This window comes from Cannabis sativa, chromosome 6 (assembly GCF_029168945.1).
Source record: "Cannabis sativa cultivar Pink pepper isolate KNU-18-1 chromosome 6, ASM2916894v1, whole genome shotgun sequence".
Classification (NCBI taxonomy): Eukaryota; Viridiplantae; Streptophyta; class Magnoliopsida; order Rosales; family Cannabaceae; genus Cannabis; species Cannabis sativa.
The window spans coordinates 16,008,709-16,080,797 of NC_083606.1; the positions used below are offsets into that span (position 1 = coordinate 16,008,709).

General features: G+C 32.3%; 2 protein-coding genes across 2 annotated transcripts; one reads left to right on the forward strand and one right to left on the reverse strand.

The window, feature by feature from the left end:
* Positions 1-23,566: 23,566 nt before the first annotated feature.
* On the forward strand, positions 23,567-25,417 carry LOC115725180 (equilibrative nucleotide transporter 8). Its single transcript, XM_030654612.2, has 2 exons — positions 23,567-24,205; positions 24,653-25,417. Exons 1-2 carry the CDS (start codon positions 23,719-23,721, stop codon positions 25,351-25,353), a joined length of 1,188 nt encoding a protein of 395 aa, XP_030510472.1. The 5' UTR covers positions 23,567-23,718; the 3' UTR covers positions 25,354-25,417.
* A 418-nt stretch (positions 25,418-25,835) lies between these two features.
* LOC115725181 (uncharacterized) lies at positions 25,836-27,514 on the reverse strand. The gene is made up of 3 exons (XM_030654613.2): positions 26,619-27,514; positions 26,335-26,507; positions 25,836-26,162 (listed from the first exon to the last, which is right to left on the reverse strand). Exons 1-3 carry the CDS (start codon positions 27,246-27,248, stop codon positions 26,033-26,035), a joined length of 933 nt encoding a protein of 310 aa, XP_030510473.1. The 5' UTR covers positions 27,249-27,514; the 3' UTR covers positions 25,836-26,032.
* Between the last annotated feature and the right edge of the window lie 44,575 nt (positions 27,515-72,089).

The following is a 72,089-nucleotide window of genomic DNA, read 5'->3' on the forward strand; positions in this document are numbered from 1 at the left end:
AAATCAACAGTGAGAGGTCTCAGATATGCTTTAGTATGCCTTAGACCAGACACCTGCTGTTGAGTGGGAGTAATGAGTAGGTATCTGATTAATCCAGGAGAGGAACATTGGAAGACAATCAAGTAAATCTTAAGATTAAGAAGAGGAACTATATGTTAGTCAATAAGGGTGGTTTTGAAACTCTTAGACTACACCACATCAGATTTCGAGACTTGCCTGTGTGCTAGAAAGTCTGCTGATGAGATGGTGATTACTTTGGGGGTGGAGTAGCGATTTTGGAGAAGTGTAAAAACCTATCTGAAATCTCTTGGTCTACCAGAGAGAGACTGAATGTTAAAAGTTGCAGGAAAGATACTTATTCAGTCTAAGGAAAGTTCTATACTTTTGTGGCACCGTTCCAACTTGCCTTAACTACTAGGGTTACTTCCTGAATAACCAAAGAGTAGTTGCCCAAGTATAGAATCCAGTATCCCAAGAAAGTAGACATATAGAGAGGAATTTCACATTATCAAGGATTTTGTGATTAAGGAAGAGTAATGGTGGAGAAGAGGTTGTGTTTAATTCAACCTGTCAGATCCCATTACGAGGAGTTTACTACTATTACACTTGATTGGTATATCAAAGTGTTACTCGTGTTCTTTGATTTGTTAGTTAAGTCTAGTTTTGTATCAGGGTGATACGTACATTTTGGGAACACGGTAGTGCAATTGAGTGGGAGCGCTAACATAAATATGGAATCTATAACTTCTATTTGGCAAATAGAAGTAAAGGATGATTTCCTTCGAGCTTAACCAAACGAGGATAAATGGTGGAGATCTCATTTCACTTAGGTGAAATATCATTTATACAGGGTTAAGTGTTTTAAGGATAAAATACATTGTAGGGTGTTACGGTAATTTAATCCCTGTATAGTGTAAATCATCTATATAGAGGATCATTGATCACATTAGGGTTATAACAATGGATAACTAATGACGTGTCTATATCGTGGAACATATAGAGCGTTTCTATATGACTGAGAGTGCAATTCCAAGTTCTAAGTGTGGATTCAATGAGGAATTAATAAGTTAGGGAATTTACTTGGTAAATTTGGTTCGACTTATTGGAAGCTCGGTTATATAGACCCATGGTCCCCATACTAGTTGAGACCATACTGCTTGTAAGACTCAGTTAATTGATTTTGATTAATCAATTAAAATTCTAAAAGTTAGACTATGTCTACTTTATGAATTTTCACTAAGCAAGGGCGAAATTGTAAAGAAAAGAGATTTTAGGTTTATTTATTGATTAAGAGACTTTATATGTCTAAATTAATAAATATATTAAATGGCAATATTATTTGATAATTATTTCCAAGTTATTAAATAATTAGAATTGGCATTTAAAAGGTTAAATTTGAAAATTGGCATTTTTGAGAAAATAGGAATGGAAAATAACAAAATGGGAAAGTTGCAAAGTGAGGCCCAATACCCTTTGTATGACCGGCCCTATGCATAGGAAATTCCATTTGTAGTTTCCATTATTTTAATGCCATACAATTCTAACCTAAACCTAGAGGGTTTTCTATTAATAGAAAGTGTTGGCTTGAGGAAACGAACACACACATCTTTGATCACTTTGTTTCTCTCAGAAAAAGCCTCACACGCCACCTTCTCTCTCTTTTCTTCTTTGTATTTTCGAAAATCCTCGAGTGATGAGTAGTGCCCACACACATCAAGTGGTATCTCAATCATAGTATGGAAGACTATGGAAATTCTACATCAAAGAAGGAGAAAAGAAGATCCAGGTTCAGATCTTGGTGATGCTCTGCTACAGAAAGGAATCAAGGGCTAGAGATCTGAACGGAAGGAGTCATATTATTCCGCTGCACCCACTGTAAGGTTTTCTAACTTTATATGTGTTTATTTTCATTGTTTTAGAATTCATATTAGGTTGTTAATCCAACATACTTGTTAGTAAATCTAGATCCTGGTAAAATAATTTCCAACACCATGGTCCCCCAACTAGTTGAGATAATATTGCTTGTAAGACTCATATAATTGGTTTTGATTAATCAATTATAATTCTCAATTTAGACTATGTCTATTTGTGAATTTTTCACTAAGTAAGGGCGAAATTGTAAAGAAAGAGTTTTAGGGGCATATTTGTTAATTATGATACTTTGTATGGTTCAATTAATAATATGATAAATGACAATATTATTTAATAATTATTTATAGTTATTAAATAATTAGAATTGGCATTTAAATGGTTGAATTTGAAAATTGGCGTTTTTGAAAAAATCAGATGCAAAAATGATAAAACTGCAAAATTGCAAAAAGTGAGGCCCAAATCCACATTGCTTAGGGCCGGCCACTTTTATAGGGTTTTTCATATGATATTTTCATTATTTTAATGCCAAATAATTCAAACCTAACCCTAGTGGAATGCTATAAATAGATAGTGAAGGCTTCAGCAAAATTACACTTCTCATTCAGAAAAACCTGAGCCTTCTCTCTCTATACTTGGCCGCCCACTCTCTCTCTCTCTCTTCTTCCTTGAAATTTCGAACCACTTAGTGATTAGAGTAGTGCCCACACACAGCAAGTGATACCTCAATCATAGTGAGGAAGATCGTGAAGAAAGACATTCAACAAGAAGGAGTTTCAACACTAAAGAATGAGAGAAAGAGATCCAGGTTCAGATATTGATAATGCTCTGCTACAGAAAGGAATCAAGGGCTAGATATCTGAACGGAAGGAGTAATTATATTCCGCTGCACCCAATGTAAGGTTTCCTAAACTTTATATGTGTTTATTTCATAATCGTTTTAGAAGTTCATATTTAGGGTGTTAATCAACATACTTGTGAGTAGATCTAAGATCCTGGTAAAATAATTTCCAACATATAGATGATTTACACTGTAAAGGGATTAAATTACCGTAACACCCTACAATGTATTTTATCCTTAAAACACTTAACCCTGTATAAATGATATTTCAGCTAAGTGAAACGAGATCTCCACCATTTATTTTTGTTTGGTTAAGCTCGAAGGAAATCATCCTTTACTTTCTATTCGCCAGATAGAAGCTATGGATTCCATATTTATGTTAGCGCTCCCACTCAATTGCACTACCGTGTTCCCAAAATGTACGTATCACCCTGACCCAAAAGTAGGCTTAAATAACAAACCCAAGAACACGAATAACACTCTTGAGATTGAACCTAATCATATCAGGATTAAGATCATTTGATCTAGGATCAACAGGTGATATTGAATTGAATAGATATTACGGTAAATTCTAATATATCTAATCAAAGTTCAATATCGGTCCCTTCCGATGTATACTACATACATCCGATGCTGGTAAACTTTGCCAATGTCCTGGAAAGGACATAACACTTATCCAAGGTGTAAGAATACCTATCGCTGATTATACCATGTCAGTCTAAATCCAGTGTTCTGACAAATCAGGGAATAAATTTTCGAACATATAATTAAGATTATATTCCACTGTGTTGACAACACTATAATCATTAACAAATTGATATGTTCTGGACTTAAATAGAATTCATACATTATGTACATATAATCATGAAATAAATCATGTGAACCATGCAACATTAAATGTTATTTCTGATCTATATTAATAAGTAAATCTAATTATATTGAAATGAGTTTTATTTAGGGCATAAAACCCAACAGCAAGTACTTGGGGAGCGATTTCGACATCTAAGAGGCTTTGGCCATCTCCCCAAACTGAAGGGAGTTGGGGCCAAAAGAGCACCTGCCAAGAATTCTTCAGCCCCACCGATTGTTACATGGAACAATACGAGGCTTTACAGAAAAAAGTGGAGGAAGCAGAACAGACAACTCAATATACGAGGCAGTAATATGAAACACAACAACTCTACCTTAGATGATTCCAAGATCAGTTTGAGTATCTTTCTCGAGCTGTGATGGGTTTCAACTTGCGACCCATGGATCTTCTACCATTCCCCACTCCTCCTGGTGTTGGATCGTCATCGCCTGCTCCTGGTGCTGGATCGTCATCACATCCTCCCGAGACTTAGAGAAACAACGATGATGACATTACTCGCATGTAGATAATTAGATATTTCATATACCAATTAGAACTTTACTTTTTTTATTATCCCATTCGAATATCCTTTAATGTTTTATTTATATACTAATTTTAGTACAACATAATATAATTAATTTTTATTTATCTTTAAATGTAAATTATGTTGGTTTTTTCTTAATATAAAATATAATATAATTAATTATAATAATTAATTTATCTTTTTTTTAAAAAAAAAAAGTTTTCGCCGGCGCAGCAAAACTTAACACTAAAAGGTTTCAGATTGGCGCGAAACATTTTGCCGACGCTATAAACTTTTGGCGCCAATCTAAGAAATAGCGTGAACATTTTTACCGACGCATTCTTGCGCCGGCAAAAATATATCAAAGAAGGTTCAGAGCGGATAAGGGTATCATTTTACACCGGCGATTACCTTTTGCCAGTGCAATTCGGCGCCGACAAAACTGTTTTGTCGGCGCATTTCACCTATGCGGCGGTAAAACATTCTTTACCGACCAAGGTTCGCTGACATGTTTTGCCGGCAGAGGTTTTCTAGTAGTGTTGTTCGTTAAAGCTTGGACTGCCTAATACTTACACTTTGGGAACATGATAATATAATTGAGTGGGAGCGCTAATCATATATATAGAATCTATAGCTTCTATAAGTATTAAGAAGTGAATCGATAATTTTCTTCGAGCTTAGCTTAATAGAGATAAATGATTGAGACCTCTATTCAATAATTATATTAGTTTACGAAAATATCATTTATAGGTAAGTAAGTGTTTTACGCATAAAATACATTGAAAGGTAGAAAGGTAAATTTATCCTTACTTGATGTAGATCATCTATAGATGATCTTTGAATATTTGGATTGAAATAATAGGTAATTCAAATTGCATCTATTTTTCGTAATAGTGCCTTCTATGTAATTAAAAGTTCAATTACAAATCTATAGCAGCGCAAGGAGGAACTAATAAGTTAGGAAATTTACTTGGTAAATTTCGAATCTACTTATTGTAAGCTTGATTACATAGGGTCATGGTTCCCACACTAGTTGAGATAACACTATTTTATGTTATCCATTGCCTATAAATAAGAGAAGAAATTCATTTGTGGGGCAATTTGGAAATAGAAGAAAGTAGACTTTAGGAGAGAGCAACCTTCTCAAAAGCTAGATTGTTTTTATATTTCATCATCAATAAAGATATATTGTTTGAGGGATTTAATAACTCTGTGTTTAGATTTAGATAGATAATCTTATTCTCTAAGAATAACTTATCATTATTTCATAATTTTTTTAGTGTGATTTTTCTTATAGTGTGTAAATAAAAAAAAAAAAAAACTAATATACGAATACATTGTTGGAAGTTATTTTACCAGGAACTTAGATCTACTCACAAGTATGTTGATTTAACAACCTAAATATGAACTTCTAAAACGATATGAAATTAAACACATAAGAGTATCAGAAATCTTACAGTGATTGCAGCGGAATATATATGTCTCCTCCCACTCAGATTTCTAACCCTTGATTCCTTTCTGTAGCAGAGTATAATCAAGATCTGAGCCCGAAAGTCCTTCTTTGTTGTCTCTGAAATCTACACAGCCTTCCTCACTATGATTGAGGTATTACTTGATGTGTGTGGGCACTACTCTAGCACTCATACATTTCGAAACAGTGAAGGTATAGAGAGAGAGAGGGTGGCGGCTCAGAGAGAATTTTCTGAGAGAAAATTCTTTCAGAATAATGCTGTGTAAAGCTTGTACAGTTGTGTTAATTCTGAAGCCTTTGCCTTCTATTTATAGAAGACCACCAAGGGCTATGATTGACATTTTGAACTGAGAAAATCAAAGGGAAAAGGAAGGTAAAGGGGCCGGCCTAGGCAATGTGGAAACAAGGCTTGCCTCTTTTCCAACTTTCCTTTTCCTACACTTGATAGTTTCCCTTTTTGTGAAAAATTGCCAATTCCATTGTTCAACCATATTAATGATAAATCTAATTATTTAATAATTAAAAATAATTATCAAATAATATATTATCATTTATTTTATTAATAATGAAACTAATTAAAGTTTCCTAATTAATAAATATGCCATTCAAAATCTCTATTTACTGTTTTGCCCTTAATAAGTGCTAAATTCTCAAACTGACAAGTCTATCTTGAGAATTTTTAATTGATTAATTAAAAATCAATTAAATGAGTCCTACAAGTAATATCATCTCAACTAGTGAGGGGACCATGGGTCTATATATCCGAGCTTCCAATAAGCAGATCTAGAATTTACCACTTAAATTCACTGACTTATTAATTCTTCGTTGAATCCACACATAGAACTCAGAATTGCACTCTCAGTATATAGAATGCTCTATATGTTCCACCATATAGACACATTATTAGTTATCCATTGTTATAATCCTAATGTGATCAATGATCCTCTATATGGATGATCTACATTGTAAAAGGACTTAAATTACCGTAACACCCTACAATGTATTTTATCCTTAAAACACTTAACCCTGTATAAATGATATTTCAGCTAAGTGAAATGAGTACTCAATCATTTATCTCGTTTGGTTAAGCTCGAAGGAAATCACCCTTTGCTTACTATTCGCCAGATAGAAGCTATAGATTCCATATTTATGTTAGCGCTCCCACTCAATCGCACTACCATGTTCCCAAAATGTATGTATTGCCCAGACTAAAGTTTTAGGCTTAACTAACAAATCAAAGAACACGAATAACACTCTTGAAATTAAGCCTAACCATATCAGGATTTAGATCATGTGATCTAGGATCAACTTCTGATATTGAATTGAATAGATGTTTACGGTAAGTTTCAAAATCTAATTCAAAGTTCAATATCGGTCCATTCCAATGCATACTCCATGCATCCAACCTGAGCTTTACTTTAACCTATGTTCTGGAAAGAACATAACATTTCTCCAAATGTAAGTAAACTCTGTTGTAGATTGTCATATCAGTGAAACCCAGTGTTCTGATAAATCTAGGAATACTTTATTCACATAGTCATGTTTATTTTCCACTGTGTTGACAACACAATAAACATGTTCAAGTATGTGAAAAGGGTTTGGATAAATTTATAAATCAGATAGACAAGCAATTGATTAAGTGAACCAAAACATACACAAGAGAATGAAAAATTACTTCTGTTACTTTATTGATATAGAATAATCTGGATTACATTGAAACAGAGTTTTATTTAGGGCATAAAACCCAACATACATGATATTTGATTTTTTATTAACATTATTTTTTGAGTTCTCTTTTATATTAGATATCTAATAAATTTATTCATGATTTTATTGGGAATATTTTATCAGGATCTAGATTTATTAACAAGTATGTTGATTAACATTCTAAGTATGAATTCTTTAAAACAATGAAATAAACACATAAGGGTTTAAGAAAACCTTATATTGGTTGCAGCAGAATATAATGACTCCTTCCGTTCAAGATCTCTAACCCTTGATTGCTTTCTATAGCAGAGCATTATCAAGATCTGAACCTAGATCTCTTTCTCTCATTCGAGTTTGGTTACCACCGTCTTACTCACTATGATTGAGTACTTGACTTGCTATGTGTGGGCATGGCACTCTTTCACTAAGAGTTCGAATGGTGAAGAACAATGAAGGAGGCTGAAATCACTATGGAAGGAACTCTCTCATCTAGGTTGAAGGCAATAGTTAAATTGTCAAAAGTTGGATGAGTGAGAGCATCATGTTCCTTTTATAGTGTTTCAACTAGGGCTTAGAGCTGAATTATATGGATCAAAAAAGAATGAAATATTGGGCAAAAATTCACACTTAAGGTCAGCCATAAAGGAACCAAACTCTAGTTACAATTTTGCCACTTTTTAACCGCTTATTCTTCTTTCAATAATACCATATTTTCCAATTCAATCCTATAGATGCCAAAACTATTTATTTAATAATTATAATTAATTATCAAATAAAATTGTCATTTATGTAATTTATTAATTAGACCATACAAAGTCTCTTAATTAATAAATTGACCCTAAAACCTCTTTTCTTCACAATTAAGCCATCGCTTAGTGAAAACTCTTAAATAAGACATAGTCTAATTTTAGAATTATAATTGATTAACTAAAATCAATTAACTGAGTCTGCAAGCAGTATTATCTCAACTAGTGAGGGGTTCATGGGCCTATATAACCGAGCTTTCAATAAGTAGATCTAGAATTCACCAAGTAAATTCTCTAACTTATTAACTCTTCCTTGCACAACTATAGATTTGGAATTGAATAGTGTTATACCCGAAATTAGGTTGGCACTTCAGAGGAGCACACGTGGTAACCTTGGAGAACGTGAATTGATGAATACAATGACGATTATATTCGAAGATATTAAAATGGAATAACTCATTAAATGCGAAGCTGATAGAGTATATCTATAACTCGTTAACTGTAAAGTCTTAAGGGAGATACGGATGTATAAACTATTAATTCACATATTAACGAGAAACCATTTCGTATAAGAAGACACGATCATAAGAACGACATCAGTAATACAAAGCGAGGCACCAACGTTGCTACGTATGAAGAGATGTAGATGAGACATGTTGACTGTTAGAACACCTAGCGTATAACATACATTATACAAACTAAGCATAACAGCTGAATGAATCTAAACAACGAATATCGAGGCATACATCTCTTTATAAGAAGACATACATATGGTACCTTCACTAATCAGCTTCAGACATCTTCCAATGAGATCCACTGCTACATCGAGTCAGCTCTCTCAAATAGAAGCTGACATTCAAATGATGTTAACTGCTGAAGTTCACCTTGTTACCAAGAACTGCGATTATCAGATGGAGAGTTATCTCTTCAACGGCCAAAATAACAATATTTACATTATCAACCTCGGAAAGACATGGGAAAAACTCTAGCTCGCTGTCAGGGTTATTATTGTTATTCAAGTTCCCAGGGAGATATCCCAACAAGATACACTTTGTAGTGTATCTAAACCCACGTCAGCATTGAGCCGGTAAATCCAATGAGATCCACTGCTACATCGAGTCAGCTCTCTCAAATAGAAGCTGACATTCAAATGATGTTAACTGTTGAAGTTCACCTTGTTACCAAGAACTGCGATTATCAGATGGAGAGTTATCTCTTCAACGGCAAAAATAACAATATTTACATTATCAATCTCGGAAAGACATGGGAAAAACTCTAGCTCGCTGTCAGGGTTATTATTGTTATTCAAGTTCCCAGCGAGATATCCCAACGAGATACACTTTGTAGTGTATCTAAACCCACGTCAGCATTGAGCCGGTAAATCCAATGAGATCCACTGCTACATCGAGTCAGCTCTCTCAAATAGAAGCTGACATTCAAATGATGTTAACTGTTGAAGTTCACCTTATTACCAAGAACTGCGATTATCAGATGGAGAGTTATCTCTTCAACGGCAAAAATAACAATATTTACATTATCAACCTCGGAAAGACATGGGAAAAACTCTAGCTCGCTGTCAGGGTTATTATTGTTATTCAAGTTCCCAGCGAGATATCCCAACGAGATACACTTTGTAGTGTATCTAAACCCACGTCAGCATTGAGCCGGTAAATCCAATGAGATCCACTGCTACATCGAGTCAGCTCTCTCAAATAGAAGCTGACATTCAAATGATGGAGCGTTATCTCTTCAACGGCAACAAAAACGAGATTTACATTATCAACCTCGAAAAGACATGGGAAAAGCTCTAGCTCACTGTCAAGGTTATTATTGCTATTCAAGTTCCCAGCGAGATATCCCAACGAGATACACTTTCCAGTGTATCTAAACCCACGTCAGCATTGAGCCGGTAAAAGCGAATAAATCACATCTGTGTGATTTTCAGATAATAACTAGGGGTCTTCAATAAAATTTACAAACCGCCCAACACAAATAAACCACCCAAACCAAACCGAATAAACCGACAAAAAATACAACCCAAAATAATATAATGAAAATCCAAACCGCCCAATGAATATATTGGGTGGTTTACAAATTATTCTAAACCGCCCAATTAACCCGAATAAATCGAATTAAACCGATTTATATATTTTTAATAAAAGTGTATATCTTATACTATATAAATTACATTAATTTATTTATTTTTGAGTTATATAAATTACATTAATTAGTTAAACTATTTTGTATTTAAAGTTTGGACATTTTAATTTTTAACTCAAAACTTAGATTTTATAGTTAATAATTTTTAGTGTATTTGGATATTGAAGTTAAAGTTTAAAATCTATACCATATTATCACTTTTTTTTATTATTTTATTCAATTATTTTATGTTCTCAATTATATTTATCTTATATTAAAGTTCTTAAATTAATTTAAACTATAGCATTTTTTAGCTTGAAATATAAATAATATATTTTTATTTTTTTAACTTTTATTACTTGAATTCTAGAAACTAACAATAATAATTATAAAAAAAATGAAGAACGGTTTGGACGGGTTAACCCGACCAAACCGACAAAATCATTGGGTCGGTTGAACTTTTTCTAAATTTTCATTGGGCGGGTTACGATTAAATTTTTGCAACCCGATATTTATATTGGGTTAATAAAAATATGCTATAACCCGACTAAACTGACCGACGTACACCCCTAATAATAACCGCATTTATTTTACGTGGGATGAAATCAAATCCCACAATTTCAGGGAATTATTATTGTGGGATATTAATTTGATTGTAATTAACTGCCTTCCTATGTAACTATAAATAGGGGTAGGATACACTGAAAAATAGACGAAAAATCCTTTAGAGATAGAACCCTAATTTTATATCAGAGAAATCTAATAAGATAGACTCGTGGACTATCCAGAATTTTAACTGCAAAACCACGTAAAAAAAACTTTATGTTATTTCTTCTTCTTTTACTATTATTATTTCTGTGCAAATCAATCACGAAATAGGCTTTAATATCGTTAACGAATAACTGTTAACAACTTAGTGCTTTCATTAAGAGCCTACGTGAAAAAATCTTAGAACAAACCCTCCTGATCAAAAGAAAACTCTTTCTCCATGGTTGATAACGGAGAAAACGTTGATACTCATCCTGAAGAGACCACTCACCGTCCTAGAAAGGAGCCAATGGGCTCACGGAGGTCTCCCGATTCACGATCTACACGGACCACTCGTTCCAGAAGGACCCAACCTAAAAAGTCCTAAGTACACGGTCCACACGTTCAAGGAGGACTCAGCATGAGAATGGCCAGAACCCATAAGAAGGAGATGAAGAACCCAATCTGGGGGGTGCCTAACCTATGGAATATGATAATGAAGGTGCCTATGATCCCACAAGATTTGTGCCAATTATCGAGTTGGAGAATCACCGTCTCAGGCACTGCTTGGAGGAGGAAAACTGACAAAATGCTGAGTTGGAACGGGAGGCTGCCGCAGTCAGGGCGGCACAGGAGAACAACGCACAAAATCAACCTGATCCTGGAGTGAGAAGACCACGAGGCAGACCTCATGGCTCACGAACTAGGAGGTAGGAGACGACTCAAGAGAATCCTCAGAACGCTCAGGAAGAACAACCTGGGGAAACTGAGGGTCCCCCCTAAGAATGAACAACCAAATGATCAACCAGAGCCCTCTCACAAAAATGAGAACAGAAGGCAACCAAAACCCAGGGAACATGAAATCCCCCGTGAGAACGAGGGAAATCCTAGGACCTAACCTGGGACACGTGGGTCACCAACGAGACATCGCCAACGTCCTTCTCGAACCAACAGGGAAGGGGCACGTACAAACCTCAGCAGGGGGCACGCAATAACCCATACCCAAGGACCCAAGGAAGAAGGACGGGACGTGAAGAGGCGAATGTTACCTCGGGACACACAAGAACCCATAGTCGATCAACACGAGGAGGGGAAAGAACTCATCGCAATAATGATTGGGAAGTATAGGCACAAGTAAAACTGAAAGTTACTCAAGGACGAGGTCCATGAGTAGGAAAAAGTCCATGAGTATGACAAGGTTCATTAGCAACTATAACCAGCAACAACCAGATCTTCGTAATCAATTGAACTAAAAAAAACCTGATCACAACAGCTCGGTCCAAAGCAAGAGGATCCTATCCAATTACGAATAGATGAGTTGGAGGATAAATTCAGGAGGTATCAAGTCAGGGAGCAAGGAAAGCAATCTGGATATGACTTGGATGAGGAGCTCGAGCCTTTCCATCCAGACATCACGAATACTGCATTCCCATAAGGATTCAAGAACCCTCACGTCTCGTCGTATGATGGGACCACAGATCCAGTCTTGCATTTAAATAATTTCAATACTATTATCCGAGTCAGTAATGTTACGAACAATCTACGTTGTATTTTGTTCCCCACTTCGCTAGTTGGAGCAGCGAGTAGCTAGTTCAACAAATTTACTCATCATTCAATCAACTCTTGGGAACAATTGTCTAATGACTTCAAAAAGTAGTTCCAGACCGCAAGGGATAGGCGACCCGAGGCATCCTCACACACAAACATAAAGCAGCGGTCGAGGGAGACGCTTAAGGCCTACTTAAGTCGTTTTAGCACAACTAAGTCGAACCTAATAATATCAGGATTAAGATCCATAGACTTAAGATCAACCATTAATATTGACTTAGAAAGATATAACGGTAAGTTTATGATATCTTATTCAGGATCAATATCGGTCACTTCCAATGTATACTCCATACATCTGATCCTAGTAAACTTTGCTAATGCCCTGGAAAGGACATAACACTTATCCAAGTGTATACCTTATCGCTGATTATCATGTCAATCTAAATCCAGTGAACTGACAAATCATGAGAATTAAACTTTTGAACATACAATCATGATTATATTTCACTGTGCTGACGACACTATAATCATAAACAAATATATACATATTTATATATATGTTCTGAATATTTGTTCTGGACTTTAATAGAATTTATACATTAAATATAATCATGAAATAAATCATGTGAACCATGCAACATAGAATGATTTTGGAACTTTATTAATTAGTAAATCTGATTATATAAAAATTAGTTTTATTTAGGGCACAAAACCCAACAGATTTAGCATAAATTTAGCATAAATTTTAATTGATGGAATGCTTAAATTTGTTTTATTATTAATTTTTACTCAACATGAGAATGACATATATTCAAACTTCTAAAACTGTAAAATTATACACTAAATAGAATAGCTCAATATATATAGAATGCAAGATAAAAATTATTTTAAATATTTATTACAAAATTATTATGAAATTTGATTTTATTTAATAAAGATATTTTTATTTATTTTTAATATTATTAATTGAAAGACTTTATTTTAAACATTTGTTACAAAATAATAATTATTATATTAAATAGGAATAATTACATGATACACCTATTTTACATCTTAATATTAAAAATAACTTGATTTTGTTATAAAATAATATAAAGTAAATGAGAAGAAAGAAGAAGAAGAGAGAAAGAGAAAGTGAATGAGAATTTCTAAGTTGTTTATTCCAATCGGGTGAACCCCTATTTATACAAATACAAGAGTGAGATATTAAGAAACTAAAAAAAAGGAAAACTAAGAAAAAGAGGAATGTTGATTACAATTAATGGTAATAAATAAAAGATTTGGACATCCACATAATTATTAATATTTATAACACTCCCCCTTGGATGTCCATAACTGCCTTATTAAAAATCTTGCTGAAAACTTGATCAAAGGAAAAAGAGTATAGTATAAACTAACTCCCCCTCATTTAAGCATTTGTGGAGATCTTCCAATCGACGAATTTCGATCTTATCTGCCGTCTTCTCAAATGTTGATGTTGGTAATAACTTTGTGAATAAGTTTACAAGATTGACACTTGATTAAATATGTTGAACACCAATATGTATTTTCTTGAAGCGTATAAAGAAGAATTTCGTGAAATGTGTTCTAACTCTATCTCCTTCAATGTACCATCCTTTTAGTTGAGCGATGCAAGCAATATTATCCATAGAGAATTACTTGGGTTGATACTTCTTTATTGAGTGCAATCCATATGTTTCCCGAATATGCTATGTCAATGATCTCACTCACACACATTTTCTACTTGCTTCATAAAATGCAAGTATGTTAACATGATTTATAGTTGCCTCGTTAAAAACCTTGCCAGAAAAACCCAGTGGGACAAAATCTGAGCTAGGAAAAAGAGTACAATGTATATTTCATATTCATAATTATTTGCAAGTTGCCTCGTTAAAAACCATGCCAGGAAAACCCAGTGGGACAAAACCTGAACTAAGGGAAAAAGAGTGCAACATGAATATGTCTCCCCCTCATGCACATATGATCCATAATTCTTTTGATGATAATAGATCTCATAAGATTATTGTTATCACTTTTAAAATATCACCATATACAATCTTTGATCATATATTTTCTATAACTCTTCCAGAGTATGTATGGACTTCTAAATTATAGATGAGGGGTTCGTGGAACATTAATTTTTATCCAACTAATTGTATCATTCATGTGTGTACACAACTTTGTTCATACTAAAATTTAAAATTTCAAGTAGATATGAACATAACACATTAATGGTACTATAAATTTTCATTTGTGACAATGATGGTACTCCAAGACCATATATTTGTTCCATCTTGTTGTATGATCTTAATTTCCATATCAAATGATCATATATCTATAATTCTTGATACATATGAAGTACTTCAGGACTTCAATACTAATGAACAAACTTTATATATTAATATTTCTCGAAATACAAAAGAAATAAAAGTTTGTTCTTCAATTAATCAAAAACTCTTCAAGAGTCTATCACAACGTATAATTTACGTATTTATACTGCATAGACAACCATACGTATTTTTCAAACAATAATTTACTTACATGTCTTTATTTCATACAAAGATCTTTGTCATATAGTGCGCGCGACTTAGAATTTATATCACTTAAGACATGTATTAAATTCTTCTAGAATTTTTAGATAAGGCTTATTTCAAATTCTCACTATATTAGGAGCTCCAAATAAATAATCTTTTGTTGCAACATTTATGTGACGCTTATAAATCCTCATAAAATATATTTCAGGCTATAATCAAATCATGATTATATTTTCTCAATATTTAAGCCTTACTTCAATCAATCTCATGTATATGCAAACTTTGTACAACAATTCATTATGTACAAATACATATATGCAAATTTCTCATTAGAAATATTTATTTGCACACCCTACAGGTCTTACTTCACTTTATGCGAGTAAACTTGCCTGGACTGCGTCATAATATTTTGGCCAAAAACAAAATATATGTCGATGATTCTCGACAAATCTAATACCATGATCCTTGCTATCTCATGTTAGTTTATTGCATATGCACACATTCAATATTTATTGTCGACAAAAATTTCAATAAATGATAATTTCCTCCCATATTGATATAACTTATAGAGATCTCTTTAAAGTGCATATTTTCAAATATGTTTATCATTTATAGGTACCTATTTAGAATCACTTCAGGGATTCAATTATGATCAAATGTGTTATGTCTAACTTCTCTCGGGAGTCTCTTCAAGTACCGTTTTCATCACGGTTATCATTTTAATACTTTATAACATTAAGGTATCTCCATGAGTACCTCTAGATTTAACAACTTCAGGGCAAATCAAATGAACATTTACTAATAATTTCTATATTGTTCATTTACCCTTCAGGCGTTTTCAACTCATTCTAACTCAACTTTGAATAATATTGATTTGCAGTTGGTATATATCATTTTGAACTATATTGTTCTTATATACTTTGTGTAAGGATCATTTTTTTAAAAATTATCATCGATCCCAACTGCTTCTCTCCCTCTGATCGAGAGAATTTTTAAAAATTGTGATATGTAATAATATTAATACACCTGTAGGGATTTCAATATATCACAATGAATCAATATTTATTTAAACCCATATATACTATATGACATTGAACTTCAGGTTCAATAAACTTCAGGTTCAAGTTCAATACTTATGAACTTAATTCAATTCTAAGAATGAGTCACACGTGTATAATAAGAAATACATAAATTTACACATTTTGTAAATGCATGATAATATAATCTTATCACATCGATAAGAAACTATGCAATAAAAATCTAACAATGGCTCAAGATTGTTAAAGGAATATAATTTAAATATTTTCTATGTGCAAATATATGCACATTCTTCTTTTGAGCCTTATAAATTAATAATGAGAAGAATCTTCTGGTTCTTCAACAAAATTTAGTCAAATCTTTTGACAATTTATTGCATATGATTGATCATGTCAAAATAACTCAATTCATGAACTTCAGGTTCACTATAATTTGTATTTCAATGAAACTTTCACAAGGTAATGTAAAATCACTACAACATATAAGTAATCATAAAAAGTTTCATTTTTATATACACGAATAATATAATTCAATTATTCTCCAAAACATATACACTCTTCAGGAGTCACTATTATGTTTATCAAACTTTATATTTCTTCAGGAATCACTATCGTCAATTTAATGATGTGTATAATTTAAAGATACATGACAACTTCATCATGTTATTTTAATGGTCAAATAGATATAACCATAATATATCATTCATTTTTCCTGGTATCTTTTTAACAAGTCGTCTAATTTATTAATAGACTATTCATTAGTCTAATTATCATGACTTGATATATAATATATTTAAATGTACAACCAGTACATACAATAAGCTATTTCTTATTACTTTCATAACTAGATAAAAGTTATACATCTAGGTACATACAAATATATTTTACTACTCCAAGTAGCAATTGTATGTAAGACTTCTTGAGGAAGCTTTTCAAATAATCATTTTGTGATTCTTTATCACTTTGATTATATTGGATCACTAACAAATATTAGTAAATTATATATCCACTTTTGGGAATATGCAAACAGAATTATATAGTAACAATATATATACATATCATGTACTAACAATAGTTTGAAACTTTGCATAAAAAAAACAATAGTTTAAAACTATTGATTTCAAGAAATAATAAAATATGTATATATTAATTTGCTTCTGGCATTACCAATATATGTGAAATTTATATTCTTTGAAATAGAATTTCATGTCTATTCATTCTCTTCTGGGAATGATATTTAAATATTCTAAATGTACAATCAATTTGTACAATTCACACTTATTCAATAATCAATATACTTTTATCTTGATTATAAGTGTGTCCGTACTACAGGTACGCGACTACTATTATTCAATCCCACACATGATATATAGATTTCATGCACTTTGATTGTGTGTGGTATTTCATCTTTTGGTTGTTTCCAATTTCTTATGGAAATATTTGAGTAGCAAACAATGCCATTGATTATTTAAAATCATTACATTCACTTCGGGGAATGACGTTGAAAAAGTAGAACATTATTATAAATTTCTTAAAAATTTATTACTTGTTCATATATAAAAAGAAATTACTCAACAATTTCTTTAACAATATTTCAAAGAATATATGAATACAATTTTTGCATAATCTCCAAGATGTATGCAAAATTTGATCTTTAATATATGTCACATGCAATAATTTCTAACATTGCAAGTAATAACAATGTATAGTAACATGACTAATACAAACAATCTTTAAGAGTAGTTGAATTCAATTCGTATCATTCTCTGCAGGGAATGATGAACAATAAATACATGTCTCATGTATTTAAATAACATTAGTCATGCTCACTGTTATTCTTATACTTTGATGTTTCAATGCAATTTTCTTAATATTCTTTTTAGGTATTCAAAACCCACTATAAAATTGCATCAATAATAATCATTTTTAATGATTCTTTAGTTGTATTCACATAAATACAATCATTTTTTTTTTACAAATATAAAACATTTACTTCAGGAAATGTTTGTCAAAATCTATATCGATATTAGATTACTTTTCATTGTCCTCAAAGAATACAAGAACATATATATAAATATGTACTCATCTCTTTCATTATATATCCATCAACTATATAATGAATATTACGTTTGCATAATCTTCAGGATATATACAATGTTTTATCGATGATGCATAATCTTTAGGATATATGCAATATTTTATCGATGATGCATAATCTTTAGGATATATGCAATATTTTATCGATGATACATAATCTTCTGGATATATGTATAATTTATATAGATTTTCTCTATCATATCATAGGCACACATATATTGTAAATATTATGAATGATAAGAAGATAATATATATATATGAAATCAATAATAAATATATAAAAACATATACATACATATATAATATATAGATATATAGATAAAAAGAAAAAAGAAACCAAATGATTCTTGAAATTATTTCAGTCAGAGGAGTATATATATAAATATATATTTAGTGTATTTTGACTTTGAAACAATTCAAGAACTTTAACAAGATACTTACAATGAGACTTGGGCAGAGACTTATGCTTGAAGCTTGGGCAGAGACTCGTGCTGATAATGTGTTATAAAATAATATAAAATAATATAAAGTAAATGAGAAGAAAGAAGAAGAAGAAGAGAGAAAGAGAAAGTGAATGAGAATTTCTAAGTTGTTTATTCCAATGGGGTGAACCCCTATTTATACAAATACAAGAGTGAGATATTAAGAAACTAAGAAAAAGAGGAATGTTGATTACAATTAATGGTAATAAATAAAAGATTTGAACATCCACATAATTATTAATATTTATAACAGATTTAAATTAATTACTAATTTTATACCGTATTGGAATTAATAGTACCGAATGTTATTTTCATTTTCCCTTTATTAAATGTTGTCTGCCACTTCTTATTTATTTATTTTTCTTTTGACTTTTCTCTTTTAGCAATTCTTCCCCCTTTTATATATGTTGATACATATTGTAAGTTTCTTTTATAATTTTTTTTTAAGTGAAAATACATATTTTAAGTTTCTTCTATCTCTTTTTTATTTAATTTGAAAATTTATTTTGGTTATATTATTGATCAGTTAAGTTTAAGAAAATTACAATCATAATCTATTATTTAAGATGGTCATTTTAATATGTGGGAAGCATATAATTTATCAATTTTTAAAAATAAAACAAACACTTGAGTTACACATACTACCAATCATATACTAATTAACTACTATTAGATTATATTATCTACGGTTGATATTTTTATTTAAAGTAGATCATTTTATGAAAAATAACCAATTGATATATTATCGAAATCATAATTAATTTAAATATTACTATAAAGTATACTAAATAAAACTATTTCATATCTATGTTTATTTGTTATACTGTATGAAAAGTAATTATTTTCTACTGTAAACTCAAAAAGGTAATTAAAAATATGACTTTAAAATTACTAATTAGCAATTTAAATGTTTACCAATTTTACCAGTAAGTTATGTGATTTTTTTTAGTTTATTAAATAGACTAAGTAACAGAAATATTTTTACAAAAGCAAAATATATTAGTAACCTAAAAGTATTTAAAATAATAAATTAATTTAATATAATTTAAAAATAAAAACATAAGTTTTAAAGTAACAAAAAGGTAGATAAAATAATTGGTATATAAAAATGGTAGCTTATTATATTATATGACAACTCATTAGTTTCGAAAATAAACTCTAAGGTTACCTAAATATATTTTAAATAATAAGATAGCACAATATAACTTAAAAATAGCTAATTGATTATTAAGATATTTTAAATAATGTTTTAAAGGTAAAAAAAAAATGTATCTCAAATTATATAATTTTAAAATAATTATTTTTACGTAAAAGTAACTAATTAGTTTCTTATCAACATCACAAGTAACTAAAAGATTACTTTTGAAAACTCAAAAAAATAATAATAAAAAAAATAGAATTTGAGATTAATTTTGTTTCAAGCGTATTATATTAGAATTAAGATATTTTTCAATGATGTAGCAATGTATTATTATAATTGAGATTTATTAAAGTATTTTTGTAAATAATTTATATTTTAAGTATATTATTAAAAAATTTCATATTAAATATTCTAGTATATTAATTTATTGTATAATTATCAACAATTTTGTCAAACATATATGATAATAGAAATTCACATATAATTACTATTTGATATTCAAACACACTTTATATTTTAAAATACAACAGAATTAATATATAATGTATTACACTGCATAGTAAATCATAAAAATTTTAAAGCAAAAATTAAAAGTTATAGAATTTGGGTCCAAAAGCCATATCAAATTAGAAATCTTTGGGAAACATAGCCTTTTTCTTGTTAGATACGATAAGATCCGAAAAATCCATCACTATTTGATGGTAAGAAAAAAACAATGAAAATATCAACAACGATAATTAAGAACTCCAAAAATCCTTTACAAAAAAAAAAAAAAAGACTACAAAGTTCTTTTTGTCGATGGCTCATCTTCCATTTTCCTTAGCAAAAAAGCAACTTGAAATGTTCTTCATTTCATATACATGTACCATAAATATAATACTATGACCTAGCAAGATTCCCACTTCATTTAATTACTTATCATATTCCACCAACAAAACAAGTCTAAACTAAACTAAGGAACCTAGCTAGCTTTATGTTGAACTTGTGCATATTAAAAAGGCCAAGCATGGGAGAAGTGGTGATTTTATTATTGGCTTCACCAGAAGAAGAAACGAAACATGCATATCATTCTTAAACATATAAAATTAAATAATTAAATAAGTTGAAAAGTTGTGCTCCAATTCTTTCACCGCTACACTATTTTTTCTTTCATTCTTTCACCATTTTAGGCTTTGGATATATGTGGTGCTTTATGCCACTGATCATGTACTTTTATTCTCCATCCAAATAATTAGGTTTAACTATTCTTGCATTCATCTAAATCATATTGAATTTGCACTCTCTCTCAATGATTAAATTGTCTTTTTTTGGGACAGCATCCTAAAATATCCTTTTAGAAGAAGATCTTTACTCTAAATCTCACTTTGGATTCTTATCCCGTACCTTAATAGTTATACAGTAGAATCTTTATCTAAAAATACACTTATTAGAATTAAGTAAATTATATTCTAATTGAGAGGTTATAACTAAATAGAGTTAAACTAGAAAAAAATTCAAAATACTAAAATATATAAATGTAACAATAATAATAATAAATAAATATTAATATTATATCATAACAAAATTACTTTTAAATAAATATAATATTTATATATGTATTATAATTTGAAATAAAATTATTAATTTTACGTAAATAAATTTACAAAATATATACATATATTTTATTAAAATATAATTATTCTTATATAAAAGTATACTCGAGACTTAGAAAATGTATATATAACTAATTATAATTTAAAAGTTATTTTTATTTATAATTAATCTAAATTGAGACTTGATTTTTTTTTATAGCAAATTAGAAATTATTTTTCAATAAAATATTTTTAAATAGAAATTTTACTGTATAAGAGAAGACTGAATTGTCAATAACTTCAATATCTGAAACAAATCCAAAGAAAGGTAGCCGTAAGTTTTAAGGACCTCACCTTTTTATTTCCACTTTTCTTCTCTTTTTAGTTTGTTCCTTATCTGCACTTAATACTTATCTAGCTTTTCTTTAGCAGCATCAATTAATTGATTAGGGGTAAAAATGTTTAAGAAAAAACAAAAAGTTATAAACCCATGACATAGTAATAAGTTTATTAACTTTCTTTTCCTTAGTGTGATCTCCAATAATGATCTACTTTTTTAAAGAGATCATATCAAGTAAATTAATGTTTGGAAAACTTAAAATCATGAGAAAATATTTGTCACCTTAATATGTTAAGCATTATAAAAATTAACATATTATAGTGTATTTTAATATTAAGTTCATAAATTTAGTAGAATTTTAGTAAAATTTTAATAAAATTAAAATTTAGTATTATCTTCTCTCCGCCGTGAACGAATTGTTTACTAATTGTTATATATTATAATCGAGGCGTTTTCAATTTCAACTGTCTCTACCTTAAGTGTTAAAGAGGCGCTTAGTTGGATAAGGAAGAATAATAAGTTGAATGTGATAATTAAGACGGGCTGCATTTTAGTTGTTCAAGCCATTCTTAGTTCGGTCTCTATGCCTTTTATTTTCGATTTGTTTGTTCAAGATTGCCAATTTATTTTATCTTCTTTAAATAATGTTTCCATTGGTCATGTTAAACGGTCTGCTAGTATGGCACGTGGTGCTTGTTATTGGTTAGGTCGTCTTTTTACCGAGAGTGATGTTCCACTTGCTCTTCCGTCCATTATATTAGCAGATTTATTTGTCTAATGAATTATTTACTTTATTCAAAAAAAAAAAAATTGTATCTCCTTTTTTTAGTTGTATTACTAATATAAAAGTAAATAAAAAATGAGAAAGTTAATGAATGAAAAAAGAAAAGCTCTCTCCAAAAATGAATCGAATTAGTACTCAAATATCCATTTATCATCCAAAAATTACGCTTTTCAAGTGATCATGATCATAGCTAGCTTACCCACTTTCCGCATTTTAGAAGTGATGGGTAACTTCTGTGCTGAAATCAACCAGCCATTAGAAAAAAAAAAAAAGTCATGTATAGAGGCTATGGTTTGCTGAAATGACATATAGTGATGGAAGGGATATGAAACTTAATTTTGTTCGACCGACTAAAGAAAAAATATATTTGGTATATGATTGAAGGAATCAAGTTCTGCATGTGATCACTTCACCAAAGGGATATTTTCTAAGGCACATCAACTTTCACTTCACAAAAATTAACCCTTGATGGGCATAGACACTACTTAAACTATAGAAACATGTTAAACAGGTTCAATAACCCTTTTAAAAACTTCAATCACTCAAAAACAGTGGTCAATAGTAACCAACTAGAGCTTTTTAGAAAGGAAAAACAATTAATCACTCAACAAAGTGTGGTGGATAAATAGTGCAAAAGCTCTAAAGACAACCCTTGTAACAATCATATGATATCAGAAGCTTGCCTAGCAAAAATATAACAGTATTTCTTTTTTTCTTTTTTCTTCTATTGGCATTTTAAATCACATTTCATTTCGTGATTGTGGAAAAGTTTTTTGAAGCAAATGGCAGCCAGCTTAGCTTGGCTTATAGCTTACCCATGTCATGTGTAGCAGCATATATAACATTAAAAGGCACCTCTCTGTTAATAAGGCCCATCCATTCTTGTACCCCACTTTGGCATAATTTTCTATATTCATAAACTACATTTGATTCTAAACTCAACCCATCAATCAAATCGATGAACCAAGAAATTAGAGCCATTCAGCTGCCTCTGTTGGCTCTAGTTTTGCTTCAGTCGTGGTTGGTTTTATAGTGACTTATCTTCCTTTAAAGTGCAAGAATTTGCATAAAAATTGTAAGCCATAGATTTTAGTTAGCCTATTATTTAGTCTGGCCACTCCAACTAGCCAAAGCCTTCTAGAATATGATGCTTGAATATGCTTCTCTTGTCAACTATATATCATTTCCCAATTCTAGAGTTGCCCCTCTTCCTTAGATGATGTTTTAAGGTCCATCCAAGACTCTGCCAGAACATCCTAAATTGAAAAAACAAAGTAGAAGTAGAGTAAGAATGATTACTATAAAGACTCCTGCTGACCAACTTGAGCCAAGAGACACTTACAAGATTGCTTACATTATGCATTTCTTGCTTGGTGCTGGGAATTTACTTCCTTGGAATGCTTTTATCACAGGTGTTGATTACTTTGGCTTTCTCTATCCATACAAGCATGTTGAGAAAGTTTTCTCTGTGGCTTACATGAGTTGTTCAATGCTAGTTTTGGTTCTGATGCTGATTTGGGGTAGCTGTTATGGGAAATTAAGTTCAAGGCTAACACTCAACTTGGGATTTTCTATGTTTGTTCTCTCTTTAATGGTGGCTCCAATGATAGACTGGGTGTGGTGCACAGAATCAAGTGAGAAGACCTATGGAGTGACAGTTGCTTCGGTCGCTGTTTGTGGTATAGCCGATGGCTTAGTTGGTGGAAGCTTGATGGGATCAGCTGGAAGGCTTCCGAAACAGTACATGCAAGCTGTTTTTGCTGGAACTGCTTCTTCAGGTACTTGCTGCATTTATACTTTTTCATACTAGTTCAACACAGATAATGTTGATGAAGTAAACTTGAAATATAAGGTAAAGCATTCTATTTATGCTATGTGGTCTTAAAAGTTGACCAAGAATGTACACAACTGTCTTTGTTTAGTTAAGGAAGAGATAAGGACATTGACCCAGTACTATAAAAAAATGAGTATTAATAGATTTTATGCCATTGGAGTATTCTGCAAGTTAAACTTATGCTACTATAATTCAAGTGATTCCTACGGAAGTACTGGCATATACTGAAATTGTATTAGCAGGCAAATCAAAAAAGGTAGTTAACGAGTTATTCTATTGAAAGAAAACATGAACTTGAACTATACACTTTTCTGGAAACCTATTAAATAGAAAACATAAGAGATTAACTTATCTGCTACATACCTTTTACAAAACCTAGTCTTTGCTGCAGGTGTTATAGTTTCATTCTTGAGGATTTCAACAAAAGCATTGCTTCCACAGAACTCGAAGGGTCTTCGAACAAGTGCCCACTTGTATTTCCTCTTTAGCACTATGATCCTTTTATGTTGCATAATTTGTTCTAACTTGTTATTCAAGTTACCAGTCATGCAGAAGCTTAGCAAGATTGAAGAACAAACTGAGGCTACTTTCTGTTTAAGACCACAGATATTCTCAGTCGCACGAAAGGTCCGATGGCCAGCTTTTGGAATTTTTATAATCTACATAGTGACTCTTTCAATTTTCCCTGGGTTTATAGCTGAAAATTTAGAATCAAAGATTCTCCAAGACTGGTATCCCATTTTGCTGATCACAGTGTATAATATTGCAGACTTAGTAGGCAAGTCTTTAACAGCCATATATATTCTGCAGAGCATAAATAAAGCAACTTGGGCTTCCATTGCCAGACTTCTGTTTTATCCTCTCTTCACAGCTTTTCTCCATGGACCAACATGGTTGAAAACTGAAGTTCCAATGGTGGTTCTGACCTTCATGCTTGGTCTGACCAATGGCTATCTAACAAGTGTCATGATGATATTGGTTCCAAAATCTGTTCTAGTTACAGAATCAGAACTATCTGCAATTGTTATGGTTGTATTCCTGGGACTTGGGTTGGTTGGTGGTTCAGTTCTTGGTTGGTTCTGGATTATCTGAACTTTGTCATATTATGTAAGCTTATGAATCAAAGATTTTAATTGAATTAGATTATAGCTAGAAAGAGTTTCCTATTATAAGAACATAGTAAGCTGATAATACTATACTCTGCCAGTTAGAGACTTTGGATTTACTTTGGTCAATGTAAAAAGCCAGTACGACTATTTTTAACCAAGACAAACCTCTTTTACGAGTTCTTTAGCACCACTCATCTATGTCTCTCTTAAAAATCTTCCCAAAAGACCTAATCAATCAACCCACCGGAAAGAGATTGTAGAAAATAGAAATTACAGTCCAAATCTGGCAAACTTTTCTTACCCACCACATAATCATAAGGAACAAAAACATTGGTCACAAAAATCAACTGCATAATAATTCAATTTGAGTTAAGAGTATGTTCAACTTCAACCACAGCTTAAACCCATGATAGGCAATTCATTTAGCCGATAAAAAATAAATCATAACGCAATACTGAGAGAAACTGAGAGCAACAAATTGATTCTACCTCTTTACTTCATCCATACATTATTTTACAAGAAGAAACCATAGCTATCGTTAATATAGTTCTACTAGGCACCCAAAAATTTGACAAAAAGGGTTAAGAGAAGAATATAAACAAAAGGCTTGGGAAGTTAATATCTTAACTATTATACAACAGATCATGAAAAAGGGAGATAGCCTAAGAAGAAGCAGCTATAGGAGTTGTCCCTCTAAAGAAATTGGGTGTTGATAATTCTGTATTTGCCTCTTCCTCATCATCATCTTCTTCAGAATCCCAAAGAAACCGAGCATATGATGCTAAAACAAAACTGCACAATCCATACAAAAAGTCAAATTAATAAATATACAAACCCCAAATTCATTTCAATCAAAACATAGAAAGTCTAAGAATTAACCATTGCTATATACTAACAAACAAGTATATACGAGTCTATGAACAAGGTTTATAAATTTTGAATTGAGCATGAAATTGAGTCTTACCAATCATCTGGAGAGGCCTTAACAGCTTGATCAAAGTAAGTCTCTGCTCTTGAAGCATCCTTGTGACCTTGCCATATCAAGTCTCCATACATGGATAGAACATCACCATCATTCGGATTGGATAATATGGCTCTACCACAATACTCTTCTGCTTTCACAAAATCACCACGCACCTAAAAGCCAAACCAAATTTGATTAAACAAAAGCTTGAAAGAAGAAAACGCACACTGAAATATTTGTAATTTTTCTCATCTATCATACAATAAATGATTCAAAAAGCTTACATCTTTTAAATACTTGGCGTAATTGCTCAGAAGAAGAGAATTCCCCGGATTGGCTTCGATCATTTTTTGATAATACACATCAGTCCCATAATCCGAATCCCAAGACCCAGAATTCCCATCATCTCCACCGTTGGATCCACCATTACTACCACCCCCACCACAGATTTTCCCACCGCCACTACCAATTCCACCTCCTACCAAAACGCTCACCAACCCATTACCTCTGGATCCAATATAAGACTCTTGGTTTTGCGAGCTCGAAAATAAGCCCACCCCATTATCCAATGGCGCCGTCGTAGCACACTTAAGCCCATAACACCTGTCATCCTCCTCTTCCTCTGAAAAACCATCAAGGATTTTGTCGTAAGACTTCTTCTTTGGCACCGAGAGGTCCCGGAGATCGGTCTCGGAGAAAGCCCGTGTCATCTTCGCCGTAGATGAATCCCTGGCCGGCGATGCTGAATACGACGATTGAGAAGAAGGTGAGGAGTAGGAGGAAGAGGAAAGGGAGAGTGATATGGAACGGTTTCTGGGTATATGGCTAGCTATCTCAGCCTCTGAACACGAATCCTTTGACTGAGACGAAAACCATTGATTCAAAATCGGAGTTGACGAGCTTCGTAGAAGCATTTTGTTTACAAAGAAATTTGATTAAAAATGAAAACCCAGAATCGATCTGGTTTTAGAGGGTAAAATCTCAGTCTCAAATGTCAGAGTAGGTTGAGAAGGAGGAGACTTGGTGATGGTGCTTTTATACTCGAGAATAAGGAAGAAGAAGGGATTCAATCTCAGCCGTCGATATTTCGGGTTATGTTGAAGACAATCAACGACGCATTGTGAAGCACGTGCTGTATTTGATGGTTCACTGCCCTATGCCTTGTTTGTTTGGCTTCACAAAAGAGCATTGCAATTATGCGGCACCGCGCTCTTTAGTAATATTTATTAGAGTAATTAACGGCGAAATCTATTTATGTTTTAATTTTTATACACTTAATTCTTTTATTTTTTTTTTGTCGCAAAATCCCCTTATGTTTTAGTTTTAATACACTTAACCCTTTATCTTTTTTTTTGTGGCAAAACCCTCTTATGTTTTAGTTTTAATACACTTAACCCCCTTATCTTTTATTTTGGTGGCAAAACCCCCTTAAATTTACTTTTCTTTGCAAATTTAAAGTTTTAGCTAGATATTACCGTTAAATACTAATTGGATTAAACTGTATCGACTTCGAGGTTTTACCGTTACATATACACAGGTGTATACAATGGTTACTGACGTGTCAAATTTGCAAAGAAAAAGAAACATAAGGGAGTTTTGTCACACAAAAAAAAAAGATAAGGGGGTTAAGTGTATAAAAGTTAAAACATAAGGGGGTTTTGCCACCAAAAAAAATAAGTGAGTTAAGTGTATAAAAATTAAAACATAAGGGGGTTTTGCCGCAATTTGCTCTATTTACTAAAAGTTATTTTTTTAAAGTATATGAGATCTGATATTCAATTATACTGATAATAGTATGTGAATATCTCCAATAATAATATTTTGAAGAATACTTAACAAGGTAAAAGTTTAGGTGACAAAATATAAAGATGAAGAATGCTTGATGAGGTAGAAAATTTAAGTGACAAAATATAAAGATGTTATACCATTGAAGATTAAAGAATGCTATTCTTGAAATTTATATGGCATTGATGCTATATTTTTTTAAAACAAAAAATTAAAGAGAATAAATACCGTTTTGGACCTTGTATTTTGTCAAAGTTACTAATTGGACCTTTTTTTTGTTAAATGACAAAATAGATCATGTATTTTCTAAAATGGTACAAATATGACCCTAAACTGATTTTTTGTCAAAATAAAACTTAATAATAATCTGATCTAGAGATGTTATGACAAAACTTGTTATATTTTCTGAATCTGTTCGTGTTAGAAATTGTCTTAAAGTTGGATTTATTAAAAAATAAAATTGTTGAAAATTTAGTTCATTATCTTATTTTTACCATTTTGGAAAATATAAAGTCTATTCTATCATTTAACAAAACCGATAGTTCAATTAATAACTTTTGTAAAACACAAAATCTAAAATGCTATTTACCCAATTAAAAGCTCAATATATATAATAGTTTAATAAAAAAAATTAATAAGTAGTTTCGTTTTAATTTATAAAATTTTAAAATACACATAACAAAAATAAAATTAAAAATATAACTAAGTAACAATAACCTAGTATATAATAATGTGTGAGATCATAATTATATTATTTTTAAAATGTGTTATACCATTAGAGTATTTTTAGAAGTAATAGTGCCAAAAATAATGTAAAAGAAAAATAAAATAAAATATTATATTTTAAAATAATATAGAAATGTATCACTTTTAAAACAATGGCTAATTAGGATTTTTGCCCCCTGAACTTTGACATGTACCAAATCATATCCTATGAACTTTTAAGGTTGTTGATAATGCCCCCTGAACTTTTAAGATTGTTGGATTTAAGGACTTTTTTCTAATTTCATTCAATTTTACTATTTCAGTAATTGCTTATGTACTAAACCATGCTCTCTAGATTTTGATATCTACCAAATTATGTCCCTTGAACTTTGACATGTACTAAATTATGGCCCCTGAACTTTCATCCATGTTAGACTTTTTTACTAAAATTAGAAAAAAAAAAAAAAAATCAATCTCAATAGTTCAGGGGGCATTTTTAACGACCTTAAAAATTCAAAAACATGATTTAGTACATGTCAAAATTTAAGGGCAAAAATACTAATTAGCCTAAAAAAATATTATCGTTAAAGATGCTTTGATAATAATAATAATACATTTCAACAATTCTCTTTACAAAAGCATTACCACTTGAACCATTTTTTTTTTCTTTTTGGTTAATTATTGCAAAAGGTGAAATTAATTATGATTTCTATTTGCTAATGGAGGAGAACGGAATGTTTCGAAAGTCGTAATTGCTGAAATTAATTAGCAAGGCTTTTGCTTTAGAAAATTTGAAAAAGGAAAAATTACTTAAAATATTTATAATGGGAAATTTGATTTAATATACTTATATTAGACTAAAATAAAATATTTAAACTAAAGATTGTCATTATATGCTTTTTTTTAATAAAAATCATAAGATTTATTAATTAATAAATTCGTTCAAAATAATATAACGCACTTCAGAGGAACAGTCATCCAGCTGAAGTACACAACTTGTAAAGAAACAAGAGTCTCTTGTCAAGCAATGAGCCAATTTATTTGCAGATCATTTTACAAAACACAAATCAACAAAAGATAAAGCCAAAAGTAAATTTCGAACATCTTGAACAATAAGACCAAACTGTGAAGGGTAATTCTATTAAATTTAACATAGAAAACTAAAACTACCGTTAAATCAAAAATTCGGTTATATAGCCACATTTTATATAGAAGAATAGATATATAATAATATTATAAAATTAATAAAAAAATATTCTGTTAAGTAATTGAGATATTCTGTTAAAGTTAATTTAGAAAATTAAAAAATACAGATATTCTGTTAAAGTTAATTTAGAAAATTTAAAAATACCGTTAAACCAAAAATTCTATTACATAGCCACATTTTATATAGAACTAGGTTGATGTTATGTGCAATGCACGTATAATTAAATTTTTTTAATTAGATTCAATAAGGTGATGTTAAATGCAATATATGTGTGTTTAATTTTTTTAATTGGGTAATGTATTTTTTTTTTAATTTTCGAAATGGAATTTGAGATTTTGATCTTTAAGAAATTTTTTTTAGCTATTGTTATATTAGTGTGTCATTTGAATGTGATTATATATATTTTTTAAATTTTTCAAAATTTTTTAATTAGGTAACGTATATGATAATCCATATATTGTAATTTACTTATGTTGGGTTTTGTACCCTAAATAAAACACATTACAATCTAATCTGATTAGTTATCAATTTAAGAGATTTGAAGTGATTTATGTTAATATGTATTTTTCATGCTTATGGTTTAATATATGCACAAAATCAGTTAAGTCCAGAATATATATTCATTCACAATTACAATAATGTCAACACAGTGGAATGTGATTGTGATTATATGATTCAAAAGACTAAGTCTCTGTTTCATCAGTGTTTTTGGATTTACACTGATGTGATAATCAGGGATGAAATATACTTACACTTGGAGTAAGTGTTATGTTCTTTCCAGAATATTGGTAAAGTATATTAGTTACGAATGTATGGAGTATGCATTGTACTGGACCGATATTGAACTTAGTCAAGATATTATAATACATACCGTTGTATCTTTCCAAGTCAATATTACTAGTTGATCTTAGATCAAAAGAATCTAAATCCTGATTTGCTTAGGCTCAATCTCAGGAGTGCTATTCATGTTCTTTGATTTATTAGTTAAGCCTACTTTTGGGTCAGGGTGATACGTATATTTTAGGAACATGATAGTATGATTGAGTGGGAGCGCTAAACATAAATATTGAATCTATAGCTTCTACAGGTGTTTAGAAGTCAAATGATGATTCCCTTCGAGCTTAGCTAAATAGAAGTAAATGGATGAGCTCTTGTTTCAGTGATTATATCTTAGTTCACTAAAACATCATTTACAGGTAGCTAAGTGTTTTAAGGGGCCAAATACATTGAGGGGTGAAACAGTAAATTTATCCCTTCTCGGTGTAAATCATCTATATAGAGGATCTTTGATCAAATTAAGATTATAACGATGGTTAAATGTGATAGCGTATCTATATCGTGGAACATATAGAGCGTTCTATATAAATCTGAGAGTGCAATTCCAAGTTCTAAGAGTGGATTCAACAAGGAATTAATAAGTTAGGGAATTTACTTAGTAAATTCGGTTCGGCTTATTAGAAGCTCAGTAATATAGGTCAATGGTCCCTATTCTAGTTGAGACCATACTGCTTGTAAGACTCAATAATTGATTTATGATTAATGAATTATAATTCTAGAATTAGACTATGTCTAGTTTGTGAATTTTCATTAAGCAAGAGCGAAATTGTAAAGAAAAGAAATTCTAGGTTTATTTATTAATTAAGAGATTCTAATGTCTAATTAATAATTATGTTAAATGACAATATTATTTAATAATCTATTTTAGTTATTAAATAATTAGTTTTGGCATTTAAATGGTTAGAATTAAAAAATTGGCATTTTTGAGAAAATAGAAATAAAAATTGTTAAAACTGTAAAATTTCAAGTGGGGCCCATTAGCACCATGGCCGGCCACTTGAAGAGAGTTTTTCCAATTATTATTTTCATTATTTTAATGCAAATAATTACTAACCTAAACCTAGTGGTTGCATATAAATAGAAAGTGATGGTCGACACCAAAATAAGAGTGATTCAGTAATTCAAGAGATTGCCTTTCAGAAAATTGAGCCTTTCACTTTCTCTCTATAGCCGACCCTCTCATTCTCTCTTTTTCTCTTCCAAATTTTGAAATACCTTGAGTAATAGAGTAGTGCCCACACACAACAAGTGGTACCTCAATCATAGTCTGGAAGATCGTGAAGAATCCAAACCAAAGAGAAGGACATTCGGATTCAGATCTTGGTGATACTCTGCGACAGAAAAGATACAAGGGTTAGAGATCTGAGTGGAAGGAGACATATTATTCCGCTGCAACCAATGTAAGGTTTCCTAAACTTTATATGTGTTTATTATCGTTTTAAAAAGTTCATATTTAGGATGTTAAACAACATACTTGTGAGTAGATCTAAGATCCTTATAAAATAAACTCCAACAACTTATTCTTAACCAAAACTCACATAACTAAATTTGAGTGTGTCTATATATGGGTTAGATTCGTAAATTTGATATAAAAGTTTTTTATTTCCAAACTTTACGAAAAATATGGTATGTGAATTCAATCTATCTATATATATATAAAGAAGAAGTATGAAGCGCTGACATGACATTCTAAAATCACTTCAAATAGCTTTATCTCTTCTCTCCTTAATTCTCTCTTTTTTAAATTTTTTATTAGGTTTATAAATATTTATTTATTTTTTTTATATTCTTTTATTATTTTATTATTAATAATTATATTAATTAATAATTTTTAAGTTTTTTTTTTTAAAAGAAAAACCTAGCTTTTTTTTTTTATAAAAAAAATTTATATATATTTATTTTCTTAAAAACCTAAAATATCTAATCCTAAATTAATAACACGTATGATGTTATTTTTTATGTATATAAATTTTCAATTTTAAAAAACTAAAATATCTAACCTAAATTTTTTCTAATTTTCTTTTCTTTTATTTTATTCATATTAATCTACTCTTTTCTATAAATTAAAACTACCATAAACAAAATTTAAGCCTAAAAATATATTTCTATCTCTCTTAACCGCTCTCCCAGATTCTGTTTTTTTTTTTTTTTTTTGTGCAAATTAATCTATGTGATTGTGTATACATATCTCTCTCCCAGCCAGCCGCTCTCTCATCTTCTACTATTTTTTTTTTACTTTTATGCATATTGATCTATTTGATTGTATATACAAAATTGTGAATTATAATCTTAGTTATTTTTTTTGTTTTCGTAAATTTATGATTATTTCTCTCTTACTTTCGAGTGTGTTTATTTTCTCTTCTAATTCATTTTTTATTGGTCAATATTTGGATTATCTTTTATTTTTATTTTTATTTATTTTGTAAATGAGGCGAGAATTAAGTGGATTGAGACAGATAGTCAGGAAGCCAACATGAAGGTTCATGTTTTGTGTCAATTAAGAAAAAAATATATAGAAGTATTTTTCATATAATATGTGTAATTCATTTTTTATTTTATTTTTTTTTTTGGCCAGTTTATTAACCTGGAAATTGATATTTGTTTTGAATGTTAAGTGAAGTAGATTTCATACTATCTTTCTTTTTTATTATTTAATATTAAAAATAATAAATTAATTATTCAAACAATACCTATTTTTTTTATTTGAAGCATGTTTATGTTTTTTTTTTCAGCAAAATATAAATTCAAATATTAAATTCAGTGATTTTTGAATAATTTATAATAATTACATGCACATATAAATTTTCATAATTTTTATTGTTGCATATCTATTTATTTTTTTTTTAAGTTTTTTAAATCATTTTTTAATATTAATTACCTTTCAAATTACTTTGATAATAAATTACTTCAGGAATTTTTAATATAAAAATTTTTAATTTAAAGATTTAAATCGATTTCAAAATTAGATTAAAAAATAAAAAAAATATATATTAACATATAGAAAATAAAAATTTATTCGAGTTCACTAAATTTGATAAATATTAATTAAAAATCTTTACGATATATAATTTAAATTCAGTAATAATTCTAAATAATTTTCACATACCTAATATAAATTTCAATATACAGTAATGATGAGATACGGTGATGACACCAACTTTGAATGTAATGGTAATTACAAGTAAATTACAGTAACAATAACGATTTTGAAGTCATATAAAAGTATTCGATAGATTTATTTTATTGTTTTTTTTATAAATCTTTATTTTGTGTGAGAATTCAGTTCTACTATTCTTTTTTCACTATAACTAAAGAAGTCTCTTATTGTGAGTTTTTTGTTAGATAAAAAATAGTATGATGATTTTTTATATATATATTTCTATAAAGTTTTCTATAATTTTTTTTTAATATTTTATACCTTATTATAACCTCTAAGAATACTGATAATTAATATATTGTAAAAGAAATAATATACAGACTAATTAGGATTTTTGTCACATGTATCAAATCATGCCCCATAATATCTACTAAATCATGCCTTGAAACTTTAACATGTAATAAATTGTGCCCCTAAATTTTTATCTACGTCAGATTTTTTTTTAGTAAAATTAGATAAACGTCCTTAAATTCAATAATCTTAATAGTTCAAGGAGAATTTTTAACGACCTAAAATTTTAGGGGCTATGATTTGGTACATGTCAAAGTTTAGGGAGCAAAAATCTAAATTAACCTAATATATAATTCTTTACAAAATTTCAAAAAATAAGAAAAAAAATTAATAAAGATTATAATGAATTGATAATAAAAATAATAACTAAATAGTTATTGATGATATATTAATGTGTTTCATTTATTGTTCATTATCGAATTTTTATTAATGTTATCGATAAAAAATTAAAAATTATTTTAAATCAGCCGCTCGCGAAGCGCGGCATATTTCCTAGTATATATATAAAGAAGAAGTATGAGGCGGTGACATGACGCTCTAGAATCTCTCTAATAGTAATATTTGCTCTCTCCTTAATTCTCTCTCTTTTTTTTTTTTTTTAATTTTTTATTAAGTTTATAAATCCCTTAAAACCTATTTATTTATTTTTTTTTTTGGAAATTACCCTATATACTATTTTTTTAACTTTTTTTTTTCAAAATTACGGTTTGGGTTTCTAAAGTGGTTGCAGAGCTAGTTGCAATAGGGATTTCTATACGATTTTTTGTTGCAATTTAGGTTGCAGTGCTAGTTGCAATAGGGGTTTCTATACGATTTTTTGTTGCAATTTAGGTTGCAGTGCTAGTTGCAATAGGGGTTTCTATGTAAAATTTCGTAAAAATACAAAAAAAAAAATCGTTTTGAAGTGTAAAAATGAAAAGTCTCTATTTTTTTTTTCTAATTTTCTTTCTTTTTTATTCTATTTTCTATTAAAAAAACTTAAATATTTAAACCTAAAACAACATAAGTAATTAATAATAATAATAAATCATTTACCGTGTTTTTTTTTAAAAAAATATCTATTGTTTTTTTTCTTTTTTTTTTTTTTTTTTTTTAATTTGATCATTAGAAAATTTGATATTAGAACTTCATATTACTTTTTTTCAATTAGTCGTATAAGTCTAAAATAAACAAGGTATATGTTATATATAATTAATTAAACTGACTAAGTCAACCAAAACCGTAACCATTTCATATGTTCTTCCCTTTCTTTGACACCTTTGTGGGATCTCAAGCTCCAAGGACCACAAGATCATATTCTTCATAATTTTGGGTAGTTATATTTACACCCCTAATATTATTAAGTACACCCCAAAATTTTATATACATTCTTAACCTTGTGTAAAATGACAAAAATAGACATTTTAAAATTAAATAAAATTAATTTTTAAGGAATTTATAATTAAATCAGTTATTTCTAATAAATACACCTCATTTATTTATTTTTTCTTTTTTGAACGAGACCCTATTTCCTTAATTAAATTGAGTAATTTTAAATCGTAAAAGAAAAATAAATAGCAACACAGTATAGAAAAGATTATTCATACAAAAGAAATTAGAAATTACATATAGAAAAATAAATAGCAACACATATGAAAGTTTGTATGAATCATTTACAAAGTGGGATTGTATATAAATAGAGTATTCACTTTCTTTGTATTACTTCAAGAAATTTTTTATATTGCTGTCTGCACATATATATACAGTAGAACCTCTATCCAAGAATACACTTAGGACTAAGTAAATTATATTCTAATTGGGAGGTTATAACTAAATAGAGTTACACTAGAAAAAAAAAATTAAAAAACTAAAAATTATCAATATAACAATAATAACAATAAATAATCATTAATAATATATCATAATAGAAATATATTAGAATAAATATAATTCCATACATGTATTAGAATTTAAAATAAAATTATTAATTTTACATAAATAAATTTACAAAATACATGTATATATTTTATTAAGATGTAATTATTCTTATATAGAGATATACTTTGTTAATACGGGACTTAGAAAATGTATAACTAATTACAATTTAGAGGTTATTCTTATTTATAATTGGCCCAAATTGGGACTTGATTTTTTTATAACAAATTAGAGGTTATTCTTGAATAGAGTATTCTTAAATAGAGGTTCTACTGTATATAACTTTCTTTTTTATTGTGCCAAAAATAATAAAAATAGTACTATTTCATGGTATCAAAACATGATTCTTTGAGTTTTTAAATAATTAAAGATCATTCATCACACAAAAAAATAAATCAGGGATTATATATAGAAAAATCAAAATGGTGATTACCTTTCTTTCAAAAAAAAATTGCGGTTACATTATAAAAAAATCCTTTGAGTAGTAACATATAGAGATTAAAAGGGAGGTTAGAGATTTTCCAATTAAAGATTAAAAGAAGAAGATGGTCTCTATAAAAAAAATATAGGGTGCACTTCTCCATTTAAACAAGACCTACTTTTGTAATAAAAATGGGGTGCTTTTATAAAAAATAACAATTTTAAAAATAAAGAGGGGGTAAACTTAGATATGGGGTGTACTTATATATTTTTGGGGTGCAAATATAATTACCCATAATTTTTTTATCTTTTCTTAGTTTATTCATCCCTTTTTAGTTCCTCATAAGTTATTCTGTTTTTTTTTTTTTTTTGTCTTGATTTGTTTATAACTAACAAAATTAATTTTTTTATCAATGTCAAAGTTGAAACATATTTTTCAAAAAATAATTTATTTTTCACAAGTTTGTCTGACAGAACAATATCTCCAAATCAAGAGGTAATATGATTAGAACTTTGCCAACTGAAAGGAGCCCAAAGTTGTGATGATTAAGTTTTGTAAATAAGGAGAATGGTCATCTACCACTCTCTCCTAGCTAAGTGACTTCCATATCTTTTCTTTCTTTTCTTCCTCTTTCTTCTCAATGTTAGTGGTTGTGTAAGTTTCTTTTGGGGTAGTTTGGCTGTGTTGTTGTTTTCCCTTCTTGGTAGAGTGTGGTTTGGGTCTATTTTCTGCTTTGGTCTTAGGTTTCTCTGCCCTTGCTCTTTGGTTTTCTCGTTTCTTTGTTCCTTTAGTTCCTTTTGTTGTCTCGGTTGTGGGGTTCTCCTGGTTTGTGGGGTAGGGGCTGGTTGAAGGGTTGAGGGATTCGGTGAGGTTGGTTTGTTTGTTTGATAGCTTGTCATTTATTTGTTTGCTTTCAATGGCTTTAGTTAATGCCACCAACTCCTCCACTAATGGAAAGTGTTATTCTCATGAGGAAGCTTCAGTCAAGATTAGTCATTGTGCCTCTTCTCAGCAGGCATTATCCACTTTTTGTCTTCTTGGGAAAGTTGTGGCCCCAATGGTAGTTAATGAGGCCACTATTATTGACTTTGTGGAAAAAGTTTGGAAGTTTAATGTGACTGTGGTAGCTTTGAATGAAGGTGCTAACAACCTTAACTGTTTTGAGTTGGGATTTTTAAGCACTGAAAACCGCACTTGGGCTCTTGAACATGGTCCTTGGTGTGTACGTGGTTACACTTTTATCTTGAAAGCATGGGCGCCAAGGAAGGAACACTTTGACGTGTTTGAACATGTGAGAATCTGGATACACATTTATAATCTCCCAAGAGACTATTTCTCCATTGTTAATGGCAAAACCTTGGGGGCAAAAGCTGGCAAAGTTCTTACTGTTGATTTGGACGAAGGCAAACCGACCCTATGGAAGAAGTCTCTCAAAGTTTTGATTAGCCTCAATGTTAACCTTCCCCTGTTTTCTGGTTGTTATTTTGCTCTGGAATCGGGTGTCCAAAGGTGGGTTCAATTCAAATATGAAAAACTGGGGATCTTTTGTTATAACTGTGGCAAATTGGGTCATCAAAGAAGAGGTTGTTCCCTTACTTCTCCAGTCACGGTGTCAAGTGAGAATGGGGTTCCTTTCCCTTTGTTTGGGCCATGGCTGTCTATGGATTCATCATACCTGGATGTCTTCTCGGGTGCCAATTCCTTCACTCCGGCTTCGTCTTCGGCGGCTCAGGCGGGCACTGGTTCGGTTCGTGTGGGGAGTCGACCGTTGGCCATGGTTTCTGGTGTGAAGGGATCAGTTCGACGTAGCCCTGCGTCTCGGTTACTGAGTCGCACGGTGATGGCGACGGGGCGTAGCTCGCTGGGAGGAGGTCAGGCTCGCAACAGGGAGTGGGTTCCCAAAGCTCTCCCTGCCTCGCGCATGCCACAACCTACCGTTCTGGGTAATAAGGTTCTTGGTCGTACTCTGGTTGATAGAAAGTCGACTGAAGGCTTGCCTTTTTTTTTAAGTCAAACTCGGCTGACCTAAGAAGAACGAGTGGGAAAGAGAAAGGCTTTTTTGAAAGGGTTGTTGGGCCGGTTCATCTTCTAATGGGCCGGTTTCAAAAATGGATATTTTTAAAGATGGAGCTTCTTCTGGTGGGCCTTTTAATAGGTGTAATGTATCCAATTTATCTCTTCATGGGACCGAGCCCACTTTGGAGAACCAAAATACAGTTTTGCCTTTGCTTAAGGTTAGGGGGCCGTGTGATAATATTGGGCCGGGTGGGCTTCCTGGGTTTAAAGAAAATAATATTGCTAGTTGTGAAAGGCCAACCAAGACCATTTCCATTGAGAGTTCAACTTGTGGCCAAGAAGTGAATTTTCATCATGATGAAACTCTTGCCTTATCCAATTTTTTTCAAGCACAAGAAACTCTTATTCATGAGCTCAAGAAGTTTGGAAACCTGGACTTATATGAGATTAAAGCCATAGGTGGTGACATTGGGGTCCCAACTGCTTCGGAGGTTAATGAAAGAACAACTCCTTTCAAAAAGAGAAAGTTTGACGGGGCCTCGGCGTCTCTTTGTTCTCGGCCTTGGAAGCTTCCTCGCCACCATCCAGGGGTTGTCAGGGACTTTCCCTGGGACTCAGATGCCAAGGTTATTGCTACCAATGATGTGGAGGAGGAGCCCACTGAGGATGCCTCCTTATCCAACAGTGACTTCTTGGGATCGGATGAGTGGTGCTCAAAAGGTAAAAATGTGATCTTAGCAAGGCCGATGGTCGGTACATTTGTGGTTGAAGATTCTGGATCGTTTGGGTCGGCCCATTCTCATACCCCTGTGGAGGAGGCTACTACTCCTCCACAGGAGCCATGAGAGGCATCGCTTGGAACTGTAGAGGGTTAGGGCAGACCTCTACAGTTCGTGAATTGAAGTCCCTGATTCGGTTGCGCTCCCTGAATTTCATCTTTCTGACCAAACTCAAAGTAGATGCTTCTTCTTTGATCACCAAGCTTACTTACTCCCTTGCCCCAAGTTGTGCTCGTCGAATGTTTGGCGTCCTCCCCCTCAGGATTGGTTGAAGCTGAACTGTGACATCAGAGTAGGGTTGGATAGCATGTGTGCAGCTGTGGTTGCAAGAGATCATGTTGGCAAGGTGATCGGGGTTACTACTTCTAAACTGGAGTTTGCTGATGCTCTCTGCGGGGTAGCAGCGGCGTGCTGCTTAGCTTTAGAGGCGGCTAGGACTCTAGGTTTTCATTATATTATTGTTGAGAGTGATTCGAGGGTAGTGATCAATGCCCTCAATGGGAAAGATTCCCCTTGGGAGCTTGAGAACTATGTCTCTTTTTGTAACAGAATCTCTCCTTCTTTTATCGGTTGTAGTTATGAACTTGTTAGTAGACTTTGTAATTTTGCGGCCCATAATGTGGCCAAGTGGGCTTTTTCCCATCAGAGGTTTGGATCTTTGCCTCCGACCTCCTTGCCCGACAATCTTTTCTGTAACGACCGACAGGTCTAACTGATTTATGCTAATATATTGCACGCTTTTCTTCAAAAAAAAAAAAAAAAAAAAAAGAAAGGAGCCCAAAAGAGGTAGGTAATGATTATATTAGAAAAAGAACAATATGCAAATTAAATGGTTTGGAAATTACATCACTAGACTCATTATTGTAGATATTTAATTTATTTTTTTTATTTTGTGTGACAATAATATAATTTATTCTTTCTCATTTGTATGTTATATTAACAATTTTTCACATTCTAAATATTAGGTACACCCATGGCCATAACTTCATGGTTGGCTACATAGTTTATGTTATTAAATATTTTTTAAATAAAATAAAATATTCATAACTAAAGTAAATTATTTATCAATATTTATATGTAAATGACGATAAAACTCCAAATATTTTCGTTTTGGTTTCACTAAACCCCCAAAACCCAAATTTCGGCGGGTAAACCCCCAAAACTCGTATTTAGTTAGCAATTTACCCTTTCCGTCCAAATTTAGCTGTTAAGTGCCAGGTTGACTTGTCCACGTGGACACAATATACACGTGGCACAATTTTATTGGTCCACGTAAATAATTATATTAAAAAAATTAAAAAAAATAAAATTAATTTAAAATTAAAAAAATTATAAATAATAATTTTTTTTCCTTTCTTTCTTTCTTTCCTTTCTTTATTTTTCTTTTTCTTTCTTTTTTTTCTTTCTTTTCTTTCATTTTCTATCTATTCATCTCTCTCTCTCTCTCTCTCTCTCTCTCTCTCTCTCTCTCTCTCTCTCTCTCTCTCTCTCTCTATCAGTCTACCACCTTCACTGTAAACACCACCACCAACACAACCGAAACCACCGTAAACACCACCACCACCATCCATAACCATCGTAAACACCACCACCCATCACTACCGAAACTACCACCACAACCTATTTTTCAAATCCATATCACACAAAAAAATTAAATACTAAAACTAAATTTAAACAAATTCAAATCCAACAAACAAATAAACACACACAAATATATACACAAAATTTCAGTCCAAAACTCAAATCTGAAAACCCTAACTTTATTTTCCCCACAACAATTATCTTTTCTCATATCTGAAAAATAATGAACACAATAATACCCAAATATTTGCAGCTATACACAGATCTTGATAATTACAAAAAAAAAAAAAAATTATAGAAATCCCTAGATCTAAAGAGAGAGAAAGAGAGAGAGGAGGGCAGATAGAGAGAGAGAGAGAGAGAGAGAGAGAGAGAGAGAGAGAGAGAGAGAGAGAGAGATAGGGTCGGGTTTTACCTGGCTTGGTGGTCTCGAAAACGGCGACAGCACCTGGGTCCGTGGTCCTCGACGACGACGGCGACGACTCGGTGGTCCTGGGGAGAGAAAGAGAAGATGGCTGAGAGAGAGAGGAGGATCGAGAAAGAGAAGATGGCTGAGAGAGAGAGAGAGAGGGGGGGATCGAGAGAGATGGCTGAGATCAAGAGAGAGGGAGATCGAGAGAGATGGCACCTGGGTCTTGGGCTGCTGCTTGCTGCTACGGTGCTACATGCGAGCGAGAGAGAGAAAGGGCATTAGAAAAAGAAAGAAAAGAAAAAAAAGAAAGAAAGAAAAGAAAAAACAAATTTATTATTTATATTTTTTTTAATTTTAAATTAATTTTATTTTTTTTAATTTTTTAATATAATTATTTACGTGGACCAATAAAATTGTGCTACGTGTATATTGTGTCCACGTGGACAAGCCAACCTAGCACTTAACAGTTAAATTTGGACGGAAAGGGTAAATTGCTAACAGAATACGAGTTTTGAGGGTTTACCCGCAGAAATTTGAGTTTTGGGAGTTTAGTGAAACCAAAACGAAAATATTGGGGGTTTTGCCGCCATTTACCCTTAAATTAATTAAAAAAGAGTTGGAACTAAAAAATTTAGTATAATAAATTCTATGACTTTTGCCTCCGAACTATGACCTATGTATTGTGACTCCTAATTTTTTTAGTTGACAGTTCTCAAACTATTATCAATGTTGTGAAGTAGTACTTTTGTTAAATTTTATTACACATGACAAACAAAATGCAGATGTGAATGTTTAGACCATTAATATCACGGCATTGCCATGTACTTAATAAAAAATAATTAAAAAATTATATTTTAAAAATTATTACTAAAATCAATTAATAATTACAAAAAAGAAAAAAAATAGTTGAACTAATATTACAAACTTTTAAATTAGTTTTTAAAATAATTTGCAACGTTCATGTGATAATAGAGTAAACAACTACGTTAACATTTTATGAACCAAGTGTGACAAAACTTAACAATTTACAACACAATAAATAGTTTTGGAACTATTTTAATGGACTAAAAAAATTAGGAGCACACTAATACATAGGTCAAAATTTCAAGGCTAAAAATTATAAATAACCATTAAGTTAACATTAAATTAAAAGACACAATTTATTTCATATTTATATTTAAAAAATTTTAAATATACCGCCGCAAAGTGCGAGTTGTTTACTAGTTTAAAATATAAAATAAAAAATAATAAAATTAAAAATATGGTTAAAAATATTTATAATATTTTATATTTAAATTTCTTTATATAAAATATTTACATAATTTTTCATTTTATTTTAATCTAAAGTTAAACCAATAAATTTAAATAAGATTAAAAATATCAATAATATTTTAGGTATTTTAAATTAAAATAAAAATTTATTTATATAAAATATCTATATAATTTTATTTTAAATATATATAATAATATTATAAAATTAATAAAGAATAGTCTGTTAAGTAATAAGATATTCTGTTAAAATTAACATAAAAACCAAAAAAATATTGTCAAACTAAAAATTCTCTTGAATAAATATAGAATAAAGTCTAATTAGAATTTTTGTCCCTGAACTTTGACATGTACCAAATCACGCCCCTGAACTTTTAAAGTTGTTAAAAATATCCCATGAACTATTGAGATTGTTGGATTTAAGGATTTTTTTTCAATTTTAGTAAAAAAATCTAACATGGATGAAAGTTCAGGCGGCATGATTTAGTACATGTCTAAGTTCGAGGGGTATGGTTTACTACATAAACAATTATTGAAATAGTAAAATTGAATGAAATTAGATAAAAAATTCTTAAATCCAACAATTTCAATAGTTTAGGGAGTATTTTTAACGACTTTAAAAATTCAGAGACATAATTTGGTACATGTCAAAATTCAGGATAAAAATTCTAATTAGACTAGAATAAATATTAATTAAAAAAACTAATTCTCTCCAAAAAAAAAAAAAAAAAAAAAAGCAGTTTCCATATTTTAAAATGGTTATCATATGCGCTAACCGAACTTGTTGTTGTAATTTTGTGTATGTTAACAGAACTTGTAATTTTGCAGCCCATAATTTGGTTAATTGGGCTTTTATTAACAAGTTGTATGGGATTATTCCGGTTTCTTCGGCTCCGGAGAACCTTTTATGTAATGACCGAGAGGTCTAACTCTATTTATTAATGAGACATTCACGCTTATTTTCAAAAAAAAAAACCGAACATAAATTTTCTTTTTAAAAAAAATTGGTGGAACCAAACACATTGAAAATATAAATTTGGCTTCTCCAGATATACGCGCCTACGCGGGCCGAGATTGGGCAGACTATCTCCATTAAACAGTAGTGGACCTCACGTGACTAAGGGACCCATCATAACCGTTAACTATTCCGAAATGGAAGTTTCGACGGCACGATTTAATCAGAACACGTGACTACAAGAGAGATACCAAAGCACTGACACTGTATGGTAGCTAGCGCCATGAAAATGAAAGTTGAGCGAAGCGTTGGTGCGAGGTCCTTTCCTCGATTTAACTTTCTATTCAGTGTAACAATTAGACCTTACTATCTAATAAATTAACGATTATGCCACTAAAGCTAACCAAGCTACTAGGTTTTGTTTTTGAGTGGGGCCCATTGAAATGCAAATATTTGGGAGATAGTGGTGCTTATGGTGGAGCCCCACCGCTGGATTCAACGGTCAGCAGCGCAACAAGCCCCATGGGCCATGCCCATCAAGTTGTGGCTGCTATGTTGTGCGTTGTGCCCTTGCTTCATGGCCATCCTTGATCCAGAATTGTCGGGCTAATTATGTAATTTAGCCATGCTGAGATTTTTTTTTTTTTTTATTTTATTTCAAATGGCTTATATTTTATAAGAATGTGACAATGATTCATTGATTTGTTGTGAGTACCAAGACTATATTATTAGTACGCTGTATTATTAGTGCACTGTACGGAAAAAAAATATATATTTTTTGGTGTTTCGTGCAATTCTTTAGTATTTTTTACACACTAGATAGTTTTATTTTATTTTATTTTTTTTTAAAAAAGAATTTATGTAATTTTATTGATAAGCAATTACATAAAATAATGGCATGTAGCTCATTTAAGATATCTCACCTATTAGAAACACGATGAAGAATAGAATTAAAAAAATAAGTCATCTAATTTGCAGGTTGATTCTCAGATCTTTTGACAAAAGAAAATAAAATAAAATAAAATCAAATAAAAAAATTGCACCATCACAACTAATCTTAAGAGCACCTATATTTATTTTTCTCTACCGATTAGAAGATACAACAGTAAAACTGTTGTAACAAGTTAATTCAACCCATTAGCTTAAGCACTCAACTATTGTGCAAAGTATATAATTGCACTACTATGAACTCCTTCAGTCGCATAGACGTATTATTCTCAACCACTAATAATAATTTGATGGCAAGTCATCGAAAAACAAAGAAGACGAACTAACAACGAAACAAAACAGAACAAAATCATATTATAGAGGCAAGACTAATCGTAATAACTTAAACAAAAGACACTCAAAACCACGTCACAAAGAAAAAACTAATCACAATAGCAAAACTCAATCGTAGTAGCACAACTACAAACCCTGACCAAGCCACGCAAGAAACTCAACCATGTCATAGATTTTTTCTTAAATTTTTTGACACATTTTATGAGTTTTTCTTCCATATGTTTATATTTTAATAAAAAAAAATTACGGTTTGGATTTCTAATGTAGTTTCTCCAGTAGTTTCTATGTGGGTTGTTATACGATTTTTTATTGCGATTTAGGTTGCTCCGCTAGTTGCAATAGAGGTTTCTATGTAAAATTCTGTAAAAATACAAAAAAAAAAAACTACTTTAAAGTGTAAAAATGAAAAAGCCCCTAAAAAAATATCGTATTTTAAATGACATATTTTGTAAATATATAATAAATAATCATATATATAGACATTCATACTCCTAATTACTTTTGTTATATAGGAGAACTGAATAACATAGTCGCCTTTCGTGCGATAATTTTAAATATTAATTATATTATTTTAAAAAAGATATATTTATCATTTTTTTTCTATATTTGTTGAGTTAATATTAATGAATAAATATTTTGAAGATTAAAATAAAAAAATAAAACATAATTTAAAATTTTAAAATAGTAAAATTATTAAAAATATTTAAAATTAGGTATATAATTAGTTATACTATAAGTAATACAAATTAAAATGAGGAAATTACACTCTATACCATTTTTATATTGTACTCTTTCATTTTTACCTTCTTTTTAAAAATCTATCATTTTTACCTCTTTTTTTTAAATATTGTACCAATTTTGCCCTTATCACTTCAAGATACTCTCCACGTGGTTCTCTTATGTAAGGGTATTTTGGGTACAATACATATAAAAAGAGGTAAGTTTCAAATAAATATAAAATTAGAGGTAAATTTGATTAATTGATGAATAAAAGAGGCATTTTTCAACTTACCCCAATTAAAATAGATTAGTAATTTAAATTTTAATTTATATTAGGTGTATATAAATTGTTTAGATATTTTTAGTAGATTATGAAATTCAAATTATTTTAATTGATATCTATTAAATTTAGTTAACTCAAATAATTTTTAGTTTCTATGTGTTAATTATAAAAAATAAAAAAAAATAATTTATTTAATTGATTAACACAAAATTAATTTATGTCACATGATTAAAATTGTTACAATATAAGGCAAAAACTATATTTTAGCTACGTAAATTGAAAAAAAAAAAATTAAGTCATTATTACTGTATCTCACTTGTAGTTGCCACTTTGTTCAAAGTTGTTTTTATCACCGTATCTCACTTGTAGTTGCCACTTTGTTCAAAGTTGTAATCATCACCGTATCTTACTTGTAGTTGTCACTACATTCAAAGCTATGATCATCAGTACCACATCTCACTTATAGTCACCACTATCAAACCTGTTGTAATTACCGCATCTCACTTGTAGTTGCCACTATGTTCAAAGTCGTTGTCATTACTGTATTTCACTTGTAGTTGTCACTACATTAAAATTATAATTCTCAGTACCACATCTCACTTATATTCATTACTACATTTAATATCGATGTCATTAGCAAAGAACATTATCAAAATCAATAGAAGAAAAAAAATTAATAAAATCGTTTGAATTAATTTTTTGATTATACATATAAATATTAAAATAAATGAGATATTTTACTTTCATTATATATTTAGGACTCACATTTATTTATTTAAACAAATATATAATTTAACAAAATACATAAATAAAAAATTAATTAAAAACAAACGTCAAAACTAAAAGTATTTAAAAAAACATACATATATCAAAAAACTAGTTAAATTTAAATTCAAATTATACAAATTGTTAAAATAAAAAAAATTAAATATAAAAATCCTTAGTATTACACACTACAAGACTCTAAAATCTCTATGTTAAGATTGAAAACATATATTACATTTCAATTGCGCTAAAATTAAAAATCTTAATTGATTACATGACCCTATATTATTAAGAGAAATGATAGTAAATGACCCCAAATCATAGGACTATGTTAGTTTATGTCCTCATTTTAAAAAAATATAGCAAATGACCTTAAATCATAAGATTATGTTAGTAAATGTCCTTATTTCAAAATCATTAATTAATTTTTTTTTTTAGAATTAGAAGCAAATTATTTAAATATTATGGTATATCTATATTAGTTTTGTTAAAATCTTTTTTATTTTAAAGTTATGTCAATTTTTTTAATTTTTTATGAGTTGTTTTGGGTTGTTGGTATATAGATTTTGTTGTACGGTATATTTCTATTTTGTTGTATGGTATATTATTATCCTTAGATGATATTTATTTTTTATTATGATATGTATAATAGTGGTATATAATTTTATTAGCATAATAAAAATATTTTAATGTATGTATATAATTTTATTGTCATGCTACATATATTTAATTATTATTTTTATATTTTTTAATTGTATGATTATTTATTTTAAATAATATTTAATTAGTTTTTATTTTATTATATACAATGGTCATGGTATATATATTTTAATTGTGGTATATAATTTGATTAGTATACATCCATATATATATATATATATTAGTAATCTATATTTTTTTTATTATTTTTTGTATATATATTTTGGTGTATGGTATATGTATTTTTTGTTATACGGTATATAATTTTTTTAAATAATATTTAAGTTTAATTTTTTATTGTATACTTTTGTTGACATGATATATAATTTTATTAGCATCCTATATATTTTTATTTTTATTTGTTGTTATTATTATATATATTTTTATTGTAAGACATATATTTTATGTATATGGTATATAAGTTTTATTGTATAGTATATCATTTTATTTTAGATAATGCATGTTTAGTTTTTATTTTAGTATAGTGATATATAATTTTGTTAATATGATATATATAATTTTTTTAATAATATAATATTATTTTATTTTATTTTTTATTGTAGGTATATACGTTTTATTGTATGGTATGTGATTTTTGTCGTCTATAATATATTATTTATTTAATATGATATTTAGTTTCTATTTTATTATATATAAATTAATTTTTTGGTATGTATTCATATATGGTGGTATATATAATTTTGTTAACATGATATATATATATTTATATTTTTAAGTATTAATTTAGCATTGTTATAATTTCTTTGTGGTATATAATTTTATTACTACGGTATATTAATTTTCTGTACTACGATATATCTAATACTGTTGTATATATTTAAATGATCTAATATATTTATTTATTTTTGTTACAATATAATAATATGCAATACTAAAAAAATTATGTAACTTAATTTTATTATTATATACATTTTTTTAAAAAAATATGTGATAAATGTATTTTTATAATTTTTATTAGCTAATTTATTAGATTTGGCCATTTTCTTAATTTTTTTAAAAAGTGGACATTTACTAACTTAGTTACCAAATTTAGGGCCATTTTGCATCTCAACCTTATTATTAATTCAGTTACACACTACAGCTAGTTTCCAATTAATTTAAGACGATCGACTTATCAAAAAAAAAAAAAAAAAAAAGATGATATAGTATATACTACGAATCATCATTAAAAAAGCCAAATGCTCCATAAGCCCATCGAGCTACAGATGGAGCGGTTATGTACTTAACTGTACCATCAACGTCTTCGGAGAGAACATCAATGAAAGGCTGCATGTTCCGCTTTAGCCACGACACACGTACCACGACGATTTCGATTAGTCTTTTATTCTAGGGACTCATTTATTGAATTTTCTACCCTAAATAAAACTCATTTCAATATAATCAGATTTATTAATTAATAAAAGATCAAAAATTATTTTATGATGCATGATTCACACGATTTATTTCATGATTATGTTTAATGTATAAATTATATTAAATTCAGAACATATATATTTATTCATGATTATACATCATATTATTTTTAATTATTATCTGTTATTATTGTGTTCTAAATTATATATAAATTTTATATTTTGAATTATTTTAATTTTTTAACAATAAACACCCATACATGATACATATAGGTGACGTTTGGTAACACTTTTTTAATCAGTTTTCTGTTTTTAAAAGTAGAAAAGTGAAAATATTTTTCAAAAACATGTTCTATAAAACTGTTTTTACTTTTCAATTTTATAATTAGAAATCAAAATTTTAAAAACAACAAAAATCACTTTCAATATTTTTTTTCTTAATCAATCTTTTGGATTACGACCAGACCCGGACCCAAATCCCCTGCCCACGGCCCTGGCGCTGAACCCGGCTTTTGACTTGAACCCGAATCCGACCCCGGACCTAGACCCAACTTTAATAAAATCAAAAAATAAAAATAAAAATGAATTTTACAGAACACACTTTTATTTTCTGTTTTTAAAATTGAAAAGCAAAAGTAGTTACAGAACGCATTTTTATTTTTCAAAAATAATTTTTTTAAAAACAAAAATTTCACTTTCATTTTGTGATTAAAAAATTGTTACCAAACGACACCATAGATAAATGAGTTAAATCATTAATGTATGTAGTAAAATGATTTAATTTCCAATAAGTATACTAAAAGTAAAACGTAACATGAAAATTTCAATTATTTTTATTTAAAAGTTGTAGTATATGATCACTTCATATTGTATTTGTAACACCCTAACTAACTTAGGCGTATTACGTGATTTTTAAACATGCTGTGCAGCTCGTTGCTAATGAACGAGGTTTATGGAAAACGTGATTAATTAAAATTTTTTCCTTTTAATTAAACTTATAAAATATTTATACAAAAGACTCGGGATCCCGATTACAAAATCATTTACAAAATTACTGTTCATACAAAATAATTGTCGCCTAGCGACTAGTTACAAAAATTAGCCTTGCTGTCCCGAGGATCGTACGCTCCAGGCCTAACCGCCCCGACATGTACAATCTTCATAAGCTCGTTCACGGTCCATCAGCTTTAGCCTTGCCTTTACCTACACATAAACGTAGAACTGTGAGTCGACAGACTCAGTAAGAAAAGCATAATAATATTCATACATAAACCCGGTCATGATCAGACGCCCATACCCCTGATCATAACCCTAACTGCCGTGTCCAACACGATACTGAGTCCCCCTAACTGCCGTGTCCAACACGGTACTGAGTTCTGAACGTTCATAGGGACGGTACTATTGACAAGTAACAGCCTGATCGGTCGAACCGGTCATACTTCGGCTGCTGGTCATACTCCAGCCTGTACCGACGTGTTATAGTATCCGCCTTATCGGTCGAACCGGTCATACTCCGGCTGCTGGTCATACTCCAGCCTGTACCGACGGGATACGTCAATAGTACGGAACCACCAACCTAAGTGTCAGCCTGATCGGTCGAACCGGTCATACTCCGGCTGCTCGTCATACTCCAGCCTGTACCGACGTGACAGGGTTGGATGGTTCGAAGCCAACATACATAACTAATGTAATCTAACAGGCTTCATACATGCACGCTAAACATGTAATCTACATATGCATACTGTTATACTAATCTTACCTAGATTCCGAATTCAGGTGTGCCGGTCAACCTGACTGGAACTTAACTGCGCGGCGGATTACAGGCTCCTAAACCATAAAAATCACAGCACTATAAGTGACACGCTAAATCACTTCTCGGGGACTTAAACTAGGAACTAAAAGTTTCCCTATCGATAAAAAGCATGGCAATACCCCTAAAAACATAAAATCGAGGAAATCTAGGGTTCCTGAATTTTCCCCAACCGGTAGACCGGTTGCCCAACCAGAATTCCGGTTCTGGGAAATTTCAGAACCCCATCCGGAATTCCGGATGCACAACCGGAATTCCGGTTCCTCGCAGGCAGCAACATCAAAAATTCATATCTTGCTCAAATCAACTCCAAATCATCTCAAACCTTCCAGACCTATTCCATATAACCCCTAGAACATTTCTAAGGCAACAAAACCACCCAGAACTCACAGAAACAAAAATCACCATTAAAGCTCAAGCTTTGAGTTCCAAACTCAAACTTGAGCAAACCTAAACAACATGCAATCAAACTAGCTTAAATCCACTTAATCATGCATAATTAAACCTCTGAAAATGAAATCTATCAACTACAGCAAGCAATTAACAGATTCACACATTTCTTGAAAAATCATAGTTTTTGTACAAAATTTCACAAACTTAAACCAAGCAACTAGCATGCATGAAACCTACTTAATTCCATTCAATTCAAGCATAGAAAATCAAAGAAAACAACCTAAAACTACAGCAGCCACAACATCAAAATCATCATGCATTTACTCATCTTTTTCAACATTTTATTCAAGAAAATAAAGGAAGAAGCTAGAAATCACATACCACAATCAAGAGATCACTAGAGTTTTGCAAATAAAGCTTGAATCACCAAGGAAAATGGCTGGCTTTTGATGCTCCAAGAGAGCCGAAAAAGAGAGAGAGGTTTGAGAGAAAAGCTTTCCAATTTTTTTTTCTATTTTTTAAACTTTGTAAATTTTTGTAAAATGAAATGAAAGCTATTTAACATATATCAATCTTATTTCAGCCAAATAATAATACCAAATAAACATATAATGCCACTAATAAAAACACTAGAAGACAAAATACTAATGGGGCAAAAAGACCATTTTGCCCCTCCACCCTAAAATCACATAAATAACACTAAAGGGGTATTTTTGGGAAATTCTAAATTCCCGGCCATTCCCGACATTCCCAATGTCTAATAAACCGTCCCAAACTACTAACATACTAAGTTGTGATTTTTACTGAGCCAAACACCGAGTTCCAAAATACCGGGCACCGGAAATGCAAAAATATGAAAACTACTGAATGACATAGAAATGCATCTCTGAATTCAATAATAACAGTATAAATAATTATTTAAATAGCTATAAATAATTTCATAATTAAACGTGATTAACTGCTAATTTCCAAATTAAACTAAGCGGTCTTTACAACTATCCCCCCCTTAAAAGGATTTCGTCCCCGAAATCTAACCTGAATAACTCTGGATATTGAGCTCTCATATCTGACTCTAGTTCCCAGGTGGCTTCCTCCACCTTGCTGTTTCTCCAGAGAACTTTGACCAATGCTATGGTCTTATTCCGAAGGACTTTATCTTTTCTATCCAGGATCTGCACTGGCTGTTCTTCATAAGTCATGTCTGGCTGCAGCTCAAGGCTCTCATAACTGAGTGTATGAGAGGGATCTGAAACGTATTTTCTCAACATCGAGACATGGAATACGTTGTGAACTGCTGATAAAGCTGGAGGCAATGCTAACCGGTATGCCACTTGACCTATCTTCTCGAGAATCTCGAAAGGTCCTGTAAATCTAAGGCATAACTTTCCTCTTTTCCCGAAACGTTTGATCCCCTTCATCGGAGATACCCGTAAAAACACATGGTCCCCTACTTGGAACTCAACATCTCTACGTTTCGGATCTGCGTAACTCTTCTGTCTACTCTGTGAGGCAAGCATTTTAGCTTTTATCTTCTCTATTGCCTCATTGGTCCGCTGCACTGACTCTGGACCTAGGTATTTCCTCTCTCCTGTCTCATCCCAGTGAATTGGAGATCTACACTTTCTACCGTATAACAGTTCATAGGGAGCCATTCCTATCGTACTCTGGTAACTGTTGTTGTAAGAAAATTCTATCAACGGTAGATATTTATTCCATGAGCCTTCAAAATCCATAACACAGGCTCTCAACATGTCCTCCAATATCTGAATTGTCCTTTCGGACTGACCATCTGTCTGAGGATGGAATGCTGTACTAAATTTCAGCTTTGTACCCATTGCTCGCTGCCAACTCTGCCAAAATTTGGAAGTGAACTTCGGATCCCTGTCCGAAACTATAGACTTTGGTACCCCGTGAAGTCTTATTATCTCTCTGACATACAACTCTGCCAACTGATCCACTGTAAATGTTGTTCTAACTGGCAGAAAATGAGCAGATTTCGTAAATCGATCCACCACTACCCAGATGGAATCATACAAACCCGTGGTCTTAGGTAACCCGACCACAAAATCCATCGTGATATCCTCCCACTTCCATTCTGGTAGGGTTAGAGGCTGCAACAACCCTGCTGGTCTCTGATGTTCAGCCTTAATCTGCTGACAAGTGAGGCATCTCGATACGAATTCTACCAAATTCTTCTTCATACCGCTCCACCAGAAGTACGGTTTCAGATCTTGGTACATCTTAGTGGTGCCGGGATGCAGAGAATACGGGGTAGAATGAGCCTCCTCAAAGATCTCATTCCTGAGTTCCATACTATTCGGAACACAAACCCTAGCTTTATACAGAAGCATCCCGCTGTCTGACATTGAAAAGTCCTTGGCTTGACCACACCTCATCTCTGATCTTCACTAATTCTGGATCCGTCATCTGAGCGACTTTTATTCTTTCCAACAGATCAGATTGCAGCGTTAAGTTGTGAAGCTGACCTACCACAAACTCAATGCTGGATCTAACCATATCCTCCGCTAGCTGAGGTGAGATCTGAACCATACTAGCCACTTGCCCGGGACCCTTTCTGCTCAGGGCATCGGCCACTACATTGGCCTTTCCAGGGTGATAGAGGATCTCACAGTCGTAATCTTTCACTAACTCCAACCAACGCCTTTGTCTCATATTCAAATCCTTCTGAGTAAAGAAATACTTGAGACTTTTATGGTCGGTATAGATTTCACACTTTTCTCCATAAAGGTAATGCCGCCAAATCTTTAATGCAAAAACCACTGCGGCCAAATCTAGATCATGAGTCGGGTATCGCTGTTCATAATCCTTTAACTGACGAGAGGCATAAGCGATGACCCGATCGGCTTGCATCAACACACACCCCAAACCCTGTTTGGATGCGTCACAATAGACTACAAACTTCTCGCTGTCTGAAGGCAAAGCTAGCACTGGAGCAGTAATCAACCTCTGCTTCAGCTCCTGAAAACTAGCTTCGCACTTGTCTGACCAAATAAATCGCTGATTCTTCTTTGTAAGCTCGGTTAGGGGCATTGAAATTTTAGAGAACCCTTCCACGAACCTACGGTAGTACCCAGCTAAACCCAAGAAGCTTCTGATCTCTGTCACTGTCTTCGGTCTCGGCCAATCCCTGGCGGATTCGATCTTCCCGGGATCTACCTTGATCCCATCTTTGCTCACAATATGCCCTAAGAAGGACACCTGAGATAACCAAAATTCACATTTCTTGAACTTGGCATAAAGCTTGTGTTCCCGAAGCCGTTGCAGTACCATCTGAAGATGTAATTCATGCTCCTCTTCTGATTGAGAGTACACGAGGATGTCGTCGATAAACACAATCACACAGATATCGAGGAAATCCTTGAATACTCTATTCATCAAGTCCATAAATGCTGCAAGAGCATTGGTTAATCCGAATGACATAACCAGGAATTCGTAATGTCCATACCTAGTGCGGAAAGCCGTCTTCGGAATGTCCTCCTCTCGGATTCTCAACTGATGATAACCCGAACGGAGATCAATCTTAGAAAAGACCGTCTTCCCCTGAAGCTGATCGAACAAATCATCGATCCTAGGTAATGGATATTTATTCTTCACCGTCAGCTTGTTCAATTCTCTGTAGTCGATGCACATCCTCATAGATCCATCTTTCTTCTTGACGAATAAAACCGGGGATCCCCAGGGTGACACACTGGGCCGAATAAACCCTATGTCAAGCAACCCTTGGAGCTGAATCTTTAATTCCTTAAGTTCAGCTGGAGCCATTCTATATGGGGCTTTAGAAACCGGTTCCACCCCTGGTGCCAAATCTGTCACGAAGTCAATCTCCCGCTGAGGTGGTAACCCTGGAAGTTCTTCGAGAAAAACATCCAAAAATTCCCGAACCACCTTGATGTCCTCTGGCCGAATGGTATCTGGCCGAGTGGTGTCCACCACCACGGCCAGAAACCCTAAACAACCGCCAAGCAATAAATCTCTAGCTGACATGGCCGAAATCACCGGGATCCGAGATCCCCGAACTGAACCAACAAACACGAATGGTTCTTCACTTTCCAGTTGGAAGATCACCATCTTCCTTTTGCAATCAATGCTCGCCGAATATTTAGATAGGAAATCCATTCCTAAAATAATATCAAACTCTACTAAAGTCATCTCTATCAAGTCAGCACTTAACTCTCTACCATCTATCCTGATCGGCATAGACCTAATCCACCTGTTGGAGATAACCAATTATCCGCCAGGTAATAGGGTTCCAAACCCTGATTCATAACTATCATACGGTCTATCCAACTTACTAAAGACTCTGGCTGCCACATAAGAATGTGTAGCCCCAGAATCAAACAGTACTGAGTAAAGCGAGTTATTAACAGAAAGCTGACCTGTCACAACTGATGGGCTGGCATCTGCATCAGCTTGAGTGATGGCGAACACCCTGGCTGGAGTGGGTATCGCCGGAGCTCTCGGTGCCTCTGAACGGAGCTGGAGACAGTCCCTCTTGAAGTGTCCGGGCATGCCACAGTGAAAGCATCCCTGACCTTTGCACTCACCCCTATGGTGCCTTTTGCAGCTAGGGCACTCGGGATAGGAAAATCGGGTCTCAGTACCACCGGAACGACTACCTCTATTCTGGTTCCCCCAGAACCTCTTGTTCTGACTCGAGCCACCGGATGCAGTGGGTGCTCTCTTCCTCTGATCAATGGCCGAACCACTACTCCCCCTGCTAAAGCCTGATGCAGGAGGGGTAGGAGCCCCGCCACTTGCCGGAGTACTAGCTGACTCCGACATACACCCAACTGCGCCCTCAGCTCGCAGTGCCTTCTCCACCATCTCAGCATAGGTGGTCTTGTCGTCCGTGGTGATCATCAAATCATGTTTGATCCTTGCATTCAACCCATCCAGATACTTCTCTTTCTTGCTGAAGTCGGTTGGCACAATTCCCGAGGCTAACCTCGCCAACCGATCGAACTGAGTAGTATACTCGGTTACGCTCATATTCTCACGCTGGGTCAGGTGAGCGAACTCTTTCCTCTTGGCGCTTCTGACCGCCTCATTGTAATACTTGGCGTTGAAGAGTTCCTGAAACCTTTCCCAGGTCATGGTGGTGACGTCATGAATCTGAGACACCATGTCCCACCAGACCAGAGCGTCCTCCTGGAACTGGAAAGTGGCACACACCACTCTATCATTACCGGTGACACCCATGAAGTTCAGGATCTTGGTAATCACCGTCAGCCACTGTTCGGCCTTCATCACGTCTGGACCTCCCAAGAAAACCGGAGGTGCTTGCTTCCAGAACCGTTCATACAAAGGTTCCAATCTATTGGCCGCCACCACTATCTCGGCCTGGGCAGCAGGGGCAGGTGCCACTGGAACTACTGGCACCGGAACTGCAGGAGCACCCCGCCGTCTCAACCTCTCGAATCTCGAGGTCTTGCTCTTCAATCCGGCTTGCATCTCAAAGAAACCGCACCTCCCACCCCGGGCTCCCCGATCGGCGGGGGAGCACGGGCGCCCCGTGGCGGGTTCTCATCACCCCGACCACGAGCCCTGCCTCGGGGACCTCTACCTCGGCCCCTAACTGGCGGGGGAAACTGAGCTCCCTGTCCTTGATTCGACCCCACTGAGTTGTCCTGACTCCTGGTAGTCCGCCTGGCGTCCATCTAGTTAGAACCGCCTGCGAAACCAAGAGTTGGCATATCAGGTCGTATTCAAGGAGGGCTTACTAATGCCGCTTAATTTGGAAATTAAAAACGAAACATGCGCCTATTCTACTATCAGGCTACTAACATGCTTCCTAACAGGCTTTCCTTTTTCATAAATAAATAAATAAACTACTAAAGCAATAAAGGCTTACTGAACCGTGAAACGAGCTAATCACGATGATGATTGTACATGTCGTGACGATCTTCGGAAGACAACCTGGCGGCTCTGATACCAAATTGTAACACCCTAACTAACTTAGGCGTATTACGTGATTTTTAAACATGCTGTGCAGCTCGTTGCTAATGAACGAGGTTTATGGAAAACGTGATTAATTAAAATTTTTCCCTTTTAATTAAACTTATAAAATATTTATACAAAAGACTCGGGATCCCGATTACAAAATTATTTACAAAATTACTGTTCATACAAAATAATTGTCGCCTAGCGGCTAGTTACAAAAATTAGCCTTGCTGTCCCGAGGATCGTACGCTCCAGGCCTAACCGCCCCGACATGTACAATCTTCATAAGCTCGTTCACGGTCCATCAGCTTTAGCCTTGCCTTTACCTACACATAAACGTAGAACTGTGAGTCGACAGACTCAGTAAGAAAAGCATAATAATATTCATACATAAACCGGCCATGATCGACGCCCATACCCCTGATCATAACCCTAACTGCCGTGTCCAACACGATACTGAGTCCCCCTAACTGCCGTGTCCAACACGGTGCATCGAGTTCGAACGTTCATAGTGACGGTACTATTGACAAGTAATGTACTGATCGGCCGAACCGGTCATACTCCGCCGTCGGTCATACTCCAAATCGTACCGACGTGTTACGCATCCGCCCGATCGGTCGAACCGGCCATACTCCGCCCGCCGATCATACTCCACTGTACCGACGGGATACGTCAATAGTACGGAACCACCAACCTAAGTGTCAGCCTGATCGGTCGAACCGATCATACTCCGCCGTCGGTCATACTCCGGCACCGTACCGACGTGACAGGGTTGGATGGCTCGAAGCCAACATACATAACTAATGTAATCTAACAGGCTTTCTACATGCACGCTAAACATGTAATCTACATATGCATACTGTTATACTAATCTTACCTGGATTCCGAATTCAGGTGTGCCGGTGAACCTGACTGGAACTTAACTGCGCGGTGGATTACAGGCTCCTAAACCATAAAAATCACAACACTATAAGTGACACGCTAAATCACTTCCCGGGGTCTTAAACTAGGAACTAAAAGTTTCCCTATCGATAAAAAGCATGGCAATACCCCTAAAAACATAAAATCGAGGAAATCTAGGGTTCCTGAATTTTCCCCAACCGGTAGACCGGTTGCCCAACCGGAATTCCGGTTCTGGGAAATTTCGTAACCCCATCCGAATTCCGATGCACAACCTAATTCGGTTCCTCGGAGGCAGCAACATCAAAAATTCATATCTTGCTCAAATCAACTCCAAATCATCTCAAACCTTCCAGACCTATTCCATATAACCCCTAGAACATTTCTAAGGCAACAAAACCACCAAGAACTCACAGAAACAAAAATCACCATTAAAGCTCAAGCTTTGAGTTCCAAACTCAAACTTGAGCAAACCTAAACAACATGCAATCAAACTAGCTTAAATCCACTTAATCATGCATAATTAAACCTCTGAAAATGAAATCTATCAACTACAACAAGCAATTAACAGATTCACACATTTCTTGAAAAATCATAGTTTTTGTACAAAATTTCACAAACTTAAACCAAGCAACTAGCATGCATGAAACCTACTTAATTCCATTCAATTCAAGCATAGAAAATCAAAGAAAACAACCTAAAACTACAGCAGCCACAACATCAAAATCATCATGCATTTACTCATCTTTTTCAACATTTTATTCAAGAAAATAAAGGAAGAAGCTAGAAATCACATACCACAATCAAGAGATCACTAGAGTTTTGCAAATAAAGCTTGAATCACCAAGGAAAATGGCTGGCTTTTGATGCTCCAAGAGAGCCGAAAAAGAGAGAGAGAGGTTTGAGAGAAAAGCTTTCCAATTTTTTTTTCTATTTTTTAAACTTTGTAAATTTTTGTAAAATGAAATGAAAGCTATTTAACATATATCAATCTTATTTCAGCCAAATAATAATACCAAATAAACATATAATGCCACTAATAAAAACACTAGAAGACAAAATACTAATAAGGCAAAAAGACCATTTTGCCCCTCCACCCTAAAATCACATAAATAACACTAAAAGGGTATTTTTGGGAAATTCTAAATTTCCGGCCATTCCCGACATTCCCAATGTCTAATAAACCGTCCCAAACTACTAACATACTAAGTTGTGATTTTTACTGAGCCAAACACCGAGTTCCAAAATACCGGGCACCGGAAATGCAAAAATATGAAAACTACTGAATGACATAGAAATGCATCTCTGAATTCAATAATAATAGTATAAATAATTATTTAAATAGCTATAAATAATTTCATAATTAAACGTGATTAACTGCTAATTTCCAAATTAAACTAAGCGGTCTTTACAGTATTATAAAAATTAATTTTTTTGAAATCAGTGTAAGTGTAATGAGATTTTATCTTACGATGTAGAGTTGACACAAGAAGAAAATAATAAAGATATTGAATTTTTACATTTTTTTTTTACTTTGAGAAGGAGATTAAAACTTGAGACCTCTTATTTATGAGGATAAATGTGAAACTCACTCTCTTTTGAATGACAAACAAGCACTACTGGACTGACATTATCAATTATTGACAAGATCTGTTCTCGTTTTGAAGGGTGGAGGGCGAGATTATTGTCTCAAGCTGCTAGAGCGGCCCTTATCAAAAAGTGTTCTAGCTTCTATTCCCATTTATACTATGTCAGTTTTTTTGCTTCCGCGCAAAATTACTGACCGGATAGATTCCATTTTGAGGAAATTTTGGTGGACTGGGCACTGTAAAGAGGGAATGTATCTCTCTTTGAAGGCATGGGACTCCATGGACCCAAACTCTACTACTCCATGCAATGGGGGGGGGGGGGGGGTAGGGGATTTTAGCTGAAGCTCTACTAGTTTGATTCTAAGCTTTCTACTTCTTCAAGAGAACTAGTGATAATACATTTCAAAGCCTAAAAGGCCAATACACTGACCCGTGAGCTAGTGATAATAAACATCCGAACCACGTAAAAATCCTCCATCTTATTTACTTAATCACTATTTAATTTCTTAAACTCTTACTTAATCCCGTTTATGAAAATCTCGGTATACAACCGTAAAAATGTAAAAAAAAAAAATTGAATAAAATTTTATAAAAAATAATGGTTTATGTAATTATCTTTTTAATACTAGACCTAGAGTATTTATTTTTTGTTTGTGTGATATAATTTAGCACTTCACTAATTTAACACCTATTAGAAATGTTATTAAATAAATGTGCTAAAAATTATCTTTTCCCATTTTGAAGCCTTAATCCGGTGGCAGCCTCGGATTCAGGCATTCAAAGAATATTAATTTTTGCTTACTCTCTAAGCTCGGATGACTGTTGGCTTCAGGAACTTTATCTCTCTAGACTTCGGTTATTGCTGCTAAGTATTGTAGACACTCGGGTTTTTTGTCCTCCAGCCTTCCTTCTAAGGCCTCTCTTGTGGCTAGAGGTATTTGGGCATCTCGTGAGTTTATTGCCTTGAACTGTGTTTGGACCATCGGTCAGGATTCCTCTGTTGATATTTGGTGTCAACAATGGAAGTGTGGGGATGGATCGATTTTGAATGAGGGTGCTATTAATCATTTGATCAAGGAACCAGTTTTGGTGGGTGACCTTGTTGGTGACAGTGTCTCTGGATGGAACTCTCAATTGGTTAATATGGTTTTTATCCCTGAGGTGGCTGATACGATTTCCTCCTCAGATAGGAATGCCCTGCCTGTCACGGACCTGGCTTGTTGGAAATCGTCTAATGATGGTAATTTCTCTTTAAAAGTTGTTTATTGGGATCTTAATAAGGATCGATTTGAAACTAAGGATGATGTTTGCTCCTGTATTTGGAAGATGAGAATGCACCAACGATTCAAGCTGTTTATCTGGAAATTATGCCAGGATGCCCTTCCTTTTGGGTCTAAATTGTAGAATATCTTTGGGAAAGCTCCTGGTGCTTGTGTTATGTGTGGCCAAGAGGGGTGTGATGATGCTAGTCATTTTGTGTCTTCCTGTCCTGTGACGAAATCTTTGTGATTCTCTTCTCGTTGGGGGATCATACTTGATTCTATTCAGTTTTCAAGTGGCAGAGAGGTGGTTTCTTGGCTTCTCCAACCTCCGTTTCGGCATCTCTTGTCCAATGTGGAAGCGTCTAATTTTTTTTCTTTATGGTGCTATCTTGTACCATAAATTGTGGCTTTGCCATAATGAGATTTTTCACCGTGGGATGCTTATGGATGTGGACATGGTGCGCAAGAGAGTGGAGGATTATTTTCTAGAACATAATCGGCTTCTTGTTGAAGAGAAAGGTAATGGTGAGGGTCTTCGAGGCGTGGCGGAGGTGCGCTGGGTTCTCCCTAGACCTGGCAGAGTTAGAGGTTTTGTGGATTTTGCTTTGGCTGACGGAGTCGGGGCTGTGGCGGCCGTGTTCTTTGATAATTTGAGTTCGGTCAAAGCTTTTGGTGCAAAGAAGGTGGATGTTCAGAGTGTTTTCCATGGAGAAATGGAGGCGCTGCGGTTTGGTGTCGACTTGTCCTTGAAAATGTAGTTTGGAGGGATTGATTTCTTTTCAGATGATGTTCGGCTCGTCAATGCATTGGTGGTTGGGCACTCTCTGTTCTAGAATTTACATTTCTCATTTTCTAAACTCTGTGTTTCTTTGGTGAATGGTGACTGTGTTGTTAGTTGGATTTTGCGTGTTTTTAATAAGGCTACTCATGCTCTTGCGAGGTGGGATTTGTCTCACTCTTGTAATAGCTTGTTGCGTTATTGGGAGGTGAGTCTCCATGTGCTCACCAAACTTTGTGTTTTGGCTTAATCATTCTTTGTTTCATAGCAAAAAAAAAAAAAATTATTGACCAATGGTAACGTAAATATATTCACATCTATCATTGAAGAACTTACCCTCCCTCTTTTCAACTTGTTTGTTGGTCTTTTTTTTTTCTTTTGGAGGAAAGCTCAAATTAAAATGGCATTGCCAATTTGCCATTGTCTTTCATCATCAATTATTTGATTTTTAAAATAATAGAATAATAAAAGATGAACCAACGGAGGCAGGGCTCTCTAGGCAAAAGACAAACTTTTGGGTCATTTTCTTAGTATACTATTAATTAATGGTAGTTGTATATAGACAATGAAATGTCCATTACTTCCAAATCAACTTTTAACTCGACATTCTAATTGGCTTGAAAAATAATAGATTACCATTTTATAATGAAGAGAAAAGAGCATGCACATAAAATAAACGAAGACATTTGGACATAATATATAAGAGAGAATTTATGCGGTAGGGGATAGAGTTAGTGTCTATATGTTTAGCCAATACTCATAGAATCTCCAATGGAAGTATAAATAAGTAGTGAAAAATTAAAATATAGCTCATTTAACAAAAAATATGTTTTAATCATGTGCCAAAAAATGATGTAAATTTGGCACATAACAAATTTTGTGCTAAATTTGGCACAATATTTGCTATGATTAAAATTTACACCACAATAAATACACTACTTTTTTATTTACATTTATGTCATTTCTAGTATTTTATTAATATATTTAACTATCACATTAAATTATGAAACATTAATATTATTTTTTAGAGCATTGCTATAAGACACCAGTGTGCCTAGCACCTTCTCGACATGTTACGTTGCGATTGGTTAGCGATACTCCTTAAAAACTATTATATTAAATTATATGAGACGCGATACTTAGTTGGACCAATAGCGATACTGACACATATGAGAGTGTTAGGCACCACTGGTGCCCTTTAACATTTCTCTATTTTTTATTGTCTTACATATTAAAATTATAATAAAATTGATTATAAAATTATTAAATTTTTTTTTAATAAAATATTAATTAGATATTAAATTTTACATCAATATTTTATAATTGTGTATTGGAGTATAAAATGAAAATTTTGTGTAAATTTACCACAAAACTACTTTTTGTGTTAAATATAACATAATTTTTTACATGATCTTATATGATAATCAATAATATTAGAAGTTCCTTCAAGAGAAATATATACATATATAGATATTAGAAGAAAAAAAGTTGTTAAATTATAATAATCAATAGAAGCTTTTTTCATATATATATATATATATAATATAATAATAAACAATAAAAGCTTAATAACACTTTATTTATTAATGAATAATTTGTAGTATAAATATTTATGTATTATTATCGCTAAAAATTAAACTTAAGTATTTATTATGCAAATTATTCTTTATTAATTAATTTAATGTATTTGCAGCATTGCATAATCATCATGACAAATATTCCCAATAAACTAACTTAATAGCCTAAAGAAACAAGAAACAAGAGGAGCATTTTAGACCAAATACGAAAATGATGAGTTGAACTTTCCTCAACTTAATTCCATGAAGGTCTTAGGTGATCAATGAAGAAAATGACTAAAAAACATCTCCATCTATTCAAAGTTTGAAAATTGCACTAAAGACTAAGATACATCTGCTACACAATGTATATATGTATATAGATTGTTTTAAGTGCAACATTTGGTGGAGGAGAAAAAGAAACATTGAAAGAGTGTATAACCAAGTTGTGTTGTATGATGGAGATTCCCCAAGTATTTGGCAATAGTAAATTTTAGCCTCAAAAAGCTCTTTCAATCCAACACAAACACTAATGTCCAAATGTGTGCACATCACACACAGCCTAGCCAAATATTATATCTTGGCAGAATCTTTTTCTTTCCTCTCTTTGCATTCTCCAATCAAAATGAGGGCAGTCCTCAAATGGGACCCACTCCTAGGATTGACTCCTATTATCTTAGTTTTTTGTCACATGTTTCAGCACCGGTGAGCATTAATTTATTTTGTCATGTTTCTTGCTTGTGGAGTTGAGAGTTGAGAGTTGAGTTGTGCTGTGCACCAACACTCCCTTCTAGGCAACTTATTTGTACGGGCTCTTTTTCATATGATTTTTTTGTTTTATTTTTTAAAAGAAACTTGGTACTAGTTGGTTCGTAGTGAAACATACATTTTATTCTATCTTGGATGTTAAAACAAATTAAGTTTGAATTATTGTATTTATGAAATTATAATGTAAAATGTTTTTTTTTATTTCATTTTAAGTTAGTTTATATTTATTTTGCAGAGAAAATAAATAATAATAATAAAAAATCATATTGTTGAAGCTTGAAAGGCTAACTTAAATGTTGATATTCTTGCAATGAAATAGTACAATGGCTCAGCACCACAAAATGGCCCAGCTCGTTTCCCGCCAGCCCCACAAGGTCAGCCCAAAAGAAGCCTAATCCAGCTCTTTTCTTCTTCTCTCCACTACCGAAGTGTGAAATATGAGAATTTTACACAATTACCAAATTTTGTCCAAATGTATCTTTAATACTGCCACAAGGATTATTTTACATTTATCTAACTTTTCATTACATTTATACTATGTTCTCAAATTTATGTATCCAATCTCAACTTTTTTCAGACTTTCTCTCTTTTATTTTAGCTCCAGGCACAATATTTTTATTTTATAACTTATCACAACTTCTCCTCAACTTTTATCGGTTACATTTTGAACTTTTCTCTTCTACATTTTTCCCACCATCTTCATCAGTTGGTTTCCGATCCTTGCAACCATTTTTTTACCTAAAATTCCCCTCCTTTTTTTTTTTGATCATTGATCGCTCGGCCTTCTCTATAAATAACTATCAATAATCTTACATAGTTGTTACGAGACAAAGCAGTTAACTGTTAAATAGAAAACCAGCGAGAACAAAATAGCATATATCACGGAAATATAGAGTATAGAGCATACATAAAAGGAAATATAAAATATACGTACAGGTGTTTATAAAATAATCAATTTAATCCGCACGATTCAATTGAATCCAATCCGTATCATCTAATTCAATCAAATTTGCACGATCTAATATAATTCAATCCGTAAAGTGCGGATATCTTCACTTGTGCGGATTGGATTGGATGAAAAATCTAAAATCCGTACTTGTGCGGATTGAATGTTGATTGACATGTAAAAGTAACTGATTTAATCTAATTCACATATTTATATATACTAGGTGAATGTACGTGTCGAGCCACTTATTGATAGTTTTATTTAAGATTTTAGTCTTTTTAAGATTTTGAATATATTTTATTTTTAAAGATTTCAAATTTTTTGTTTGAAAAAATTAAATATTTCTATTTGAAATATTATTTAATAATGTATTAAAAATAATATTAGTGTACTTATAAAATTGTAAATAAATTTATTATTGGAGTAGTAGATTATTCTATTTAGTTCTTTTTTAACATAGCATTGTAATGTAAGTTTATATCTATAAATATTCTGTAAAGTGTTAATATTATATGAACATCTGCATTTATAAAGCTAAAAAGTGGATCAATGACAGTAGTTGTATATCTGCAATCACACAAAGATAGAAGTGATATTTTTGCTAAACCATGACACTTGAATCATCGGGGAGAATTAACACCAACCAATAAGAAAGAAAAAAAAAAACAGAGAACAGTTTCAAGGTGGAGTATTGTGTTTAATATATGAGTTTGCACGATCAGATTTAGAACAATTACAAATAATGAGAAAGTAGATACAGAATTAAATCTAATCAAATTTAAATTTAAATAGTATATGATTTAGATATTTTTAATTAATCTATTTAATATTTAATAATTATTTAGTCAAAAAAAATATCTACAAACATCATAGTGAAAAATATATTAACAATAAAAAAAAAAATAGTTATCCTTATATAATAGAAAAATAGAAAAATTAAATTTTATCATCAATTAAAATTAATAATTATACGTCAATAGGTTAAAAAAAATAGTATTGACCTATATTATAGATAGATATATAGATTATGGAGTGCAAACACTTGGACCACATTTGATGACTCTCTATTGCCAAAAATTTCTTCAAAAAAATAACATCACATTATGCATAGGAATCAAAAAAAAAAAAATAAAGATTTTTTTAAAAAATAAATAAAAAAAATTATTAATATTCTCCCAAGATAGGTTTGTTAGAGAGATATATGGTTAAGATGATTTTTTTAATTTAAAAAGAGATTATTAATATTTAAAAGATTGTTTAATTTTTTTGGGTTTATTTGTTAACGGGAGATCAAACCTAATCGTTAAATTTAACAGAATATTCTTTTTTATTTTTAAGTATATTCTGTTAAACCAAGAAATGCCGTTAGATAGGCACTTTTAATATCTAAAGATATTTTAAAAAGTATATATACATTTAATATTTTAATGTAAACAATAGTAATTTAAAAATCTAACAGATATAAATATATTTCAAAACATAAAAGATCAAATATATATTTCATCCTTATTTATAAAAAGAAAATATAAATTAAAACAAAATCAAACATCTTTATACAGATAATTTTTTTTTTCACTTTGAATTTGTTTTTTTTATTTATTTTAATTTGTTGTTCGAGATATAGAACAATAATAATTTGTTTTACTTTGTTGTTAGTTACGCCAATTTTTTTTTAACAATTATTAAATAATTTAATATTAAAAAGCAACTAATCCAAAATAACTGATCCAATCCGTACTTTTGCGGATTGGATTTGAGTTACTATGCTAATTGAATTGAATCCAAAATACGAAATCTACACTTAGTGCGGATCAAATGCACTATGACTAAAATAGTACGAATTGGATCAAATGAACACCCTTAATACGAAGGCTAGATGGGTCACCACATAAAGCATTTATAATCGAGTTGAATGTACAAAACCAACATGAAGAAACTACTAAAGTAATGTGTGAGCAACAAAGTGTAGGAAGGCTTCTTAATGAAATAACCTTTTATAGGATAAAACTAGATGACGGTTACTAGGCAGTTATGTATTTTTCCACACGTTGTGTTTGTATGAAATGTGTGGATTGACCTTGTCTCATGAACAGTTATTAAGATAAGTCAAAAGAAATAAATACCATATGAGAAATCCTATAAATAGGATGAAAGACCACTGAGCAAAGGACGACCAATTTGATAAAGGAAACACCTTGAAAGAAATTCATCTCTTATTCTTTATATCTCTTGAATTTTGTACTCTGTAAACAAAATATTAAAAATATGAATGACTCGTAGATTATGTAAAGTTAACTACAAAACCACGTAAATATCTTACGTTTATTATTCTATTGTTTATTATACTTCAAAAGCTTATTGAATTTATTACTTTGGATTCATAAAAGGCCTCATTTATTGTTAACGAAATTCTTAGTTAATAATTTGGTACTTTCATTGAGAGCCCTTTTTTGAAAACTAAGACTCTAAAAAAAATGCATCTCCCCACAAAGAAAAACTTGAATATTTTCCCACCATGGAAACTAAGACTCATTTATTGTTAATGTTGATCAAGATTAGATGGTGCATCGTCCTAGGAAAGAGCCTCAAGGGACTCAACCTCAAGAAGGCCAAAACGGAAGAAGACATCCTGCTGAATGGGATTTCGAAAGAGATGTAAATGAGGAAAGATTCCAAAAAGGAGAAATTCAGATGCTTATGATCCCACAAGATATATTCTAATTGTGGAATTGGAAAATCATCAACTTCAGGAAAGACTTACTGAGTCAAATTAGAGAAATGGGGAATTGGAATGCGTAGCTGCTACTACGAGGGTAGTCCCGAATGATGCACCACAGGTACAAGACGAACCTCCAGTTAGACGACCATGAGGAAGGTGTTACGAAAATTATAAAACAGTACGCAAGTGCACGTAATCAAGTAGTAAACTCACGCAGGTGAGGTCGAACCACATGGAATTGGATTGAATACCACTAAACTAGACTTATGATTCTATTTGGCAAATCGATAATTTTCAAGATTTTAAACAGAATAAAAAAATTCAAGAAACTTAAAGAAACAAGTAAAGAATAATCAAGATGAGAAGATAGGGAAGAGAATCTTGTTGTTGTTTACCCAATTGTTAATGCCTAATTGCTATCATTTTCTTGATGTGAATGACAGATTATACATTTAACCTAACTCTTTTCAGATCTTTTAGGTTCTAAACTACATGTTCTTTAATTAATCTCTTAATTAAACTCACATGCAATAAGCATTAATCAATAATCTAAGTGTCACATAGGTCATGCAAATACTCTCGTTTCACATAGAACCTTGATTATCCAATTTTAGCATTCTCAATTCTCGCTTTTCAGATTTCAAATTGAGATCATAGAACATGCGAAAGGTGATCAAGCTTTAACATGGAAATAACACAAATAAAGATAATTTCACAATCAAAATGAATAGGATTGGCAATTAACATTAACTAGGGAAAACTTTAACAAACATTCATCATCTTCCCTAAATGGAAGATTAGCTCATGTTCAAATCCATAACCATTCCAAAATCAAAATTTAACATAAAGAAATTTAAAAGGAAGGAAGAAAGAAACTGTTGGTGGAATGAATCTGGATCTTCACTTTGCTCCTCCAGCCGCTCTTGACTGCGTTTTAGGTCTCCAAATCGCCTCCTCTCATTTCTGATCCCAGTTTTCTTTTTATTTTTCATTTTCAGGAATCAAAAGATGAAATTGCCCTCACTTGTACGGGATCTCGCCGCGGCCATAGCTTTCCTCGCTGCGGCGAGTGATGACGTGGCCACGACGATGAAACATCTCGCCGCGACTACTGACCTAACACAAAACCGTCTTTCTGCCCAGAGTATTTAGTCGTGGCCAGAAGTAGGGTCGCCGTGGCCAGAAGTAGGGTCACCGGGCCAGAAGTGCACCGAACATTGATTTCGCGTTTTTCTTGGCTCCACTTATCTTTTGCTGCACTTTTGTAGCCCGAGGCTTCCATAGCTTCGAGAAACCTGAAAACATAGAAAACAAGCGTAATTATGTCCTAAAACGTTGAAAAGCAAACATTATTGCAGTCCAAAACATAGGCTAAAAATAGCCTAACAGAAGGCCTCACGGATCATGAACCAGAAGGGCACAAGATCCCAATGTCATAATACCCCACTCGTCCCCATGAACAACAACTAAGATAGACAAGGGAAGTTTCATGTTGACAAGGAAGACCCACAAAACCAAGGTGCCGCAACTTCTAGATAGGTGCAACCGAATGTTCAAGGATCAACTCATAGGAATAATGAGAATCCAAGTGAACAACCCGCTAATCGATCGACTCATCCTCCTCAGCAATAGCGAGGTCCCCAGAGGAATGAAATTGACAACATGTATACTTATTTGAGCAGAGACCGTGTAGACAACATTTTTGAGATGCAGAGGTCAACTCAAAATGATCCTCGAGGAACACGACGATGGGTGGGTCAAGGAGGAATCAAGGGCAAAGTTGGTCATCCAGGTCGCGTACATGGGAAAACCCTCCACGAAGGGAAGAAACTCCTCAATGTGAGTATCACAATGAGCAAGAAAGTGTCAGTGATTTGAGAAGTTACCAATCTAAAAGTGTCTCACCAACAAGATCGGTGAGTTATTATAACTTGAGACAAGAGTGGTGTCATGATACACGAGATGAACCAGACCTTCGAGAAAAACTAAATCAAAGGCATTGGATTTGCATGAACAATTAAACAGAAATGCTCTAGATCTCCGAGAAAGGCTAAACCGAAACACACCTAATTTTTTAGAGCAAATTAATCAACCGGTTGATGATTCAATTCATCTAAGGTTCATTCAATTGGAGGATAAGTTTTGAAGGTTCCAAGACGAAGAGTACAGAAAGTAACATGGATATGACTCTGATGAGGAGCCTAAACCTTTTCATCCATACATACTTAACTCTTACTTCCCAAAGGGATTCAAAAATCCCCATGTGGCTCCTTATGATGGAACAACTGACCCAGTAGCATATTTGAATAGTTATAACACTATAATGCAAACAAGAAATATAGGAAATAACTTGCGGTGTATCTTGTTCCCAACCTACTTAACTAGAGCAGCGGACATTTTGATAAATTTACTAAACATTCAATAACCTCATGGGAACAACTATCACGAGATTTCAAAAAAAAAAAATTCTCAGTAGCGAGAAGTAGGAGGCATGAAGCTTCATCATTGACTAACATAAAGTAGCAACCCGGTGAGTCACTGAAGGTGTTTTTAAGTCGCTTCAACAGAGTAGCAGCAAAAGCTAGAAATCATGATGACATCATCCAATTGACTGCTTTACAGGTTGAGATAACTGCAAGAGGAAAATTATGGGATGACATACAAGGTTGTCCCGTAAGGATAATAAACGAGTTCAATGATAGAGCATTGATATATGTTCAGAAAGGAGAGGTTCGTTCAGAGCTCAAAATACTAAAGGGTTGCTCAAAAAACAAACCTATCTCAAGTAATGTAGAAGTTTGTGTTGCAACAACAAATGTAAATTTGAGCAAGGGGAATGAGCCCTAAGGAAAAAGGAAAGATGAATCCAAAGGTTCAACAAAAGGTAAAAAGAAATAGAAAAAGCATGAAAAATATGTACTAATATACTCTGTTTATACAGAGTTGAATGAAACTCGAGAAACTATATTTCTTGCACATGAAAATAGGGTCGCCTTCTGAAAGCCCGAACCCATGAAGAACGTGAGGAGTAAACGTGATAAAAAAATATTGCCAGTTCCACAAAGACATTGGCCATATAATTGAAGAATGTCGTCAACTTAAGGAAAAAATTAAGAGCCTCATTTCTCGAGGTTGCTTTCGGCATTACGTGAGAAACAGAGGGAATGAGAAAAATCCACCCAACAACCAAAACCAAAATCAGAATATCCAACCACCACCTGATGATTGTAGGATATTATGTTAATTTTTGGAGGGCACAATATCGCAGGACCAGTAGTAATGCACAGATATGGTACATAAACCAAGTAAGAAATTAGAACTCTTTTTTGCCTAAATTACATAAGTGGGCAAAACTCAAGAAACATCCCATTGTTTTCACTAAGGAAGATGTGTCACATGTTCGTTTTTCACATATTGATCCAGTCATGAAAATAGTCTAACTCACGAATAAAAGAATAAAATAGTTTCTAGTTGATAACGGTAGCTCAGTCAATATCCTATATAAAGAGACATTGAGAAAAATGGGATTGGAGAATGTCACACTAAAAACGTGCATGGTGAACTTATGTGGATTCATAGGAAACAACATTGCAAGCTTGGGAACAATAAAACTTCCATTAACGATGGGAGAGTCACCATTACCAGCAACACAAATGCAAGAATTCTTTGTGGTAGACCTACCCTCGGTACATAACATGATAATGGGTCGCTCTGCTTTGACTGGAATGGGAGCAATAAGCTCCATAAAACATCTATCTTTGAAGACTCATTCTAGAATAGGCACTGTTAAAAGGGATCAATTAATGGTGAGAAAATGCTATAGTGTAGACTTAAAAGAAAGAGTCATGACCCATCAGACTATGGTAGTAATAACGAGGCAAATAATGAAGAACAAATCAAAGATCTGGACCCAAGACTCATTGATGAACAATAACAGCTTGGGACTGTGGAGGAGCTAGAGGAGGTGGTAATAGATCCTAGCAACCCTACCAAAAATGTAAAAATTGGTAAAGGATTGGGAAAGAATTAAAGTAGTAATTCATCTGTTTTCTAATGGAAAACTAGGATCAATTTTCCTGGGGCCATTTTGACATGATCAGGATTGACCCAAATTTCATTTGCCACTGCCTCAACATAGATCCTAACTATTCACCAAGACAACAGAAGAGACATCTTCTTAATCCCTAGAGACAGAATGCTCTAAAGGAAGAGGTCAATGAATTATTGACAAACAACTTCATTAGAGAGGCATTTTATCCCGTTTGGGTTTCAAATCTAGTTTTGGTCCTAAAAATGAATGGCGCGTGGAGAACTTGTATAGACTTCTATGACCTAAATAAAGTATCTCCAAAAAATAGTTTTCTTTTGCCCATAATTGATCAGCTTGATTTTAGAATTAGGGTTGCTGTAGATATCGTTTATTATTGTTTGAGTATTCTGAGGTTATTTGGATGTTATTTGAGCTGTTGTAGAGTTGAATTGGTGAGTGTTGTGGTGTTTGAGCAAGGTTTGAGTTTATGAACTCAAGCTTTGCTCTCTAATGGTGGTTTTTGCTTCACATGTTGTTGGCCGGTTTAGTTGCTTGATTTCTATTTATTATGGTATTATTAGGTGTTCTGGAAG

Coding starts and splice junctions, on each gene's coding strand:
- LOC115725180 (XM_030654612.2), top strand. CDS start 23,719: ATGATTACTATAAAGACTCCTGCTGACCAACTTGAGCCAAGAGACACT. Junction 24,206..24,652: donor TGCTGGAACTGCTTCTTCAG/GTACTTGCTGCA, acceptor TCTTTGCTGCAG/GTGTTATAGTTTCATTCTTG.
- LOC115725181 (XM_030654613.2), bottom strand. CDS start 27,248: ATGCTTCTACGAAGCTCGTCAACTCCGATTTTGAATCAATGGTTTTCG. Junction 26,508..26,618: donor ACGCCAAGTATTTAAAAGAT/GTAAGCTTTTTG, acceptor TTTGGCTTTTAG/GTGCGTGGTGATTTTGTGAA. Junction 26,163..26,334: donor AAGGCCTCTCCAGATGATTG/GTAAGACTCAAT, acceptor TGGATTGTGCAG/TTTTGTTTTAGCATCATATG.